The 72,089-nt window shown below is 35.6% G+C and overlaps 1 long non-coding RNA gene and 2 pseudogenes across 1 annotated transcript; 1 reads left to right on the top strand and 2 right to left on the bottom strand.

Annotated features, from left to right (window-relative positions):
- Positions 1-37,559: 37,559 nt before the first annotated feature.
- LOC117311383 (U4 spliceosomal RNA) lies at positions 37,560-37,683 on the bottom strand (annotated as a pseudogene).
- Positions 37,684-61,007: 23,324 nt separating this feature from the next.
- LOC101315691 (ATP synthase F(0) complex subunit g, mitochondrial pseudogene) lies at positions 61,008-61,318 on the bottom strand (annotated as a pseudogene).
- A 1,025-nt stretch (positions 61,319-62,343) lies between these two features.
- Positions 62,344-66,856, top strand: LOC141277836 (uncharacterized). The gene is made up of 4 exons (XR_012329694.1): positions 62,344-62,406; positions 64,641-64,735; positions 65,111-65,373; positions 66,840-66,856. It is a non-coding gene; the product is annotated as an uncharacterized lncRNA (long non-coding RNA).
- The last annotated feature ends 5,233 nt before the right edge of the window (positions 66,857-72,089 follow it).

The raw sequence follows: 72,089 nt of genomic DNA, 5'->3' as shown, positions 1-72,089 counted from the left end.
TCCTCGGTCTGGGTGTTTTGGTTTTCTTCTGCATCTAGTATTGATGAATAAAAGCATTTTCAATATTATTTTGGATCAGTTAACTTAGTGGTGGGTCATTTCAGATCACTAACATTTATATGTAAAATATCTAATTCTTTAGCTACTTAATTTAAAATCTTATTTGTGTATATGGGAATATCAATTAGTAAAAATAGAAGCTATAAGTGTGTGAATAAAGCTGTCCAAATCAGACTTTAATTGCTAGTCTGAAGATCGTATAAATGTTCAAAATTCATCTCAGCACTTGTTCACTCATAGTTTGAGTGCTTGGTCAACACAGATAAATCCAAAACAAACTCCTGAGTGGACGTGTACTTATTGCTTTTAGGGGAGAAAATGGCTGACAGGTTTGCAAATCACTTGTGGCTAAATATGCTGGCCTCAGCCACTGAGAAGGAATAATTATCGGACATTTTTGTTGCCACTCAGAATTATACCACAGTCACTTTTAGAGCCAATTTTGATAATGCCCTATGAATATATGAACTCTGATCGGTCAGAAATGATTTTTATGGATCCATGCCAGACTTTTTTTTTTTAAATCAATAGCTGAATGATTTCTAAAAATAGGAGCTAAAAAATATTTTCTAAACACAAGTTGTTCAGATGACATATGCTTATTTTTTCACTGAGGAAAAACTATAGACACTAATTAACAAATAGTACCTTAACATTCTTTGAGGATAAGAGATTTCACTTATAAAATGTTGACAGAAGTGATTATGAAGGTATTACACTCAGGTTGTATTCTCTGAAGATGTGGCGGTAGCTTTTTTCCCCTCCTAGTAATCTATTGGCAGCCCAAGGCTCTTTAAACCCTGAAGGTTTGATAAGAGCAATTGAAAAACTATGAACAAAGGTTTAAAACTACATTTCAGCAAGCAGGGGTTAATTAAACTCAATGAGTAATCTTCAACTACTGTACTGTGTCAAGATTTCAGTGGTTTAGGGCTGCTACAGGAGGAAAAGAATGTGACAGGAAAAATGCACCATGTTTTTCTTCAAATGGAAGGGAGTGGAAGTAGAAGATGAGAAAACAAAAGATGATCACATATGGTCTACAATTGGTTAACAAGGTAGTCCAGGCAGTCAGAGGACTGAGTGCACTAAAATACTGCTTACTTATTTGTGTCTGGGACAGTTTGTTTATTTCTTGGTTAAAAAGATATTATTTTCCTACTTAGGAAATTCTCATTTAGCCTTAGCTGAGAAATTCCCTCCCTCTCTTTTTTTTTTTTTTTTTTGCTGTACGCGGGCCTCTCACTGTTGTGGCCTCTCCCGTTGCAGAGCACAGGCTCTGGACACGCAGGCTCAGCGGCCATGGCTCACGGGCCCAGCCGCTCCACGGCATGTGGGATCTTCCCGAACGGGGGCACGAACCTGTGTCCCCTGCATCGGCAGGCGGACTCCCAACCACTGCGCCACCAGGGAAGCCCCCTCCCTCTCTTTTTAATGTTCTAAGGACTGCCACTCATCTCAGAATGGCTCCAAGGTTGGATAGGTAGGGGAAACAAACAAACAAACAAAAACATAGAAGTCTTTACTACCTGTAAAGAAATATCAGGTTTTGGCCAAGCATGACTCAGTTAAATATCGGAAATGACTAAGAGAATCTGTGGAATCACAATAATGGAAGAAGGTTTTATGCATTAACATTTAAGTGAAATTCTGAATGTACCAATTTTAAACAAGTCCCATTAATAGATTTTTAGTCGTAACAATTTTTCTTAAATCAAAGATTTACATCAAAAACATAATCCAAGTATGTAGTTTTCTATATAGAACCTTATCTTGAAGATGTGCCATTTGTATGTACCTGTAGCTTTCTAGTAATTCATTCATTGCACTGAAGATCCGTGGTGCACTGTGTGCTGGCATTTTGCAATGTAATTTCCTCAGGAAGGACAAACATGTTACTAACAATAAATAATAATAAAAATAATGGCAGCACCAAGAAAGGTGACATTTAAAAAAGCATTTTACATTTAATTTTTTTACTAGAAAAGGAAATTCATACAGAGATAATTATAGAAAACACAAACATCCTAACTTTGTTAGTCTGAAACCAGAATAATTGTATGATCATAATGTGTAGATATGTATAGTCATATCTATGGATTAAATTTTAGCATAAATTTGATGTTATCTATATAAGGGGAAAAAGATACAATACGTAGGATTGGGTAAGAAGTCTCATACAATACCAGTAAAAAATACCAGGAAATATCTTTTATTTGTATTATGTAAATTATTTATTTACATAGATTAAATTTTCTTTTTATTCGCTAGAAAATGAACTGGATTTCCTACTCTTGCATGCTGATTCGTTTTATGCATTTCACCCCTATTTAAATATTTTTACTGCTACCATGCAATAATATCTGATGAGAACTTCTCAAACATTTTCATGGGAAGACAGTATTGAAGGAATTTTCTTTTAGCAGGTATAATTTTCCAGTAATAAAGGCTCATTAATGTTTTTCTTAAACAAAATGTATTTTCTAATTAGGCACATTATTTTTTTCTTCACCAACTGCCCTAAATTAAATTATTTCATTCAAAAGATGTAGTTTCTCAACGAATATATTCAACAGCAACTTAGACTCAAAAATGTTACCAAACCAGGTCCCTTTGTCCAACGGACAGCAACCCGAACTCTGAGTTGCTAAGGTTTATAGCCGACAAACAGCTGATTCGCAAGGAAACCGGAGAACAAGTCTCAGAACTGCCTCCCGAAAGGCGAGGATGTTGGGATATTTATGGGATAAGCAGGGAGGTCTTAGTAGTGCAGAAAGGTAATGGGAGGCAGGGAAGGTGAGGCAATCCGTGTTCTGAGCAGGTGCATCTCCTTGGGAGCTTCTGCATATTCAAAATAGAGGCGCTGAGCGTGATTGGAGGGTGGAGTTTTCCGGCCTCTGACGTCACCAGGACCGTTTTAAGCGCAGTGGTTGCAACCAGCCCTAGCTGGTTCTCACGGATAAGCTGACTCCAAGTTCCTGTAAAACAGCGGGGCTGCCAGAAGCTGGAAAGGTATGCAATTAAAGAGAAGACGGGAGGGCTTCCCTGGTGGCGCAGTGGTTGAGAGGCCGTCTGTCAATGCAGGGGACACGGGTTTGTGCCCCCGTTTGGGAAGATGCCACATGCCGCGGAGCTGCTAGGCCTGGGAGCCATGGCCGTTGGGCCTGCGCATGCGGAGCCTGTGCTCCACGACGGGAGAGGCCACAACAGTGAGAGGCCCGCGTACCGCAAAAAAAAAAAAGAGAGGGAGGAAGAAAAGGAAAGAAAAAATGAAAGCGAACTTAATCAATGAAGGCAGTTTCTAAGCAAAGGGGTTTTAACAAGCTGTTCCCTTACCTGTTGTTCTGTAAGATGAGCTCAAGAATTTCTGTTAACAGCTTCTGTTAACTCTGGGGCACGGTTTCAGGAAGTATTGCTGATAATAGGGGAAGTATGTGGCACAGCCTTCGGAGTCAGAGAAAACAGTAACAAAATCCTGGCTCTCCTATTTAAAGTATGAGATATTGGAAAATTGCTTAGTACCCTTAACCTCAGTTTCATTGGGGACAATAAATATTCACAGTGTTGATCAGATTAGATGAGACAACACATATAACATGTTTAGTACAATTCCTGGCATTTAATTATATCTCAATAATGCTAGCTATTATTCTTATCATTATTATTAAATTCTTTAATCCACTGCCTATGACCAAGATAGCCTTAACCTTCCCCTTAGCTTGTCTAAACTATATATGGGCCTTTTCCTGACTCAGGGCCCCTGACCTCCCTTTTCCTATAGCATTTACTTTAGAGAACTAGGTATTGTAACTTTTTCTCTGCCCCTTTGAGATTTAAATATTTTTAAAAGTCTCTGGACCCTGGGGCCATCCCTTTGAAATTTAATCAAGGAAGAAGCACCTCTGCCTCCCAGTCTCTGTGGGAAAGTGGGAGCCTCAGTGGGCATCTTGCTCCTAGTTGTAAAACTTTCTCTTGCCTGGAGAAAATTTACTTTTCTTTTGGGTAAAACCTGTTAGCAAATACAGATCCTCCAACTATCCTCTATCTCAGCTTGTAAAATCTCTCCTGCCTTTTGTTTCAGCAGAACTGAGTTTCCAGACTTGGTCTGTGCTCTCTCCTCTTTTGCCAGCCATAGTATCAAAATAAAATAAACTTCTCTATGCCCATCTTGTCTGGTGCAAGCTTTTCTTTAATAACTAACTCATAGCAAGTACTTAATAAATGGCGGTAGTATTGTTTTTAGTATTATTAGAATAGTGGTACGAAGAATCACTTTTTTAAAAACACATTTGCTTGAAGAATAGCTATAACAGAGGTGTTTGCATAAAAAAGAAATGTAGAAGTTTCTGATGAGAGTATAGTGTTTCTGCATTATTTATTTACAATAAGAATTCTGGGTGAAGACAGGATCCAGGTGTAGATGTGAGTATGAAGAGGCTGAGTTGTGGATGATTTTGCTGAAGATGAAGCATTAAAGGAGGTATGAAAACTAGATGGCCTCATAAAAAGATAAAAAATACAGAAAAATTGTCAAGTCTTGGAATAAAGAAAACCTGTGATTCCTGTGTCCCAGTGATGGTTGGCTAGGAGGTGCCAGCTTGTGTGGGGTTGACAACGACAGGGAGAGGAAGACAATAATATCCTTAAAATAGGTTGGAGGGAAAGGGCCTGGAATTGGTAATGATCTAGAATTGGTACTAACCTGGAGCTTTCTGTCCTTTATTCACATCAGCTGATGATATCCCAGGATTCAGTTCTCAACATGTGGTGCCTATACCAGCAGCATCAACATCACCTGGGAACAACTTGGAAATGCAAACTCTCCACTCCCACCCCACTTGGGTGGAGGTTCAGAAATCTGCATTCAGTAAGGCTGAAATATAGGTAAGTTATTATTATTCGTTTGTTAGGTAAAGCCTTCCAGTTAAATGTGTTCTCATTGTTTATGTTTAACAGAAAAATTCCAGAGGGTTCATTTCAGCCTTGAATTTTATCTACCCCAATTCTTTTTCAACTTAGCGAGTTTAGTGTTAAGGTAAAATAAAAATAAGAAAAGAATAAAAAAGAAAAAACAAATGTAGGAAAAAAGAAATAAAAACCAAGAGGGAAAAAAGAAAAAGACCTAAGACCAAATATGCCTTGCATAGCAAAAGTTCAAGAAAGGAGAACTTTCTGTCTCACATGTAAGAGAATAAGCAAGTTTGTTTTTAACGCCTATTCTGATTTTTCTGGGAAAACTGCAATGAGAAAAGAAGGTAGCACAAAAGACTTCTGTATCAGGAAAAGCAAGTCAGAGGCTCTCAGACTTTTTAGTTTCAGGACACTTTTACATTCTTAAAAGTCACTAATGGCCTCAAAGAACTTTTGCTTGTGTGGGTTTTATCTATTGATATCTACCATATTAGAAATTAAAACTGAGAAATTAAAAAAGAAAAAATTTATTTAAAAATAACAGTAAGAAATTTATTACATGTTAACATAAACAGATGATCTTAAGGAAGATTATTATATTTTCCAAAACAAAAAAATATGAAGAAGAGTGACATTCTTTTATATTTTTGGAAATTAAAGTCTGGCTTACTAGAAACTAGAATTCTCACCCCTGCTTCTGCTTTCAACCTTCTGCAGTATTTTGTTTTGGTTGATGAACATGAAGAAAATCCAAACTTACACCGGTCTGTAGTTGAAAAGGAAGAATTTCGTGAAATACCCAAAAGGGTGTTGGGGACCTCTGAGAGGTCCTCAGACCTTACTTTGAGAACTGCTGGGCTAGATTATCCTAGATTCTCCAAATCTCAGTAGTTTACCACGAATGCCTCCCAAATCTCAGAGACTTGCTCCTTGGTCATGCTGCATTTTATGTGAATCAGCTGGGGGTTTTGCTCAGAGACACAGGCTGTCTGAACAGCCACTGCCTGGGCATTGCCAGTCGTTGAGAAAGAGGAGGATGAGCATGGTGATGCATGCACTGGTTCTTTTTTCTTTTTTTTTTATAGCTATTATTATCATTGTAAGAGTGTGACTTTCAGAGAAAAGACAATAAAGAGGTGGAGGAAAGTGGGGAGCAGAAGAGAAAGTTAAGTGAATTCATACCTATTTTTCTGTGAAGGCCTGCACTGGTTCTTAACGATTCTTCTGGGAAGTTACCGCCTCACTTGTGTTCACACTTTGTTAGCTGAAGCACCTACTTTAAGTGGCAACAAGCCGAATCCTCTTTCAGGGAGGGGCACTGAATATTGGTGAATAGAATTTAGTTTACCATACTTAAACCTACAGATGACCAGAAGATGCTTGTGAAAAATGTACCCCCGACTAGCTGTTTTTTGTGGGTTTTTTTAAAGATTTATTTATTTATTTGGCTGCATTAGGTCTTTGTTGATGGGTGTGGGCTTTCCCTCGTTGCTGCGAGCAGGGCTACTCTTCGTTGCGGTGCGTGGGCTTCTCATTGCGGTGGCTTCCCTTGTTGCAGGGTGTGGGATCTAGGCGTGTGGCCTTCAGTAGTTGCAGCACGTGGGCTCAGTAGTTGTGGCTCACAGGTTCTAGAGCACAGGCTCAGTTGCTCCGCGGCATGTGGGATCTTCCCGGACCAGGGCTCGAACCCGTGTCCCCTGCGTTGGCAGGTGGATTCTTAACCACTGCACCACCAGGGAAGTCCCCTGACTAGCTTTTGATAAAAGTGTTATTTCAAAAGGAAATCATGTTTAAATAGTTATTACAACATTATACTGTTAGATGTAATTTGGTTTCTGTTTTTCTGCTTCATTGATGCCCTCTTAAGAAATGATACAGGCTTCCCTGGTGGCGCAGTGGTTGAGTCCGCCTGCCGATGCAGGGGACACGGGTTCGTGCCCCGGTCCGGGAAGATCCCACATGCCGCAGAGCGGCTAGGCCCGTGAGCCATGGCCACTGAGCCTGCACTTCCGGAGCCTGTGCTCCGCAATGGGAGAGGCCACAACAGTGAGAGGCCTGCGTACCGAAAAAAAGAAATGATACAGCAGGCAAGCATATAATTTTTAAAATATCTAATATTTCTTTTGAACATTAAGCATGAGTTCTTGATAAAGAATATGGTCTTTGAGAAAATAAAACATGCCAAAATTTAAGCTAGCAATATTATAATAAAAATGACAACATGTTCAAACATTTACTGAGTACCAGCTGTGTACTGATGTACTATGCTATGGTTTTAGGGTTTTACCTCTTACCTGGGTTAATTTCTGAATGGATTCCTTTGTGTGGTCATGTGTGGAAATTGTGATACATATAATAGTAAACATAAATAAAGGTCTTGAAGATAGCTGAAATGACTTTGATAAAAAAAGAGTTTATCAAAATCATTTCTTCAACCCAGAAATAAACTTTATTGTAGGTGCTAATGACTTAAAAAAAAACAAAGATTTTTCTTTCTTTGGAAAATAGTAGTCATTTCATGTGATGATTTATCTTCTTACTAATACATTAGTTTCCTATTGCTGCTGTAACAGATTACCAAAAACATTGTGGCTTAAAACAATACAAATTCATTATCTTTCATTTTGGGAGATCAGAAGTCCAAAATGACCTTATAGGCTAATATAAAGGTGTAAGCAGAGCTATGTTTCTTTTGGAAGCTCTTGGAGAGAATCCATGTCTTTACTTTTTCCACCTTCTAGAGGCCTCTTGCAATCCTTGTCTCATGGCCCCTTCCTCTGGTTCACAGCCCATCTCTCCAACCTCTGTTCCTTCTTCACATTTGCTCTCTGGTGCTTCTGTCTCCCTCTTATCAGGACCCTTGTGATTACTTTGGACCATCCATGTGATCCAGGATAATCTCATTTCAGGAGCCTTAACTTAATCACATCTGTAAAGTCTTTTTTTTGCCATGCAGGGGAACATATTCACAGTTCTGGGGATTAGGACATGAACACCTTTGGCTGGAGGAGGAGTTCATTATTCTGTATCCAGTAGCTTTTATTCTTAAAGAGTGCAGGGAGATGTCTATCGGTTTCCAGTTACTTGTGGGACCATAAGAGCTGCATATTTAGAATTTAGGTGAAAAAAAATGTGTTCTTTTATATCCACAAAAACTGCAGAGGACTGCCAAATACCTTTCCTCACTCTTAACTGCGGATCACTTTATCCATGAAGATTGATAACCATTGTGTCTTACAGGTTTTGGATACTATTATTATCCACATTAAAAAATCTAATTATCTCTTCAGTTTCCCTGAGTTGTTTTCATACATAGCTGGGCAACCCAGCTATGCCCCAGAATGAATGGTGGAGATCTTTAAAAAAAAAAAAAAAAAAAAGGGAAAGCAAAAAACATGATTTAATTGCCTAGATTTTTTCCAGTTAAGTATTAAATAGGAATGTGCCAAGATTACCCACCAGTTTCAAGGATGTTTTTCTGTTTGTCACTCTCTGTAACACATTCCATGTCACTACCTCAGGTAGATCACTTAGATCACTAGGAGGAAGTATAATAGAGGATAACTCAACTGAAGAGCTGTACACTAGAGGCTGTCAGAATTACCACCTGTCTCATTTTCTTTAGACGAAAACAAGAGTCAATATATAGACTGACCTATAAGACAATGGCTTTGTTATTCAATAAACATTTTAGAGTTAATTTCAATGGGAATGATTTTCCTTATTTGATTTTTTTGTTAATACTGAGTTTCTTATTTTTGAATTAATGTGTGCAACATATATTGAATTCCTACATTTGCCAGGCTGCATATAGGCTCCTCACACATGTTCTCACCCAATGCTTTTATGAAGCACATGTAATTGATACTAATCCATGTGTAATCAAGGCCTATCTTGTCTTCTCATCCTTTGCTATTTATGTCTTTGTATTCAGGTAAAAGATTTGCTCGCAGCTAACCTGGGTATGGACCTAAGATTTCTTCAGGTTGCCTATGCATATCTACTTTAAAAAGCAAAACAAAACAAAAAAAACCTAGGGAGCAAATTGAACTTACAGAAGGTTTTATAATAGAGATAGAAGATGGGTTTACATATGACATATCTGTGCTATTCACAGTGTGATCCAAAGACTGGTGCCTGACCACAAATTATTTGTTACCTGATCAGTGATGAAGTAAGCACAACAATTTTATGTCATGGGGATGAGAGATTACCGTAGTGTTTCTAAATATTACTCTCATTATCTATGCTTGTCTTGTCATGGACCAATTATCAAGCAGTTTTTGGACTGACATTGTTTGGAGTGTTACATTTGAGAAACACTACTATACCGTAGAGTAGATAAGTTAGAATAACTTATTTGAAAGTGCCATGCAAACTGTGAGTCTACTTGAGGTTTTACCTTATGCAACTTTCCCTAATCCGGGTCCACATTTCTATAACCATTATGGCCCCTCCCCCAAACTCAAATTCCTCATTTTTTGTTACTTGATCAATTGCTTGAGGTTATAACCTATTCAAAGCAATTTATTGAGAACTATTTATGAAATATTCTCCTCAAAAGGATTTTTTTTCTCAGAATGTGATCATAAGAAAACTCATAAACTCATACACAAAAATAATACAATATAAATCAGATCTATGTGATTCCAAAGTCTGTGAGTAACAACCCTCTTTATAAAGACATTTTATAATACTATAGGTACATGTTAGACAGTTGAGTTTGTTTTTGACCTTCTTTACATTTTTATATAAAATCTGGAAATTTTGAAATATCTAGCTGAAAATACTCTGAAAATAAAATTGAAGATGTCCTTTATGTGTTTGATGAGTAATTAATACTAGTTAATACTATTCTATCTTTGGAAAAGATAACTTTGGAATAATAAAGCGAGACCTGAAACTCCCAATTGCTACCAGAAGGGGTAAATGCAGGCAGTGATCAAGTAGTAGGAACAGAAAAATAGGTTACTGGTAAACCTGAGAACCTCAAATTAAACCCTGTGGGAAAACAACCCTGTTATGTATTTTTAATCTAAATATACATCCTGGATGCATGACCATTGTATGATCTTGTTTATGAACCTACCATTCCAAACGCCCAATACTAAGACAAGGCCAATGTCTGTTCACAAAATTTTTATCAATTGGCTGCAAATTGATAAAAATAAAGATTGCATAGTAGATCTTTAATAAAATAAAAATACTCAATTTAAAGAACAGATTTTTATTTTTAGATTTCCAAAGTAAATTTAAAAAATTACTCCATTCTCCAAAACCTTTTTGAAATGTTTACTTGTCTGTGAAATTCAAAGGTTAAGGCACTGCAAATCTAGGGCAAAGAGTACAGGTGCAGGAATCTGGGAATTTCATAGTTTAGCCATTTTCTATATATAACTGAAGATACAAATACTTCCCTCTGATATATGGACACTGTATGTAGACACTGATTAATTGATTTAATGCATAGATGGACATAGAAAAAATAACGATTATTTAATGTAATTGAAATATCTTAGTAAAAGCCATGGTCAGGTACACTTTTCACAGTTTGAATCACTTAAGGAAGTTGGGGAGTTGAGTGATTGATCATGCCACAAGGTTATGGCAGACTATTTAATTTTGGAAAGAAGAAATAATTTTTCTATTGATGTTTTTATCCACCTGTACCTAATTAAATTGGTTTTAATTATCATTTAGTGTTCGCATGGGTAAAGGAAATGCCTACATTTTTTGCTAAGAGTGGATAGCCATTTTGCTCCTTGCAAAAGACAATGTGGTTTGGAAGTGATGTGCATATCTTTCTCTTTGCTTCTGTTCTTTTCAGGAAAAGATGCAGGAAATTGAACAGAAGGGTATGACAGAAAAACCTCCTGAAATGAAAGAAACAACAATGTATTCTAACCCCTTCTATGTGAGGCGATACTGGATGCTAACACAATAAGAACATTACAATAGCTCATTGCTGATGCATAAACATGTAGAAAGGATGCATTTCATTTATATAAAAATTCTCTGAGGCAGAAAGGCATTTATGTTTGGAAAATAGTTTAGTCCTTGTTGTAGAAACTGAGGGCCTAGGGCCTGTTTATTGGCTCAAGATAGTTTTATAAAGGAGGAAAGAAACCACTCTGGTCAATTGAAAGTGAATTTGAAGCTCCAGAGGAGAATGCAAAGAATAGAAAGTGAGCAGAGGAGGAGGGTAGCAAAGCAATGGCAGAGTGTTTTATGCTATGTAATATAAATCCTCACGAGAATACCTACGTATCTTTAATTAAAAAGTAAAAATCTAAGGAACCAGCAACTATGAGGAGATAGAGAAACTTGAACTAAGTTTTCTTGGATATCTGGTAGGTGTGGAGATCTCCGTTGAGATTTTGGTTGTGCTAAGGTTGAATTTTTGTTATAGTTGTTTGCTACTGCTGAGGATTAAGTATTTCATATTAGGTTGTGTAATAAGATAGCTTATTTTATATTTCATCAGTTAGGATTACATTTAGAAGTAAATAACATAAAACCCAAGGAACTATGGTTTAAATGAGTAAAAGACGTTTTAATCTGATAACAATATGAAGACCTGGTGAAGGCAAACTCTCCCCAAAAATGTCATCAGGGGACCCAGACACATTCCACTTTTCTGTTTCCCCATCTTTAGCATGTGGCCCTTACCATGATGCTTGTCAGCACTGGTGCAAGATGACTGCTAAACCTGTAGGCATCATGTCTACATGCCAGAGAAATAGAGAGAGGGAGAGAGAAAAAGGGAAAAGGAAAGAGAAAGAGAAAGAGAAAGAAAGAGTGCTGCTAGCCTGCCAAGGCTGTGTCTTTTTTAAAAAGCTTTCTTTGGAAGTTCCACTTATTAATTTCTGCTGTTTCTCATTGGCAGAGCTGGTTCCACTGGCCAGATCTACTTGGAAGGTTGCTAGAGAGAACAGAAAGCCAGCACACTAAGAACTTGTGCCACAGATTTCTTCAAATTAATTCATTCTTTTTGAATATATTGACAGTATTCAGTTTAAATCAGGTATAATTATAGTTAATGTTATATTGATGACAAAATACTAACCAAACAATTTAACAGATTTTTAAAATTGAAATATAGTTGATTTACAGTGTTGTGTTAATTTCTGCTGTACAGCAAAGTGATTCAGTTATATATATACATTCTTTTTTTATATTCTTCTCCATTGTGGTTATCATAGGATATTGAATATAGGTCTCTGTGCTATACAGTAGGACCTTGTTGTTTATCTCAATAGATTGTTGATGTCCTAACTAGGACATCAATTAAAACTACTAAAACATTGTCCTATTTAGTAATTTCTTGCTTCTACTGATAAATTATTGAGGCACAAAGATATTGATAAAAGTTATTGGAATAACTATACAGTTATGAAGACTGGAATAGTTAAAATAATTGTCCAGATTGTGATTAAAAATATGGACAATTTTCAATATTGATAGTAAATACTTATCAAGTGTTGTGTGTGTTGTGCGTTAGGAAATATTTACGTTAACTTTCAGTTATGCAGCCACAAGAAATAATTGATGGGGATGGAGAATGATCAGTTCAGGTGCCTGATATTATATTTGCTGAAGATTCACACCTTCCTCAGGGAACTGTCATACATCTGTCTGCCAAAATACAAATATTACTGGAAGGGTAATACTCTTTAACTTCTAATTCCTTTATATTAAGGAGTTAATTAGAAACCTACTTTAGTGATAGAATGGATTTGGGACTGGGCCTGACTTCTAAGATTTTAGGATATAAAGACATAAGTCAGGAGGACACTGAATAGAGAAATGAAAGAGTCTACAATGTTTCTGCTTTGCAATTTTGGCTAAACCTGATGCAGGGAGGAAGCTAAAGAGTTAAACATTTAATGAGACCTGTTATAGCTTCTAGAATTTAGGTTATCAGTATGAAATCTTTATGACATTCCTCCCTGAAAATCTATTTCTGCTTGAATAATTTAAAAACATGTATCTTCTGCTTATGAATTATTATTTTTTTTGCGGTATGCGGGCCTCTCACTGTTGTGGCCTCTCCCGTTGCGGAGCACAGGCTCCGGACGCGCAGGCGCAGCGGCCATGGCTCACGGGCCCAGCCGCTCCGCAGCATGTGGGATCTTCCTGGACCGGGGCACGAACCCGTGTCCCCTGCATCGGCAGGCGGACTCTCAACCACTGCACCACCAGGGAAGCCCTTATGAATTATTTTCGTAAGAGGTTTTCACATCCAACTTAGCAAAACACCCAAATGCAAGGAGATAAATGATGTCCTCTCTGGTTGGCAACATGTTGCGGTTTTTCATCCCTAATTCTGTTATGCTATGGTCATCATCTCCTCTGAATTATGTATATATACTGTCAATTAAATTAAAAACCTTTCAATGAATTATGCTTAGAACTGGAAACAGTGAATCAATTCTGAGCTAATGTGATATTCTCTCTTCATTATCCTTTATTGGTTTAAGAAAAAAAGTAGCCTCTGAACCTTCTGCTAGCATATAATTTTGAGGCACCACTGGTTTAAAATTAGGAATTCTCTCTACCTATCAATAATTTCACAAGTGAACAACAGGAAAACTAGTTCAGATACCTTAGGACTAGTAGTTGGTTATTCATCTATATTATTCATTTGTTCTAAAAAGTAATGTAGATAAAAAGCTCCACTAGAACCTATCTTTCCTGCCTTGACGTTCTGTTGGCAAAAATCACCACACATAGCCTCCTTACTGTGATATCCAGGATTAGGAGAGTATACTCTGAGGTCTGCAAAAAGGAAAAAAAAATACAGGGAGAAGAATGCACGTTATACTATTTTTCTTCTTTTTTAGTTTGAAATAATTTCAAATTTACAAAACAATTTGGAAGACTATTACAAAGAACTTTTTCTCCTGAACTGTTTGGGAGTAAATTGCCAGCATGATGATCCACCATCCTCAAATACTTGGGTTCATATTACCTGCAAAAAGGGGAATTTCCTGTATACTCACAATACAACCCTCAGCTTGGGTTTTTCTGAAGCTTTCTCATAATTGCATTCAGCTTATGCATCTTTGGCAGCGATATCACAGAAATGATGCTGTGTTATGCTCATAGTATCCTATCAGGTGGCACATGATTTTGATCTGCCACATTGCTGATGCTGATAATTTTGGTCATTTGATTAAAGTGGTGGTTTTCCAGTTTTTCCACTGTAAAGTTACTCTTTTCTTCTTTTTATTAATAAGTATTTCGTGGGGAGGTAGTTTGAAAGTATATAAATATTCTATTTCCCCCTCCAAATTTCACTTACTACTTTTAGCATACATTGATGCTTCTTGGCTTAATTACCTTTTGCTTTGATAATTGTCAAATGGTTATTTTCTAAACTACTGTTCCTTCTACATTTATTAATTTGCATTCCTCTGTAAGAAGAAGTTTTCTTTTTAAAAAAATTAGTATGGACTAATGGATTTTGTTTTGCTTAATGAGTTATATGTTATTTGCTGTTATTTACTTTGTTGCTAACATGTCCAGATCCAGTCAGTGTGAACACCTTCAAGATGGCTCTTGAGTTAATTTTGCTTTGTTTTGTTTCTATGTTTGTTTTGATATGCCCCCATCATTAAGCACTTCCTTGCTTTCTGGCACAAGATGTTCCAGGATCATCTTATTCTTTCCTAGCCCCAGGCCTGGACTCAGCTATTTCTACAAGGAGTTCTGGTTCCTTTTAGTAGAGAATACTATTTAGAAACCAAGATCTGTGATCTTGGTGTGGTCATTGCCATTGGGGTGTTGTTTTTCTCAGGCCATGCAAGTCGATAGAGCTACAACACACATGCGCATGCACATATACACACACACCCTTCCTTTTACACTCGTACTTAATTCTGTATCTTTATAGATTGAAAACCATATGATTTCATTAATACCTTTAATTCCAGTAGATCGCTTTCTATATTAAAAAACCACAAATTCATACTAATACCTCCTATTCAAACTGATACCTCAAATTCCTATTCTATTTCAGCTATACAAAGTGCGTTTTCGTTTTCTCCTTTTCTATATCTGTAGTCCTCTCCTCAAATAGTAAGAAGCCTAGCTCTATTCACCCACAGTATATTTACAATTGGATTGGTGCTCCCTTCATGTAACCAGTTTCCCACTGTCACAGTAGCCATCCCCTCTGCACAGGGACCTCCTCATCCTACTTGGGCTCCAGCCACCAGCCAGGATGTCTTTTCACCACTTTTCTTCTCCTTCTCAGACCATTGCTCATACTGTTCACGCTCTGAGACACCACACTGGGCTCCTGTCGTATGCCCTCTTACACCTCTTAGGCTCTGATAACACATACACAGCCTCTGATGCACTTCCTCCCAAATGCCTTTTACTCCATTTGGGTTTTAATACTCAGAGTTGTGCTGCTGCCTCATCCTCCCCCATAGACTCCTAACCTGTTCAGACCACGTAATAGTTTTAGACTGAGAGGGAGAAAGGAAGCAGGGAAGGAAGGATGGAAGGAAGGAATGGAGGAAGGGAGGAAGGGAAGGGAGAGAGGAGGGATGAAAAAAGAAATGCATGAAGGAAAGAAAATAGAAAGCAAAGCAAAAAAGGAAGCTATACAATTATTTAAAATTTCAGAGAATGCCAATCTTCATTTTACAGGTCTGAGTGTGGACACTTACCACATACAGCTAGAGGCACTCATTATTTCACCTCTTTAACAGTAAAATTTAACTGGAGGTTGCTGAAAACAGTAATCATGTCAGAAGGTGGTGATTTTATAATAAAGTACAAAGTATGCAGAGCAGAAGGATTTAAATCTGTTCAGTGATCTTTGAGGTCACTTTAGTCTGTATAATCACAGGATTCTTGGGGGAGAAATAGATGGGTACAGGAATATGAAGAAAGCTTTTAGAGAATTTTGTATTGTCAGTGATTCACTATGTGGTCTGTTTTTGTTTGTTTCTTTGTTTCCAGAAAACAAATACCAGAGAGACAGAAGATTAGACAGTGCAGGATTATTATCATTCTGGTTTTGGTTTATAGGTTGATTATTATAATTTGATTGCCCACAGCAGTGACTAAACACTGATACACAGTAGAGAATAACTCTTGAAATCAAAGCCTAAACTTAGTGCATTGGCAGTGATGACAAGTCACATCCATCAACTGTTTCTGAAGATACTGGACTGAATTAGATTTTTGCATATTTTCAGTTTCAAACTCTCATGCATTTGGATCAAAATCCTCATATTTTAGGCAAATATGGTCAATTTTCTTACACAGTCAATATTTATGATGCTAAGCCTGTGTCAAAATGACTCTAAATCATCGTATTTGGCAAAATATTATATGTAACAAGCTCAGAATTAAGTACGAATATAATTACTGAGCTGAAGAAGGGAAAACATCCAAGAGTTGTTAGTTTATGCTGTTCAGAAAATGCACATATACACAGACATGCACCACAGTAACAGGCAGTAATTAGTGGTTTATACTTTGGTAAGCATTCTTTAAAGGAAATATATATTTTCCTAGCATCACTTTTATGTCTGCACCTACAAAGATGATTATTTCCATGTGTAGCGTCACCTAGAATGAAGTCCTCTACCATTTGAATAATTCTAGAATAGAAATAGTCACAGTAAATAATCAGTCTCTATTAAAATAAAAAATGGCCCCACTGCTGTCCCACAGCATGTTAAAGAAACATCATAAGGTTGATAAGGAAAAATTATTAATGTTGAATATTGAACATTTACTCTTCTTACACTGCATATATACACGTCTCAACTTTCACTAAGAGGGGCTCATCACAGGACCTGCTCTGTGTGGTCTATAAATAATAGATTATGAAAAAAGAATAACAGAAGTGCCAGGAAAGCTTAAATTAACCTACATATTACAGAGCTTAGAAAGAGTGACTGTTATTTATATTTAATTATGTTTTACTTGAATCAGTATTCATTGCAAAGACTTTTATAGCAAGACTTCCTTCTCCATTGACAAAATCTTCACTTGGATTAATCAAAATAAGTTTAGTTGAATAGTATCTTCAGATAGATTTGGTATATTTTTGAGCATATGAAATTTGAGGATTCCTTTCTGTTGATTTCAAACATGGACAGTAACACATGACATCTAATAACGTACAAGAGAAGTTTAAGATGAGTTTGATTTTTTTAGATTAAATTATTTGTAAGTGGACTGCTTTTTTTCCTGCCTGTTTTGATATGAGATTTTTGTGTCTATCTTTAGGTAGACACAAAAATGTCACTAGGTTCTACTCTGTTGTTTATTAAAATTTTAACTAAATTCATTACACTTTCTGGTTACATGGAAGCCCCTTGGATTTGCATGTTCAATTTTTTCTTTATTTCAGATATTTAAAAAATAATAACATTATTAAAATTTTTTAAATTTTATTTTTTGATATTTTGTCTTTTTAATAAAATATAAATGCTATTTTTTATTGATTCTGTTTTATTTATTATTTTTTCCAGTCATCCAAACTATTTTGACGTTTATCTTTGTGTCAGTCTTCCAGGCCTTTCTAATACCTCCATAGCTCCACTTTCATCTGTTGTTATCCTTTACTTTGCATTATAAGTGATTTTATCAGTTGTCTTCTTCACATCTCTGATTTGGTTTTCTACATTGTTGAACTTATTCTTTATTGCTTCTGATAGCACTCATTCAATTACGTAGTCCTTCTGTCTGTCTTCCAGTTCTCAAAGGTTCATCATCTGCTGGTTTTTTCTTTATTTGCACTTCGTATGCAATGTGCATACTTTTGGTTAGTTACAGAATATTTCCATAATTCTACATTGCTGTCAGTGGAGTAATTTCTGTCCAACCTTTATATTTGAAAAATAAAAATATTGCAAATGGAATTTTCTTGGCTTCCCTCTCTGTTTACCTAGATATATCTTGAATCCTCTAGTTAGAGCTTTTATTGAAATTATGTACGTTGAAGGATGATATTCAATAAGCTACATGGTTTGGACAGGTGGGTGGGGCTATGGAAAGTTCCAGGCAACGTTTTGTCTCTGTCATGTTTTTCTTTATATGATTCTTGAAAGCATAGAAATTCAGGGCCAATTTTGCCCAACTGAGCAAATATTCCTTGCTATTGAGTGAAGGCCTTCAAATTTTGCTGTGTTGCTTCATACGGTGGTGAGCCCAGACATAAATGAATAAATGAGTGCCTGAATAAATGAGTATGTCAAGGCATGGCCAGCTTCTATACTTTGGGTCCCAAGAATGCTTTCCATATGTATAGGAAAAGGGACTCCATATAAGAAAAGCCTCCCACGTACTGCAAAAAAAAAAAAGAAAAGCCATTTTTTCCCAATTCTCTCAATTAGAATATTGATAGTTAAATTGCTCTCTAAAGAGAGGGATTATACTAACCAAACAACTTAATTTTTCTAAGTGGGTGAAGGTAGGTGAAGGAAAGTAAAGTCCCAATTTTCCTATTTGTTTTCGTTGTTATTTTCTTTTTTAAAAAAGGTCACTCTTACTAATATTCTATCATAATGCTCTGCTTTTGGGAAAAAGTAATTTTATATCATTTTACCATGTCCTGTTTCAGTTTTGACATCATTTAATTGTGTCCTTGTTGGTATTCTTATTTTTTGTATATTGTATAACAAGATATCCTAAAGTTTTGTAGCATAATATTGGAATGATTCCTAGTTTCAGCATTTTGGCATTGGTGATATTTCCTTAATGGTTATCTTTTGCTGCTTCTAATCATTTTGCATTCACAATGCCATATTTCCTGGACATCTTATTTCCTTTTCTCGATTTCATCTCCATACTCCTAGATAACCAGAGACATCTAAACTTTATAGAAGCAAGTGTAACAGTAAAATTTCTGTACTTTTCCCACACCATTCCCAGTGTTCAGTGTGACAAACCGTAGATGAATATAGGTAGTCTCTGGTTATAAAGTAGCTGTTAAAATCATTCATGCTTCCACTTATATTTTCAGTTTATTTCTCTTCTACTTCACAGCCTGGCCTTTCCATCTTTGCTTACATGATACAAATATGGGAATGTAAAGGAATGGAACATTCTAAGGTTAACAAGTCATTCTGCTTTTTTCTAAGAAGCCAGAATCAGCCACAGGCTGATGAATAGACAACCCATTATTTCTACTTGTCAGAGTTAACATCCTGATGTCGTTCTTGGTAAGGAATGTTAACTAAAACTTTTCATATGCAAAGATATTTTAAAATCATCTTTATAGCTTTCATTTCAGGAAGGTCTCATCTGGTCATTTTATATTTTGACTTCATGAAAACTCTAAGAAAAGTTTACATGTTATATAAAAACATAATGATTGATATAACTTGACATGGAAATCATTTAAAAATTAGAATATTTTTCTTATATAATTGAAATATATCTGAAGTTGTGTTTATAAGTTGCATATTTTGGTAATAATATATACAGGAGTGTTTTCTATTTAAAGTGATCCTGTTTGAATCCTACTCTAAAGGGAAGAATCATTTTCCATATAAGATGATTATTTTCATGTCCTGTATATATATTCTTTGGTATATTTTTAGGTGGTATGTGCATGTGAACAGAAGTGCCTGTGTGTGAGTGTGTGTGTTTTTGTGTTGGTGGTATTATGAATAAATATCTTTCTCTTAGTAATAGAATTCCTTCTTTGGAAGGGACCTGTTACTATTGAGTCAATATATCGATAAGTCAGTCGAAGTGGAGGGTGAGATTTCCCTAAAGGCACTGTTGCATGTAGTAGGCTGCCTTTTGAGATGGTCTGCAATGATCCCTGACTCTTGATATTGAAGTGTGTCTTCCCCCTGCCCCACACTTTCTCTCCCCCTCCCTCTTCCCACTCCTCTCTCTCTCTCTCTCTCTCTCTGTATATATATATGTACATATATATACACTCACACACATACACACACACACACACACACATATTGCTCCATTTCAGTGTGGGCTTAACCTAGTGTATCTCTTTTAACAAATAGAATAGTCCAAGAGTGATTTGGAATGCCACTTTCAAAATTAGGTTTCAAAAAGACTGTGACTTCTCTCTTGCCTCCGCTCTATCTCTTCCTTCTTGCTCTGATGAAGCAAGCTGCCACGTTTGAGCTGCACAGTGGAGAGGCCAACGTGGCAAGGAACTGGGGTGGCCTCCAGACAACAGCTGTGAGGGGCTAAATCCTACCAGCGACCATGTAACTGAATGTGGAAGTAAACCCTTCCCTGGCTGAGTCTTGAGATGACTTCTGTCTCGGCTGAAATCTTGATTGCAGCCTGTGAAAGACCTTGAAGTAAAGGACCCAGATAAGCTGCACCTGACTCCTGACCTACAGAAATTGTGTGATTGATAATAAGTATTGTTTGAGGCCACTAGTGTTGGGGGTAATTTGTAGTAACTAGTACATTGAGTTAGAATATATAAACTGTTGTCTGAGAAGTCATGGTCTGCTAATAAAAGGACTTTTATTGGTGGGTGAAGAAAAGTGAAGGCCAGAGTTAAATAGTTCCCAAGAGTAGCAAAATAGGCTTTTACTCAGAGTGGGGCTTGGGAGGAAGAATTGAAGTGCCTAATGAGAATCACAAGGGAATTTTGCAATGTGATATGCAATATGAAGTTTCTTCCTAGTTTTCAAAGGAAATTTTTAGTAAAATCTACATTACCGGGCTTCCCTGGTGGCACAGTGGTTGGGAGTCCACCTGCCGATGCAGGGGATACGGGTTCGTGCCCCGGTCCGGGAAGATCCCACGTGCCGCAGAGCGGCTGGGCCCGTGAGCCATGGCCGCTGAGCCTGCGCGTCCGGAGCCTGTGCTCCGCAACGGGAGAGGCCACAACAGTGAGAGGCCCGCGTACCGCAAAAAAAAAACAACAAAAACTACATTACCTACAAGTATATTGTTGAGTTCAATCTCTGTTGAAGGGATGTGATAACATATTGTGAGTGAAGTAAAGGTGACAACAGGGGACAGGGGAAACCTTGAGGAAGTTCTTGGGAGCCCAACCACATTGGAATTGCACCTTGTTTATTTAAAGTTAAGTTTACCTCTTTGTCAATTGCCTAAGTAATTTGGCTGCAACTGAGTTAAATTACAGGCATTTTTATTTTAGATCAAAACCTCTGAGATGAGTTATGGACATAGATTACTGTCAAAATTGGTGAATAGCACAACTTTTAATATTACTAAACATTTGGAAAGAAATATTGACTAGGAAACATTTATAATACATGTTTTGTGTTTATAATTTCTATGACATTTTCTATGACAATTTTATTATGTAAAAAATATGGTTTTGGCCTTTATACTTTCAGGGAAAGTATTAAGGCTGAGATAATGCAAAACCGAACTTCTGGAAAAATCTGTCTAATTTACATGTAATAGAAAGATAGCAGGGATAAGAAAAAGCCCAGAAAATAGCATATTGGTGCTCATGAATTAGAGAGGAGTTGATGTGGAAAAAATCTGCATTAACATTATCTTTATTTTGTTTGTTTTTTAATTCAATTACAGATAAATAACCAGATGTGAAAGACATTCAGGATTTTGGGGAGATATCAAGTGGTATAGTGCTCCCAGGTCTTTGCCAGAGTCTCAACTTAGAATCCTTACTTAGGTGAAAATATATGCAATACTCATTTCCATTGAAATAAATGGAACTCTACTGTGTGTAAACAGAAAACAATTTGACTTTCACACCTCTTGTCTCCCTGCATAGGTTTCTTTCTTCGCTATCCTTAGGGGAATCTGTTACAGATAACCACCACCCTTTCTATTAGTCTTAAATAGTAAACACTCTAGTAATTTCCAGACATGATTACCATTACATTTCACTAATATAAAATGAGTGACTCAGTAACAGTCAAAATTCTAAATTTCATCAAAGCTTGAATCTCTCCCCTACCTCAGATTTCCTTTAAACCTGAAAGTCTACAGAGTGGTAAAGGGAAAACTGTGGTTTCTTATCTAATTTTCTCACTTTTTTCTTCTGTTCCTCCATACCAGCAATCTGACTGTGTGTTCTGATCCCTTTATATTTGGAGCTGGGGGAAAGGAGTGGTGAGGCAAGATGTTGCTTGACGGGCACTGTCTTTTTCTGGTGTCAGTTCTCTCTGTGCCTGGCATATAAAGTAAGGGAGCCTCTGGGTGTGAGAAAGGTCTTGAGAAATGATCCTTTCTCTTATAGAGGGCTCTTTGGGTTTCTGGAGGACCCCTTATCACAGGATTTGTTACCTTTGGTTCCCTTAATTCAGATAATGTCTCCTTTGCTTACAGCTTTGCTAACTTTTTGGTTTTTTTTAACAGTCCTTTCCACACATACGTATTTTGTTAGGGTCTCATGGCTCTTCCAGATACCTGTCTTGGGGAAAAAAAAATCCCATTACAGTCTCTCCAGACCAGTTCTTTCTTCCTTTGTGGTCTCTAACAAACTGTGCTAGGACAGGCTTTTCTCAGCATTGCCGTTTCACTCTCCTTCATTGTCAAAAAAGCAAGTCAGACACAATTTTAAATTTGGTTCTTGCTCTGTCTTTAGTAACCCACATACTACTGGGATCATGGGCCATGTTCTCTGGTCTCCATGAAGTCCTTCATCTCCTTCCTGTGGGGGTAAGGGTGTGATTGGGAGGAGAATATGCAACAGAACCTCACAGTCTTTTTCCAAACAAATTATTTCCCTGTTTTTGGTTAATACCACTCAATTTGTTTTATATTTTGGGGGTGGTTATTGAACCAAGGATTGCTAGATATTTTAAAATCTTTGCATAGTTCCACATAGATGACCTTTGAAATATGGAAGTATCAATACTTCCTAACTTTAAACAGAAGGTGTCATATTTTAACATCCTATTATTTATAGAATTAGGGCTTGATGTCTGAAGGAATGGGATTAGCCAAGCTGTTACCATAAGTACTGCTTGCTGCAGGACAGGCCAGTCAATCAGGAGATGAGATGTTAGGGCAGGGAATAGTGACTTTATTCAGAAAGTCATCAGACCAGGAAGATGGTGGACTAATGTCCTAAAGAACCATCTTTCCCAGGTTTGGATGCTAGTTTCTTTTAAGGTTGGGGGGTGGAGTGTAAGGAGATAAAGTTTTAAAAAGGAGATAAGTTGCTGTAAATATTTCCTAGTTCTGTCCAGACTCCAGAGGGAATGTGTTAAATTCTTCTTTCCTATAGCCATTCACAGGTGGGCCTGGTCAGGATGTTTCCTGTGAGCTAAACAAAGGTATTTTAGCTTAATACTCAGGCATGGGAGGCAGGGTACCTGGAGATGGGCCATTACGTATATTTTAAGCTACAGGAAAGAACCCTTTAGTGATTAACTTGCAGCAAAGGCAGTCGTATATAAATATTAAAGTCAAAGAAGCAGATCCAATATGGAGTCAGACTTGTTCTTTCCTATTACGAAGGTACTGAAATGAGGGGGTCATTAATCACAAATCAGTGGTTTGGCATAAAAACTAACCATGTCTTTAAGGAAACTTTTTACCATTTTCTTCTACTTCACTGAAGTCTTAATAACTTTGCAATTCAGGTTTCTTTTAAGGCATTTAGTTGTGTGCTGTCTTTTCTGGATATTTGGTATTTTAAATATGTATATTAGATTTTCAGCTGATTTTTTAGTTCCTGAAAGGAATAGTTTCTTATATTTCTTTGTATTCTACACAACAAAGGGGGAATGCATATAATAAGTACTAAGTAAGTATCTGTAAATAAGTTTGTAAGTTTATCTCAATTGCAGAGATTTTATCAGGGGTCAGTGGTCCATAGAAGTCCAAAACTATTTAGTAGGAGCTCCAAGGATTCTTAACTACAGATGAAGCTGAGTAAACACAGGACTCTTGTGGTGATAGGAGACTAAAATATAAATTCTGTGTCATTAACAAACCTCTCTTTTATACATGCAGTTGTATGTTCACATACTCATAATTAAAAAGTGTGTTGGTAACAAAGATTTTGAGAGTATCATTTGGGCCAGGTGTTATAATTATATATTTTTTCCTTGTTAACATCCATAAGAATAAATGAGATTCCATGTGAAAAAATTCCAATTAATTTTATATTATACTTTGGAAAATAATTAGTCGAATTTTTGTTTTATTAGGCAGTGTTTATTCTGGTGGTTTTGAATTGAATTGAAAGTCTTAGGTACTATAAAAATAGATCTTTTCTGACAATTATGAACGTAATCACAACAGTGTGTTGTCACAATTCATGCCTGTTGGGAAAATATGATTAATGAGAAAAAGTATTTCTTAGTATGACATATTTATGTAACTTTTCCATGGTTGGCTCATGTGTTAGGAAACGAACCCCAGATTTAGATAATCCTTCACTGTTTCTTATGCGTAAGAATATGTCAGCACCAGTGAGGAGCTCCAGCAGGAAGGCACTAAGCTATTGGTCTTTTTCAATATATGTGCCAGGGCTGAGAAATAATAAATCAGTATGACTTCAGAGGAGAAGCTTTTAATTAAATGATACCCGTAAGTCACCCTTTCTGTTTCCTTAGAGTTCTTTGTGAAAATCTCTCCAATGTGGCTTTGATGCTTAAATGTATGAATATATTCACTCTGTCTCCAAATTGCTTCACAATTTTCGCCTCACTTCTTTCTACATATTGTAAAGTGTCAACTTTAGCATTTCCAGAGTCTTTTTTAGGCACCTTATTTATTATTGCCCAGCTACAGTCAGCTTTACAAGCTTTAAATATTTATAAATAGGAAAAAGCAACACTTTATAAAGTCTTTAAGTGTTGTAACAGAAAAACAAGCTTAAAAAATGAAATTTAACTAGAGCTTTACTGAGTTCACAGACCATTTTCACAGTAGTGTTGTGACAGTGTCTTTTAAACCTCAATTTCAGGAGAGGTTCAGGTGCCTTTGAATATATACTACTTACCTGTCTGGATAATCCTAAAAACAAGCCACAGGTCAGTGAGCTCTGAAACCAATAATAAAAGGAATTCAGCACTATCCTTTCCCATTTACACACACGCACGCACACACGCACACGTGACCAATATTGGAAGGGTTATATAAGAGAATAAATTGTCTAATTTCTGAGGACCTATAAAAACCTACGTAGCATTCAGTATCAGAAATTTTAGTCTTCATAACAGCCCCATTATACCTCCCTTGGAGAGGTTGAAACTGAAAATATTATGCATCTTGCCTGGAGGTATATAGTCAGGGATGGGAACTCAGACTAGGGGTTTCTGGTGTCACAGTCAGGTCTTCCCCACAACCCCTACTCCCCCAACCCAATATACCACTTGTGTTCCTAGGAGACAATTCTCACTAACAAAGTTTAAAATTTTGCATACAATCTAGAAAGAAACAGAGGCCCAAATTACTCGTGATAGTAACTCTTGCAATTCCTTTATTTATAGTATTTCATAATTTATTTTGTTTTTATTTATAGAGCGTGAAGGAGAGCTAGATAATTAACTAATGTTAGGCTGAGGATAAACATAAAATTGGTATATAATCCCTGAAGATAAGCAGTCAGAGAAGTAGCAGCATAAAGTTTCCAGACACTCAGAAAACACAGCTACCTGGGGTTAGCAGAACAGGTTGTTAGAATATCAGCTACAGAAAAAAAGAGTGGATTAGAGGACAAAAACTATTTTGATCAGATTTACTATAAGCAAAAACATGAAAGAAAACAATATTTTATCAGCTCAAATAAAGAAAAGCTCTTTCTGTCAGTCAAGACTGATAAGACTGATAGGAGATGTCTTTATAGGCAATTGTATGTCAATTTGTTTATTCAATAATTTTAAAATTTCTAGAACTAATAAGTCACTGATTATTTAGTCAATGAGAAATTGGTATATCTTATTGTACTAACCTGTTATCAAAATGTATTACAGGAAAGGGCAAAATGCAGGGAGAACAAATGGATAGTTTCCAGTTTTACTCAACATTCTACTCTGAGTTGTAGCTGGGAGCTGTCAGCTGTGATAATATGAGAACAAGGGATAAAACCTCAAATTATCTATTCAAAAGATGCATAAATAACTAAGTGAAATTTAGTCAAGTTTACAAGTTAATTTTGGGGTGTAAGAAGTAAAATGAATTTGGGCTTTATTAAGTATTTGATGCTACCAAATAATTATATTTTTAAAATTTACTTAATATTATCTGAAAATTATAAAATTCCATTGTAGAAGATATTTCTGCTCACAGGTATATGAACATTAATATTTACAAAGCAGATCTACTCGAATTTTTTTTTTGTACACAGAATCGCATTTAGTGCATATCAAGTACAAAGCCTAGCCAATCAGGTGGACAATAATGTGGGAGGTGGCCACAGTCCAGGATATGGCTCCTAGATTAAAATACAACAAAAAAATTAAATGTTACAAATTTACCAGAAATGAGCATTCTACATGGAATAGATCCTTGCTAGCCAAACTCTTAAGGAGTTGATATGCAAACTGTAATGACAATATGTACTCTATTTCCTGCAACTGCAATATATGTATTTGCTATTTAAATCATCTACTTCCTAGAATTAAAGACAGTCAGATTTACCACAGTAGACATCAACTGCTGCTTTTATAGGCTCAGAGGACAGGCTTTGAGACATTTCATTTATATGTTAACTTTCTTTCTTGGTCTCACTTTCATTCCATGTATAGAATATTAACTTGGGACTTTTCTGCCTAAATTTAGAGTTAGGAAGAAAGGCTAAGAACTAAGCCTGAGACTTCCTTTGCCATAAAACAGTAGATGGCAACCCTTTTCCCTTTCCAAAGCAAAGCAAAGTGCTAGATTCTAAGCAGTACTATAAATGAGATAACTAAGAGTTTTGTGAACCATAGTTAACCACCTATTTATAATATAGATTGAGAGGCTGTGCACTGGACATGGGCTTATTTTGGAAAGGTTGGGATATTATTCTCAACTTTTTTTTTTTTAATTTCATATGAAATCACAGGAACTTGGAGTTTGGGAGACAGTGGACTATGGTCATAAGAATCTAAATGACAAGAGGCTGGCTCCTGTAACCCATGATTATAGAGTAGAGGACTGCCATTGGGTAGTATCTGTAGTAACAGTGAGAGTGGGCCATTGGCCTTATTTTAACATGATCCTATGTGTAGGCCACGTTATCAGCTGATATCTGACTGTGACCGCATGAGAAACCCCAAGTGAAAATCTCCCAGCTGAATTCAGTCAACTGACAGACCCGTGAGAGTAGTAATTCATTCTTTAAGCCATCAAGTTTTGGAGTCTTTGTTCTGTAGCAGTAAATAACTAGAATCATCTGTAATCCTAAAGCTGTGGTAGGATAGTCACTTCACTTTTGCCTATATAATTTCTTGGAAGTGTAGAATAAAGAAATCTTATTTTATGCTATTATGTCTTAGCTTGGGTTCTTAAAAGCAGAACCTATGTGATGATGCTTTATTGAGGAGTACAAACGCAGAGTAGCAATAGTGAAAGGAAAAGGAAATGAGGCATAAGAGTAAAACAAATGTTGGTATATTACTAAGGTGGCTACAGTTTCATAAACACAGCTGTGTACTCAATCAAGCAATGTCTCTGGCTAGGCCATCTGGGGCTACTGTGCCTCAGAATAACCCTTTGGAGAGCAAGGGAGAGGAATTCATTCTATGGCTCCTTCGCATATATTGCCTCTCATTGGTCAAAATCTGCCCAAAGGGCATTTGTTCCCTCACCCTTCCAGGTTGTGTTGCCTGCACCTCCTGGACAGCTGCTGAGGAATGCAGAATCATAACCTTGAGCTTGGCACTTCATTTGAGTCTGGAATTTGTGGGAAGAGCCAAAGCCTCTGTGGGTGGGATCAGTCTAGGCTTAGGTGCCATAGTTGTCGGAGCTTCTGCTCCACTGGGGTAATTGATACTCTGTCAGAGACTGGCCCTCACTCTGGGAAACCCTACAATATTTAGGAATATTGAGAGATGAGGTCAGAGCAATGGCAGTTAGAGTACTCCATTGCCCAAATGCCTAAGGAATCAGGAGGCAGGTAAAGCCAAGTGAACCAAAGGAGACATATGAATTGGATGTGATTCAGTCTACCCAATGGGCTAATCAGATCCTCTCCCATACTTCAATGATACCCAGTTATGGTTTATAGAATAAGAATAGGTTGCCCTCACTTCTTCTGCTAATGAAGGGGATGTGCAAGTCTAATTGTTCAAGGTAATAGCTATTTGCAATACATTTTAAAAGGCTATAGAGAATTATAAGATTGAGCTACAAATGGTACTTGGGTTACAATTATTACTTTCCATCTCCCTTTTCCAGCACTCATTCTAGAGTTTATTATCTTTAGCCAGCTCATTTTGGCTGATCATGTCATTTGTATTGTTGAATGATCCAGAGTATCATATCTGGAGTATTTATCAATTCTACTGAGGGAGCTTCACTGACCCTTTCAAGGTTGAAAGTGTATAATGTAATTGATTTGTCACCAAATAGCTGGATGACCTCCCTGAAAAATGGTGCCATAAAAGGAACTCAAAATCAGTCTCAGATGTTGGCAGGCTGTTTATTCAGTAAGATCAATAGCAGGATCCGCATAGTGAGAGGAGATCTATGCTATCATCTCATCAGCAGCTACCACTTTTGCAAACATAATCCCTCCTTTTATGGGCCCACAGTGAAATCACTGGAGTGGCTGATGAGAGTATCTGTCTGATATTGTCAGGACAGGTCATTCTATCTTCTCTGAAGTGTATCTTCTATGGTTGGTATTATGTGAGTTATAAAGATGCATGCACTTGTACACTCTTCCATATATGGATCCATATGCTTCTTCCCCAGACTTTCTTGTCCCCAGATCTTGCAGTTTTGGTCCTTTGACCAGTTTTTTGACCCAGTAACCAAGCTGATCCCACTACCCAAGAGTTATTATATATCTACATAAGACCAACTTCTCTTTCACATAGGTGTATAATCAAGTCCTTCTGGACTGCCCTTTAAGGGCAGCAACCATCCATTTCTGGCTTCAACCAACTTACGGCACTAACACATTTGTGAATCAGGCCTAAGTCCTTTCATTTTATGTTAGTTGGTTATAAGAAACACAGAGAAGAACAAAGGTGTGAATTGAGGGAGAAGCATCAGTGCTGCGGAGGTAGGGAAACTGGACGTGCCTTTGAGCTTATTTACAAGTAAATAAATCATTTTTACCATATTCTGTTTTTCTACTATATCTTGTTATTTGGTAGATCTGTTAATATTAGCTCATAATAAGTTTCATTGGTCTCAAGTCATTTAGTGCCCTATATTCAGTCTCTCTTAGGGCCTAATAAAGCACATTAAGAGTTGGGTTTTCAAATGGAAAATGTTTCTCTACCTTAAAGGACATGCTCTTGCTCTATGACTCTAGGGGTTTATGTAATAACATGTAAATATGACAATCTGAAATGTAAATATTTTGTAATATTTAATTCATTTTAATTTTTTATGCTATTGTGATAAAAATGTTAAAAATTATTTCCCTGATTTTTAACACAAGAGATTCTATTATAAATGTTTCATCAAATTATAAAATACTTTTGTGACTTAAAACAAAAACACACATGCATGGACTCATATAAATAATTTATGAAGCATTTCTATATCTGTTAGAATTTTGTCTATAGTATTTTTAACTTTAGTCAACAGTAAGTATAGTATAGAGAAGGGAGCATTAGACAGAAGTTGAAAATACGGGTACATTTTTGTTTTCTCTACTTCCTTGTTAAATGTCCTTGGACTGTATTTCACATATCTAAACCCCATTAATTTGCTAAGTGCCAGTCACAACTCTAAATTTAATTATAATATCTGAATACAAAGGATGAAAGAGACATTTTCTTTTATCCCATTTCTATTCCATAATTTTAGGAAACTTTCTTTTTAAATTCTGTGCCCACGCTCAGATGTTTTGGTTAGTAAGTATGAGCATTGACATGATTGAAATATTTGGTTTCAACAAGTAAGATTACCATAAGTATGTATAAATGCATTAAAAAACTAATTATTCCTGTGTATTAACTCCAAACCATTCCAGAGAACATATGGGTTTTGAGATTAATTAGTAAAGTGCATATCTTTTAATTTAATGATATATGATGAGGTGGTGTTCTATCACAGTGTAGTGGATGAACTGTAACTTGAGAATGTTCCACATACAAACGTTTTTTCAAAGGTTAAAAATTTAACAGACTATTTTGCACTTACAGAAAAGAAGTCTGTCTTTTGGCTGCACTTATTTATCTTTATCTTATCTACCCACATATGGATTGGTGCTCAACCCTTTGGAAAATAAAAAGAGCAAAATTATTTTCATATAATGTTTACTTTCTCATGAGGCTTATATTTGTATTTTTACTCATGTTTTCTTAAGATAAGCCTACTATTTCCTTACATTAAATAAAAATAAGTTTTGGTTTTGATTGTTTTCTTCATAATTGGCTTTCCTTAACTAAAGTTTGCCTCCCAGTTTCTTGAAATACGTTGAGTTTTGTGTTACCTTATATATGGTTATTGTGGGGTCTTTTTTAACTTTTATTTTGAAATAATTTTGAACTTAGAAAAATATAAGAAGAATAATATTACAAAAAACTCCAGTATATCCTTTACTCATATTCATCAATTTTTAACATTTTGGCATATTTGCTTTATAGCTGTGTCTTTACTTCTTTTTGTTTCTAATAATATTTTGTGTATATTTCTTTTAAAATCATAATACAATTATGAAATTCAGAAAATTTAACATTGATATGATACTTTGATAATCTGTATCTCAATCCTGTCAGCTACCCAGTGAAAATTTAACATTGATATGATACTTTGATAATCTGTATCTCAATCCTATCAGCTACCCAGTGGCTAGGACCCATTTTCCTTTTATAATATTTCCACCTGCAATACAGGATCCTCTCCATGATTACATACTGCGTTTAGATGTCATGTCCCTGTAATCTCCTTTAATCTGGTGGTATTCTTTAGTCTTTCTAAGACACTGATATTTGTTTTTAAAATAAAATATTTCTTATTTTGCGTTTGTCTATTGTTTTCTCATCAGAATCCTCCCTTAGATGTGGAATCTATTAATGAGTCTTGCCCAAACAATTTTTATTATTCCAACTTTACCACTTATATTAAAGGAGCCATGAAATGGTCCAGAGGGCCAAATAAGGGACAATTTATGCATAAAAATAAATAAGTACTGGAATATAATCCACTGAATGAAATAAATCATTAGTCGATATTCCTTTATTGATCCTTTAAGGGTATACAGTTATTCTAATATCATTTATTGAAAGAAAAAACCCACAATTATCCTTTCCCTAATTGTTGGTAGAGATCATAGGGAAGACATGACCCAAGAGCTGGTTCCTCCCCCCTGCTCTTTCCTTGGAATGTATGTCACACCCACTACTCTCACAGTGGGAGCCATTTTCAAGGACACAGCCTTGAGATAGTAAGGTGGTGTTGAGACCATCTGGACAGTATACATGACTGAACCCAGTTAAGGCTTCTATATAAACTTTTAAGATTCTGGAAGATGAGCGCAGAGATCTACTCATCTTGCTGCCACCAAAGACAAACCTCATATGTAAGTTCCCTTGTTTATTAAACCTGCCACCTACCAATTTGTTGTGGTCTTCCTCTTTCTTTGGTCACTTCTTGCCCTCTGTGTTTGAGGACGAGTTTCAAAATCACCTGGGGAACTCCTGAGGTTGTGAACCAATACCAATGAATTATCTGGCATCTTTGGAGAATATCAGTTGACCTTGTATGGATTTCTTTTCTGACTCTGTATGTTCCACTAATCAGCATACATACATGTACATGTATAATATGTAAATGATGTATAAGTATATATAATAAGTGTGTATATATATGACATATATCTATGTCAAGATGATATGGTATTGGTGTAATCCATATACCAATACCATATCTTTTGTTAAAATAAATTTATGTATTTTATTTATTTATTTTTGGCTGCGTTGGGTCTTTGTTGCCGCACGCGGTCTTTCTCTAGTTGCGGAGAGCGGGGGCTCCTCTATTGCAGTGGGCATGCTTCTCATTGCGGTGGCTTCTGTTGTTGCAGAGCATGGGCTCTAGGCATGCCGACTTCAGTAGTTGTGGCATGAGGGCGCAGTAGTTGTGGCTCGCAAGGCTCTAGAGTGTAGGCTCAGTAGTTGTGGTGCACGGGCTTAGTTGTTCTGCGGCATGTGGGATCTTCCCAGACCAGGGATCGAATCCATGTCCCCTGCATTGGCAGGCGGATTTTTAACCAGTCCGCCACTAGGGAGGTCCCCATATCGTCTTGATTACTGTAGATTTATAGTAAATCTTAGAATCAGGTTGTAGATCCTCTAACTTTATTATTCTTTTTCAAAATTGTTTTGGATATATTGTATCCTTTGCATCTCTACAAAAATTTTATAGTCAATTTGTCAATTTATGCAAAAGGTTGCTGGAATTTGGATTTGTTTGGTTTATTTATAGAATCTATAAATAAATTTCAGGAAATTTGACATCTTAGCACTTATTAAGTCTTCCAATTCATGGACATGATATCTCTCTCCATTTATCTTGGTCTTCTTTAATTTCTTGTGGCAGTGTTGTGTTGTTTTCAGTTTCTAGGTCTTATACATTTTTTGTTAAATATGAACTTTTATGCTATTGTGAATGGAATCTGTATTAATTTCATTTTAGGAAGTTTTTGGTTAGTATATAGAAATAAAATTGATAAAATAGAGTTGTGTATATTTACCTTTAACCTGCAGTCTTCTTAACTTGATAACACAGCTATTAAAATTTTAAATTTCTTTGTGAGTCACTTTTGGTAATGTTTGATTTCAGACCTTTTAAATCTATTGAGACTTATTTTATGATCCAGCATACGTTCTATCCTGGTGAATTTTCCATGGCTGTTTGAAAGGAATATATATTTTTGTGTTGTTGGATGAAGTTTTCTACAATTGTCAATTAGATCATGGAGGTTGATATTGTTTTCAGGTCTTCTATATTCTTACTGATTTTCTATCTATGTTTTCTATCAGCTACTAAGAAAATGTTAATATCTCCACCTATAAATGTTTCTCTAATTTTTCTTTTAATTTTCTAAATTTTTGCTTCATGTATTTTGAAGCTCAGTTGTTAGGTACTTTTACATTTGTAATTGTTGTATCTTCCTGTTGTATTGACTTTTGTATAATCATAAAAATCTCAATCTTTATCTCTACTAATATTTCTTGTTTTAAACATATATTTTCTGATATAAGAATAATTGCTCATCTTTCCTGTGATTTGTGTTTGCATTCTGTTATTTTCAACCCCATTGTGTCTGATTTTAATTTGAATCTCTTATAGAAAGCATATGCTTGGAGCTTTCTTTTTTACCCTATTATAACAATATTTGCCTTTTCTATTATGTTATTTAAGCCATAAACAGTATTTATTGATATGATTGACTTTTTTGCCACCTTAATATTTATTTTGTATCATAAGTTTGTTCCTCTGTTCCTCCCTTACTGCTTTCTTTTGTGTAAAAATGTTTTATTATACAATTCTAATTCCTCTATTGAATTTTTAGTTGTGCTTATTTATATCATTTTTAATAGTTTCTCTAAGGATTACAATACGCATTTTTAGTTTATAATGGTATACTTCAAATAAATACATATTTGCTTCCATTAGATATAAAAACTTAGCATTAGTATAGTTTCATTTCCTGTTTTTTGTGTGTTATTGTGATATGTATTACATATATATACAGTATCAATCTCAAAATATAATTTTACAATTTTTGTTTTAAACAACCATGTCTTTTAAAGAAAGTCAAAGAAGGAAATGCTGTATGTATACTTTTATATTAACCTCCATATTTACTATTTCCAATGTCTTTATTCCTTCTTGTCAATCCAGATTACCTTTTTGTGCATTTTTCTTCAGTCTCAAGGACTTCCACTAGCATTTCTAGTAGCACAAATCTGGTAGCAACAAATTCAGGTTTTCTTTACTTAGGAACGTCTTTTTTTACACCTTAGTTTTTGAAAGGTAGTTTCACCAGATATAAAATTCTTACTTGACAGCTAATTTTTTTTCCTTTCAATACCTTTGATATACCATTCTTCTGGCTTCCATTGTTTCTGATGAAATGCCAATCATTAATACTATTCATTGCCCCCAAATGTTTTGTATTTTCTCTTGGTCTTGTTATTGTATTGACTTTTAACACTTTGATTGTGATGGATCTATGTATGATTTCCTTCATGAGATTTGTTAAGTTTCTTGGATCTGAAAGTTATTGTTCTATAGCAAATTGGAGATGTTCTTGGCCATTGTTTCAAATATTTTTCTGCTCCTTTCTCTTTTTCTTCTCCTTCTGGAACTCCACTTTCACTTACTGTGGAATGCTTGACATGTGCCACGCATCTCTGAGATTCTTTCATTTTTCTTCTATTTTTCTTCTGTTTTTGATGTTAGACAATTACTGTTAGTCTACTTTGAAATTCATTGAGTCTTTCTCTGACATCTCAAATTTGCTGTCAAACCCATCTGGAGAATTTTGATTGTGTATTTCAACTCTAAAATTTCCATTTGATTATTTCATAGTTTCCATTTCTCTAATGAGATGCCCTATTTGTTCACTAATTCTTAGCACATAATCTTATAATTCTTCCTTTTTCTTTAAGTTTTGAACATATATATAAAAGCTGCTTTGAAGCCTTTGTCTGCTAAATCCAGCATCTGGGCACACTCAGACATTCAGAGTGATTCCTATTGGCTCTATTTTTCTTTCCCCTGATTGTTCATGAATATTCCATATTTCTTTGCACAGCTAATAATTATTGGAAAACTGGACATTGTGGACAATACAATGCAGCAACCTCTGATTCTATTTTGATTTACTGAGAATTTCTGTATTTTTATTTGTTTATTCATTTCATTTAATTAGTTGTTTAATAGGCAATTAAAATTTCTGTGTTCATACTGTGAAATCTATCTCCCTCTAGTATGCCATCTCTGCGTTTTGCTTTCTTTTTCCAATAGCATAGCTTCTTCCTGCATACTTTTTTTTTTTTTTTTTGTGGTACACAGGCCTCTCACTGTTGTGGCCTCTTCCATTGCAGAGCACAGGCTCTGGACGCACAGGCTCAGCGGCCATGGATCACGGGCCCAGCCGCTCCGTGGCATGTGGGACCTTCCCGGACTGGGGCATGAACCCGTGTCCCCTGCATCTGCAGGCGGACTCTCAACCACTGCGCCACCAGGGAAGCCCCTTCCTGCATACTTTAAAGTCAGTCAAAGGTTAAGGTCAGATACTTAAAGCAATTAAGGCTTCCACCCTTTGCTCTCTGAGTTGTGTGTGTGACTTGAGGAACACATTCAAAGAGACAGAAAATTCTCAAGTCTCCCCAGGCTTTCAATTTTCACTGGGCTTCTAGGGTCTCCTTAGGTGTAGGTACTTTAGTCAGCCTTCAGCCAGGGAGGCTTGTGTGGTAAGTTTATTTTCACAGTCAGTTTTCAGGTCTCTCATTTCCAAAATCTGCCTTTTAAAATACTGGAAGCTCCTGATGCTTGCCTCAAAGGGTACTCAGTACCTCTGGCTGGTAAAGCGGCAGGCTTTGCAGCTCTAAGTGAGGGTGGGATTATGGGGCAAGAATACCAAAATTCTGTGTACTTACACAACACAGTAACAAATTATCATGCATAAATACTTCTCAAGTTGTTATCTGAATTTTTAGTTCTTTTTCTTAGTGCCTGAGGTGTTGATTTTAAATAACATTTTCCAATTTTATATTTATTTTCTGCAGAGGGGATTGCAGTACTGCCTCATGACATTGTTCCTGGAAGTATGGTCCTTCAGTTTCAATCTGTTAAAGTAAGCAAATTATGCATGTTTCATTATTTCTTCTTTCTTACAGTTTGGGTGGGTGGGTGTGGGTGTTCATTTGCACATTGCTTTTTACCCTTATGCTCGTGTACCACAGTTTATTCAAGCAAAGTTCTGTGTTGGGACATTTAATGGTCTCCAGTGTTGTTCAGTAGCAATCCTATAATATATAATCCCATGCATATGTATTTTTGTATTGTTGTGGTTGTATCTTCAAGGTAAATTCCTAGAAATGGAATTTCAATGAGGAAGAATAAACAGCATATAGTTTTGTTAGTTATTGCCAAATTTGTTCATGATTGCCTTCCCATCAGTGATGTATGAGAGCCTCAGTTTTCCTATAGCGTTTTTTTTTAAATTTTTATTGGAGTATAGTTGATTTACAATGTTGTGTTAGTTTCAACAAAATGAATCAGTTATACATATATATATATCCACTCTTTTTTTTTTCTTTTTTTAAGTTTCTTTTCCTGTATAAGCCATTACAGAGTATAGAGTCGATTTCCCTGTGCTATACACTAGGTTCTTATTAGTTATCTATTTTATATATACTAGTGTGTATTTGTCAATCCCAATCTCCCAATTTAGCCTAATTTTTAAATTTTGGCTGATCTGATGGGTGAGGAATTGCATTGCACTATAGTTTTAATTTTTGTATCCCTTACCATAAGTTTACATCATTCATGTTTAATTTTATTTTTTATTTTTAATTATTCATGTCTTTCGCACTTTAAAAGAAATAGGATTTGTTTGGGACAAATTTATTAAGTTATAAATGTGATAAAATTCACCCTTTTAAAGTGTACAAATGTGATGAGTTCTGACATAGCCATGCAACCAACACTATAATCCAGAAATAGAATATTTCCATTACTCTAAAAAATCACTTGTGGCCCTTTGTAGTCAGTTCCCCCCTGCCATTTAAGGCTTCTTTAGTTCCTCTCAGCAAAGTTTTGTGGTTTTCAGTGTATAGCTATTGACCATATTTTTGTCAGCTTTATTCCTAAATATTTTGTAGTATTAATGCAAGTGTACATGGTATTGTTTTTATAATTTTAATTTCTGATTGTTGATCGCCAGTTTATAGATATGCAGTTAAATTTTATATATTTTATCCAATAATTTTGCTAAACTCATGTGTTCACTTATGGTAGCTTCTTAGTAGATTCAGTGAAATTTTCTATAAATTATTATGTTTTCTGTGAATACAAATTTAATTTCTTCCTAAGCAAATAATATACTGCTACTACCTCCATCATCATACCCATCATTATTTTCATTATCATATATGCTTATTGCATTGGCTAGAACAAGGGTTTGTAAACTTTTCTGTAAAGAGCCAGATAGTAAATATTTTTGACTTTGTGGGCCTATAGTCCTTATCACAAACTGCTCAACTCTTACACTGGTAAAATAGTCATAAACAATATGGAAACAAGTGGGCATGTTTGGATTTAGCCCAGAGGCCATAGTTTTCAGACATCTTCTTTTTTCTGTGTTTCATTTTGGAGTGTTTCTATTGCTACATCTTTAAGTTCTCTAATCTTATCTGTAAATGTCTAACCAATCATTAATCTCATCCAGTGTATTTTTTTATCTGTGACATTTTGTTTTCATATCAAGATGTTTGATTTGAGAGTTTTTTATATTATCCATGTCTCTCCTTAACATGTTCAGTCTTTCCTCTAGCTTTTTGAATGTATAATAACTTTCAACGAGTACTAATTCTATCATTTTCTGGGTCAGTTTTCAATTAGCAATAATCGCGCCTCGGATAAACCTCATTGGCTACGATACTGCCACTGCGCAAAGCTTGGGTCAGTTTTAATGGATTTTTCTTCCTCATTTAGGGATATATTTTCATTTTGTAATTTGTGTCATACTTTTTTGCATTCCTGGTGATTTTTTAATTAGATTCTGGACATTGTGAATTTTATCTTTTTATGTGTAAGGGCAATTTTGTTTTCTATAAATATCCTTTACCGTTTTATCTGGAACATGATCAGATTACTTGGAAAGAGTTTGATCATTTGGGTCTTACTTTTTGTTAGGTGAAACTAGAACTGTGTTTGGACTAATAATCTTTCCCTACTACTGAGTCAAGACTCTGACTATTCTAGCTGTGGCCCCATTAATTACAAGTTGTTTTTTTTCACTCAAGCTGGTGAGAACAGGAATTTTTCTAAGCCCTGTATGAACTCTGTTCCCTTTTTCTTATAATCTTTTTAGGTGATTCTTTCTAAGACCTTAGTTTCCTCATACAAATGAGCAATCCGTATTCAACTGAATATTGATAGGGACCCTCTTCAGATCTGTGACATCCTCTCCTTGCTGGTACGTGCAGCTCTCCCTCTCCAGCACTCTGTCTTATAAAATTACTCTGTGAAGCTGTCTAGGTTTCCTTAGATCCCAGCTCCATTCTTCAACCAGAGAGACAATTGTATTTGCCTAGGCTCTCTTTCCTTCACTCTTCCCCAGAAACTTTCTCCAGGATGTCACCTGGGACAATTGTCAGGCTCACTTAAGTTGTTTCCAGTCTTTTAGGGAGGGCTGTCCTTCACTGTCTGTTGTCCAGTAACTTGAGTGTCATTGTATCGTATGTTTTGTCATAGTTGTTTCAAATGAGAGGATATTCTGATCCTTCTTACTCCATTTTGACTAGAAACTGGATTCCTTATTTTCTCAATTAAAAAAAAAATCCTTGATTTTTATATATAATGGATTTTGTCTTTTGTCTGATATATTTTGCAAACATTTTCTCCCAGGTTTTTTGTTTATATTTGACTTTGAGGTATTTTTAGCAGTGTAAAAGTATATACTTTTAAATTTGTAGTCACATTTATTACTTTATTCATTTATTGCTTCTGCATTTTGATTTATAGTCTGAAAGCTTTCCCATACATTCAGGTAATCAAGGAATTCAGTCATTTATTTCTCTTAGAATTTGTGTAGCTGTGTGTTACCTTATAGGATCTGATTTCAAGTTTTTCTAAATGGCTTCCCTATTGTCCCAACATCATTTATTAAAATGTCTGTCTTGGCCTAGTCATTTGAGATAATTATAATGTTTCCCATCCATCTATTGTTTCAAAATTATACTAATTTTCTATAGCAATTTCAAACCTAACAATCTGGTGATGGTTTTTCTTTCATAAAAGGTCAAGTAGAATCAAAGGAGGAGGGAATGATTTCATTTGGACAAGACCCCAAAGCCATTGGGTTTAGTAGGATTTTGATGTTTATTATCTCTTCAGAATTTACATGTTGATTAAATAAGATAAAATGGGATAAATTTGGCTATTATATGAACTAATTTTATTTCTGTCTACTTAGAATATGTGAACAGTCCACATATTACAAAATAGAAAGCTTGCTTTTTTATTCCTGGACTATAGAATCATAGAATGTAAAGTTTGAAAATATATTTTTGTAACATTTCATTTGACCCTTGTATTCTCTTTAGGAGTCTAAGAAAGAAGTAATAAATTTATCCATGTTTTAGTACCTTCATTAACAGAGAAATCCATTCTTTCCCAAGAAGTCTTTTATACTTTTGAACAGTTAGCTTACACATTGTAAAGTAAAAAGTCTGTTTTCTCCTTTCCTCACATTAATCTCAGTACCTCTGGTCATCAAATATGTGGCCCATTTACCATCTCAGTTCCTCTGTTTTCAACAAATAACTGTTTGCTTCTCTCTTAAAATGTGTGCCAAGGATTGTAAACAATCCTCTAGGAGTGATCTAAACCCTAGATCTAACAGACTTATACTAACATGTCTCTACCACAAAACATTTCCTAAGTTGTGCTAAATAAGTTATAGTCAGATGGGCACTCTAAAATCTCAAATTTTATGGAAATAAGTTATTTTATTAATCACATTTTATATGTGTTGTAAAAGTGCTGTATTGTCCTTTTAATGGGTATGTACTCAGTTAAATAAGTATTTATTAAGGCGAGTGACCACTTAAAAATCTATATACTTTGCCGTTATTTTTTACACAGTACTTTATGTCAAACCCCCCCCCCCCAATAACAAATTATGTACCACAGCACAATAGTTTTGAGACATACTGTACAAACAATAAGTTCCATGATCAGAAAACCTTGGGAAATCCTGGAAAATCTTCCTCTTGAGAAGTCATAATGTACATTAACATATTGCCAGTTCTGAGAGATCCAGCGTTAAAACAATTGCCAATATTACTTAGCTCAGCCTTTTAGACTAGGAACTATTTATTAAATTGAAAAAATGTATTACTATTATATAATTTATTGATGCTAACAATGTATAAGGTTATGTGCAATGAATACTGCAGATGAAATGAAATAGGCATTCAGTAATATCAGCTGAATGTCAGAATGCCCTAAAATAACTATATGCAAATTATAACTAATGAATAAAGGGTGAAATTTTACTCTATTATTTTTAAACAGTTGAGTTCAAAATAAGGATAGATTTCATTTACCTGATTGAAAGTATAGAGAATTCAGAGAGGCTTGGAAATTGCAAATATTTTTTGAAAAGAAAGTTTATTAAAATACCACTATTCTTGAAGGATAAAAGTGGTTTGTGTATATTTACCTAAGAGTAATTTTTTTGATGCAATCATTATGGAAATGCTCGCAGGCTATATATGCAATGCTATAAAGTATGCAATGAAAAGAACACACTGATGAAATAATAACTACACTGTATTCAGTGTAATCCAAACAAACATCTCCAAATGCTGGTTCATGCTTAACATAAGTCAAAAAAAAAAAAAGTGAAACTTCTCATTTATCCATTTTATTTTACATAGTTTTATGGTCTTTACAGCTTAATATATTTGTAAATGATCTGCTTCTTGAATTAACTCCTAGAGTAGTGATGTTATATTTTAATGCTACAAATTAGATATGCAAATATATTTTCAAATTGCATGAGATTAAATTGAATAATTCTATAATATTACATATTAATAATTACATATTAATAATTATGTAATAAGTTTCATTGTTTCCTTTGTTGATGGAAAACTATCTAAGAAAGTAATGGAAAATTTATGTTTGAGCCAAATTATAACCTGGGAATAGCATCTCAGAAAGCTTTGAGAACTGCTTCACCCATTAGAAGTCAAAACATGATTATATAAGTTCTTTGAGTCAGGTCTTCAAGTACAAAGTGGTGTGTCATGTGACCCCTTACAAGATCAAAAAGGAACGTTATCTTTTAAGGAATTGTCTTACTATTGCTAGGAGAGTGTTGCTCTTTATGAGCAGATATTTCTGGCAATGGGGGAGGTTTTGTCCATGCATAATGCAGATACACAGTGCACAGTAGAGGGGAGAGAAGAGGCCAAAGGGCAGAGAAAAATGTTTAAATTTTATGTTTAAATTTTTCTTGTCTTGCCATAAAACATGAATTTTACCTCACACCTTTATATTTGCTTTAGCTTTAATATAAAAGTAATAGATAGTTAATGGGGAATGCATTTAAATATATTCCTTACATATTTAAAGACTAAATTAGAGGTTCAAGATCACAGTATTGTTAAACAAGCTAAGATAAGAGAGAGAGAATTTTAAAGTTATGCTTCTACAAAACTCACATAGTGTGTTCACTGGCCCTGCTTATACATACTAAATACGCTATTAATAAACAAGAGACCTTGACAAAAAAACCCTGTGAAGTGAATAGGAGAACTTATTTCTAGTTAAGCATTTTTTTCTTCTTTGAATATATACCTGTTTCTTCAAATAAAATTAATTTTATTTAAAAATATTCTATATTTGTGTGTATGTGTTTGTATATATATACACATATATAAAGTAAAAATTAAATTATAAGGTGATGAGAAAAATCAATTTTAAAGATAAAATATAAATAGTTTTAGAAATAAACAGGTTTAGGAAAAAGAAGAAAAAAATTCATTTAAAGTGAAAAATAAAATTCTGTTCCAATAATAATTTAGAAAATTACAAGGTAGCATTATGAGCAGAAGAAACAAATCAAATAGAACTAGGCAACTCTTTTGTTTTTCTTTCATTGCCTGAGTGAGCATTATGATAAAGAAATGGCAATTCTAATCTCAGTTATGATAGGTTGCTATTTTACATTCTGAAGTAGAAAGAATACAAATAAAATCAATGAATAAATTATCCCTGAAAAAATAACCTCATTTCTCAACTTGGTGGTGGCCAGAAATTGAGGAGAGATTTCATTTATAATACCTCATTCACATAAAGTTTAATAATTTTTGGACAAGTAGATAACACTCTTTAAAATATTAGGTGTTACTTGCTAAGGTAAAATTATGGAGAGTTTGTTAACATGATCTTCCAATGTAATATTGTTTCTAAATGAATTTTCAAATATATTACTTATCTGAACCTCAGTATGGGTTTATTTGTATATGATGTTTATTTTTAGTTTTTAAAGGAATTTTGCTAAAATTTATTGATATTAGTACTTCCTAAAGTAAATTTTCTAGACTAAGATTTTTTTTAAATGTGATGACACAAAGTAAGAAACTTGAGATTAAAACTATGTGTTTAAAGCTACAAATGATTTTTGCACTTATTGCAGCCTGGTCTTGCCCCAAGACCTGCAGTAGCAGCATCTTCTTTGGTCACGTGTGGGACTACATAAAGTTACTCTGAATTTACTCAGTACTGAGAAGCACTCAGTATTCTAGGCTCTTAAAATTCCAAGTGTGTTCCACAGACCAGCAGTATCTGCATCAGCTTGGAACCGTTTAGAAATGCAAAATTTTGGACCCGACCTCAGAATTACTGCAACAGAATCTGCACGTTAATAAGATCTGAATGAATTCACATGCACACTAAACCTTAAGAAGCACCCGCCTAGGTCCTAACTCATAACCAACCCCATGAAACATTAACTGGTAGGATTTACAAAGCTATATACTAAACACGGGGCTTACTCAGTTTTGCACATGATCTTTAAGGTTAATTCAAATCTAGGTGTCATTTATGCCCGATTTCTCTTCCTTGGTAGTAGTGATTTAAAATGTTCTGCCTGGTATATAGTAGGTAACAGTTAATATTGTCAAATGAATGGAAATGATTTGAGTGAGATGACTAGTATGTAGGCATATGTTTTATGTTTTGAGATAGGCATAAATAAGGAAAGACTACAAAACAATTTCAGAGTAAAGTTTTCAGATCAGCTGCACATCTGGCAACCGTTTCTCTAGCAGGTGACTTCTAAATCATTTGATCTTGGAATTGGTAGTAAACATCTTGGTTTGGGGCCAATTTCATTACCAGAATTTTTGTCGGAAGAGTCAGAGCTGACAAGAGAACTGCTGCCTCTCATCCTTCTCCTTGCTGTCCTCTCAGAATCTGATCAGCTGTTTCTTCTTGGGGACTCCACGGCTGTGTGTACTGGAAACCTCTAGGAGCTGTTTTATTATCTAACAGATCCTCAGAATGATGGTTGTTGAACAGTGGCATTCTTCCCATCATCCTAGAACCTACTAGCTTTATTTATGAAAACAGTGCACCACTACCAATTTTGATACTGTCTTTCCACATCATGAACACCCCTGTCTCAAGAATTTCTCAAAATCTTTCTAATGTAACAAAGTCTTACTTTGTGAGCAAAAATGTACACATACCTTCTTTGATAAAGTTTCAGTTTAGGGTTTTTTTTTTTGACCATTTTTAATTGATTTCTTATATTTTCTGGATACAAGTCATGTGTTAGAACTGTATATGTTTTACAGATATTGTTGTCTAGTCTGCACTTGTTTTTTTCATTCTCTTAACAATGTCTTTCACAGGCAGATAGTAAAATTTATATTTTCTTTTATAAGTTGTGCTTTCAATATTTATTTATTGAATAATAATGGTTTTACAGTGTTGTGTTAATTTCTTCTGTACAGCCAAGTGATTCAGTTATATACACATTTAAAAAAATACTCTTTTCCAGCATATTGAATATAGTTCCCTGTGTTATACAGTAGGACCTTATTTACCCATTCTATATATAATAGCTTACATCTGCTAACCCAAACCTCCCACTCTATCCCTCCCCCCAAACCCTTCCCCCTTGGCAACCACAAATCTGTTCTCCATGTCCTTGAGTCTGTTTCTGTTTCATAGATAAGTTCATTTGTGTCATATTTTAGATTCCACATATAAGTGATATCAAAAGGTATTTGTCTTTCTCTTTCTGACTTACTTAGTATGATAGTCTCTAGTTGCATCCATGTTGATGCAGTGGCATTATTTTATTCTTTTTTATGGCTGAGTAGAATTGCATTGTATACATGTACCACATCTTCTTTATCCCTTCATCTGTCGATAGACATTTATGTTGTTTCCATGTCTTGGCAATTGTAAACAGTTCTGCTATGAACATAGGGGAGCATGCATCTTTTTAAATTATAGTTTTGTCTGGATATGTGCCCAGGAGTGGGATTGCTGGATCATATGGTAGCTCTATTTTTAGTTTTCTGAGGAACCTCCATACTGTTCTCCACAGTGGCTGCAACAACTTACATTCCCACTAACAGTGTAGGAGGGTTCCCTTTTCTCCACACCCTCTCCAGCATTTGTTATTTGTAGAATTTTTCATGATGGCCATTCTAACCAGTATGAGGTGGTACCTCATTGTAGTTTTGGTTTGCATTTCTCTAATAATTAGTGATGGTGAGCATCTTTTCATGTGTCTATTGGCCATCTATATGTCTTCTTTGGAGAAATGTCTATTTAGGTCTTCTGCCCATTTTTGGATTGGGTAGTTTGTTTTTTTGTTTTTGAGTTGTATAAGCTGTTTGTAAATATATTTTGGAAATTAAGCCCTTGTTGGTCACATCATTTGCAAATATTTTCTCCCATTCTGTAGGCTGCCTTTTTGTTTTGTTTATGGTTTCCTTTGCTGTTCAAAAGCTTGTAAGTTTGATTAGGTCCCATTTGCTTATTTTTGTTTTTATTTCTATTGCCTTGGGAGACTGACCTAAGAAAACATTGGTATGATTTATGTCAGAATGTTTTGCCTGTGATGTCTTCTAGGAGTTTTATGGTGTCATGTCTTATGTTTAAATGTTTAAGCCATTTTGAGTTTATTTTTGTGTATGGTGTGAGAATGTGTTCTAACTTCATTGATTCACATGCAGCTGTCCAACTTTCCCAACACCACTGTTGAAGAGATTGTCTATTTCCCATTGTATGTCCTTGCCTCCTCTGCCAAAGATTAATTGTTTGGGTTTATATTTGGGCTGCCTATTCTGTTCCATTAATCCATATATCTGTTTTTGTGCCAGTACCACACTGTTATGATTACTGTAGCTTTGTAGTATTGTCTGACATCTGGGAGTTATGCCTCTGCTTTGTTCTTTTTCTTCAGGATTGCTTTGGAAATTCTGGGTATTTTTTGGTTCCATATAAATTTTAGGATTGTTTGTTCTAGTTCTGTGAAAAATGTCATGGGTAATTTGATGGGGATCACATTAAATCTGCAGATTGCTTTGGGTAGTATGGCCATGTTAACAATATTAATTCTTCTAATCCAAGAACGTGAGATATCTTTCCATTTCTTTGAATCACCTTCAGTTTTGTTTATTAGTGTTTTATAGTTCTCAGCATATAAGTCTTTCACCTTGTTGTTCAGGTTTATTTCTAAGTATTTTAATTTTGGGGGTGCAATTTTGAAAGTTATTTTTTTTTTTTTTTACATTCCCTTTCTGATATTTCATTGTTAGTGTAAAGAAATGCAACTGATTTCTATATGTTAATCTTTTTTCCTGCTACCTTGCTGAATTCATTTATCAGTTCTAATAGTTTATGTGTAGAGTCTTTAAGGTTTTCTGTATATAGTATCATGTCACCTGCATGTAAAGACAATTTTACCTCTTCCCTTCCAATTTGGATACGTTTTATTTCTTTTTCTTGTCTGATTGCTGTGGCTAGGACTTCCAATACTATGTTGAATAGAAGAGGTGAGAGTGGACATCCTTGTCTTGTTCCAGATTTTAGCAGGAAAAGCTTAGAGCTTTTCACTGTTGAGTATTATATTGGCTGTGGGTTTGTTATAAATAGCTTTTATTATGTTGAGATGTGTGCCTTCCATACCCACTTTGGTAAGAGTTTTTATCATGAATGGATAATGAATTTTGTCAAATGCTTTTATTGCATCTATTTAGATGATCTTGTGGTTTTTGTCTTTTCTTTCATTTATGTGGTGTATCACATTGATTGATTTGCATATGTTGAACCATCCATGTGAAATTGAGATGAATCCCACTTGGTCATGGTGTATGATCTTTGTTATGTGTTGTTGGATTCGGTTTGCTAATTTTTTTAAAATTTTTATTTATTTATTTTTTGCGGTACGCGGGCCTCTCACTGTTGTGGCCTCTCCCATTGCGGAGCACAGGCTCCAGATGCGCAGGCTCAGCAGCCATGGCTCACGGGCCCAGCCACTCCGTGGCATGTGCGATCCTCCTGGACTGGGGCATGAACCCGCGTCCCCTACATCAGCAGGTGGATTCTCAACCACTGTACCACCAGGGAAGACCAGTTTGCTAATATTTTGTTGAGAATTTTTAAATCTTTATTCATCAAAGATATTGGCCAGGGGCTTCCCTGGCAAAAAAAAAAAAAAAAAAAAGATATTGGCCTGTAATTCTCCTTTTAGGTGGTGTCTTTACCTGGTTTTGGTAACAGGGTGATGGTGGATGTATAGAATGTCTGGGAGTGTTCCTGCCTCTTCAGTCTTTTGGAAGAGTTTGAGAAGGATCAGTATAAATTCTTTGTATGTTTGGTAGAATTCTCCTGTGAGGCCATCTGGTCCTGGTCCTGGGCTTTTGTTTGTAGGGAGTTTTTGGTTTTTTTTTTTTGGTTTTGTTTGTTTGCTTTATTATGGATTATATTTAATTCTAATGATTGGTTAATTCAGCTTATCTATTTCTTCTTGATTCAGTTTTGGTGGGCTGCATGTTTCTAGAAACTTGTTTATATCTTCTACGTTGTCAAATTCATTGGCATATAATTGTTTGTAGTGTTCCCTTGTGGTTTTTTGTATTTCTGCAGTATTGGCTGTCATGTCCCCTTTTTTATTTCTTATTTTGCTTATTTGGGTTCTCTCACTTTTATTCTTGGTGAGCCTGGCCAAAGGATGGTCAATTTTGTTTACCCTTTCAAAGAACGAGCTCCTGGTTTCATTGATTTTTTTCTATTGTTTTTTAATCTCTATTTTATTTATTTCCTCTCTGATCTTTATTATTTCCTTCCTTCTGCTGACTTTAGGTTTGATTTGTTCTTTTTCTAATTCTTTTAAGTGGTAGGTTATGTTGTTTATTTGAAATTTTTCTTATTTTTTTGAGGAAGGCCTATATCACTATGAACTTCCAAGAACTGCTTTTGCAGCATGCCATAGATTTTTGTATGGTTGTGTTTTCATTGTCATTTGTCTCAAGATACTTTTAATTTCTTCTTTGATTTCATCATTGACCCATTGATTTTTTAGTAGCATGTTGTTTAGTCTCAATGTAATCATTTTTTTTCTCATTTCTTTTTCTGTGGTTGATTTTTAGTTTTATGTTGTGATCAGAAAAGATGCTTGAGATTATTTCTATACTCTTAAATTTGTTCAGGCTTGGTTTGTGCCCTACTATGTGGTCAATCCTAGAAAATGTTCTATGTGCACTTGAGAAGAATGTGTATTCTGGTTTTTTTGGATGTTATGTCTGAAAATTTCAGTTAAGTCTAGCTGTTCTGTTGTATCATTTAGTATCTCTGTTGCCTTATTGATTTTCTGTCTAGAAGATCTGTCCGTTGATGTGAGTGCGTTGTTAAAGGAATACTATTACTGTATTTCTGTCAATTTCTCCCTTTATATCTGGTAGTATTTGTTTTATGTAATTGGGTGCTCCTATATTAGGTGCATATATGTTGATGAGTGTAAAATCCTCTCCTTGATTGATCCTTTTATCATTATACAATGTCCTTCTTTATTTTTCTTTATGGTCTTTGCTTTAAAGTCTATTTTCTCTGTTATGAGTATTGTGACCCCCACTTTCTTAGCATTTCCATTTACATGGAATATCTTTTTCCATCCCCTCACTTTTCATCTATGTGTGTCCTTTGCTCTAAAGTGGGTCTCTTATAGGCAGCATATTGTAGGCTCTTGTTTTTTTATCCAATCTGCCACTCTATATCTTTTGATTGGAGCATTTAGTCCATTGTCATTTAAGGTAATTATTGGTAGGTATGTATTTATTGCCATTTTAAACCTTGTTTTCCAGTTGATTCTGTTTCTTCTTTGTTTCTTTTTATTTTTATTTTTGTGGTTTGATGATTACTTTTTATCTTATGCTTGTGTTTTCTTTTTTGGTTTTTATGAATCTGTTGTATGTTTTTGAATTGTGGTTATCCTGTTTTTCAAGTATGTTAACCCCTTCCTATACCTAATTGCTTTATACTGATAGTCATATAGGCTCAAACACATTCTAAAAAAACCAGAATCTACGTTTTCCTACTCTCCTCCCCCACATTTTATGATTTTGATGTCCTCTTTTACATCTTCATGTTTATCTTTTTGCTGTTCATTGTAGTTATCATTGTTTTCACAAAAATGTTTCATATGTTTTTTTAAAATTTGTATACTTATTTAAGTGATTTACTTCCCAATTGTGTTTTTCTCTTTCCTGTAGATTCTTGCTTCTTTTCTGTTTAAAGAAAACTTTTCAATATTTCTTTTAGGACAGGTTTAGTATTGATGTATTCTTTTAGTTTTTGCTTGTCTGAGAAATTATTTTTCTCCTTCTATTCTACATGATAATCTTGCTAGGTAGAGTATTATAGGTTGTGTATTTTTCCCTTTTAGGATTTTGAATATATCTTGCCACTCCCTTCTGGCCTGCAATATTTCTGTAGAAAAAAAAGCTGATAGCCTTATGGGGGTTCCCTTATAATTAACTTTGTTTTTCTCTTGCTGCCTTTAGAATACTCTCTTTAACTTTTGCAATTTTTATTATAATATGTCTTAGTGTAGGTCTGTTTGGGTTTATCTTGTCTGGGAGCCTCTGTGCTTCCTGTACCTCGATTTCTGTTTCCTTCTTTAGTTTTGGGAAGTTTTCAGCCATAATTTCTTCAAATACATTTTCAATCCCCTTTTCTCCTTCTTCCCCTTCTGGGAGCCCTAATATGTGAAGACTGGCACATTTATATTATCCCATAGGTTTCTTTATATTATCCCATAGGTCTCTTATATTGCTTTCATTTTTTTCCATTTGACTTTCTATCTGATGTTCTAATTGGGTGATTTCCTTTATTCTGTCTTCCATATCACTTATTTGTTCTTCTGCAATATTCATTCCGTTATTCTTTGCCTTTAGCTCAGCCTTTGTCTCAGCAAATGAGTTTTCTAATTTTTCTTGGCTCAGCTTGGTAGTTTCTAGTTTCTTTTTACAGTACTCTGCATTTCTGTTGATAGCCTTTCTTAATTCTTTCAGTATTTTCATTATCTCCTTTTTGAAATTGGTGTCTTTCATTATTTGTTCTTTCAGGGGAATTCTCTTGGCCATTTAACTGGGAGCAGTTCCTCTGCTTCTTCATTTTACTTGTATTTTTCTTACTCTGTGAGTTTAGGAGAAACAGTTGTCTACTGTGGTCTTAGAGGGCTGTATGCATTTTGGAGCTTCCCTGTGTAGCTTGTGTGGGTTTAATATTTTTGGTGTAAGGGCTGTTTTTTAGGAAGGATGCCTGCCATCTCTTTCCTCAGTGTGTGCTAGCTGTTATCCCTTTGATAGGGTGTGTGCAGACTTGGCAGGTGTTCCCTGTTCCTGGGGCTCTAGGTTGTGGTGGCAGCTCTTGTGCCCCCGGAAACTGTGATGGCAGTGGAGGTGGCTTGCAACTGCTCCTGGAACCTGGGAGGGTGGTGGTGGCTGCTTGCATGCGCTCCCACAGCCCACAACAATGACAGCTCGCGACAGCTCCTGGAGCTCCTGTAGGTCATGTCCTGTTGCCTGAGAGCATGTGCAGGGAAAAAAGTTGCAATGGCGGGTCCCTCCTCTTGTCCACCCCCCAAAACAATGATGTCTGACCTCTAAGCTGGGCCAGGGCTTCCTCCACATACACCCTCAGTTGTGGTCACACCAGACTCCAGCCAACTTCGGGCTGTCTCCATGCAGCCAACCCCAGTTCTCTCCCCAGGTCTGATCTCTGAAGCCCATGCTCAGCACCCAGCCCCTGCCCACACCAGTGAACGTGCCTCTCATGCTGGGGAGTGCAGGGCAGTGGCACTGACTGTCTGTGCAGGTTTCTCTCTGTTCTGGCTGCCACAAACCGGTTGCTGTGCTCTCCTCCGAGGCTCCAAATCTCCTCCTCTGTCATGGCTGATCTCCCTGCTGGTGAGGGCACTTCCCCAAGTGCGGGAACCTTTCCTCTTTCACAGCTCCCTTTCAGTGATGCAGGTTCCATCTCAATTCTTTTCTCTTTCTTTTTTTCATTATTCTTTTGTCCTACCCAATTATGTGGAATTTTTCTTACCCTTTTAGAAATCTGAGGTCTTCTGCCAGCGTTCGGTAGGTATTCTGTGAGAATCATTCCACATGTAGATGTATTTTTGATGTATTTGTGGGAAGATGTAAACTGCACGTCCTACTACTTCACCATCTTCATCTCTTCCCCTCAGTGTTGTATTTAAAAATTATCTCCTAACCCAAGGTCATAAAGCTTTTTTATCATAATTTTTTCTAGATGGTTGATAATTTTATGGTTTACATTTAAGGACACAACACATTGTAAGTTAATTTTTGCATAAAGTGTAAGATATGAATTGAGGTACATGATTATATATATGGATGTCAAAATTTTCAAGCAGCATTTCTTGAAAAAGACCATTCTTTATCCATTGACTTCCCTTTATTCTTAAAAAAAAAAAATCATTTGACAGTATGGGTCTGTTCTGGGCTCTCCACTGATTGATGTGTTTATCGTTTGCATAATGCCGTACTGCCTTGGGTTCTGATCTTATCTTTACTATTGCTGATCTTATTGCTTGATTTTAGTTTAGTTTGCTCTTGTTTATCTAATTTCTTACTGTGGAAGCATAAATTACTATTTGACTCTTTATTGTTTTTTCTAATATAGGCATGCAGTGCCAAACATTTTCCTATAAGCGTTACTTTAGCTGCACCCCAGAAAATTTGATATGTTGTATTTTCATTTTCACTCAGTTCAAAATTGAGTGTATATTAATATTTCATCTTTGATGCATGGGTTATTTAGAAGGGTGCTGTTTAACTTCCAAGTATTCATGGGATTTTTCCAAATAGCTTTTTGTAATTGATAATTAGTCTAATTATATTATTGAAAACACATTTTATATTCTTTCTATTCTCTTAAACTTGTGTAAATTTGTCTTATGGTCCCGAATATAATCTACTTTGGTAACTGTTTCATGTGTATTTGAAAGAATATGTATTTGCTGTTGTTGGGTAAAATGTTCTTTCAGTGTCAATTAGGTCAACTTAGTAGATAAAAAAAGTTTAGTGGTTGCCCCATGGTCTACAATATACATCTTTAATTAATCATTCTACCCTCAAATAATATACCACTTCACATATAGTGTAAGGAATTTATAACAGTAAATTCCGAATTCCTTCCTCCCATCCTTTGTATTATGATTGGTATACATTTTATTCTTTTTTGAAATATTTATTTATTTATTTATTTATTTATGGCTGTGTGGGGTCTTCGTTGCGTGCGGGCTTTCTCTAGTTGTGGCGAGCAGGGGCTACTCTTCATTGCGGTGTGTGGGCTTCTCATTGCGGTGGCTTCTCTTGTTGTAGAGCATGGGCTCTAGGCACGCAGACTTCAATAGTTGTGGTGTGCGGGCTCAGTAGTTGTGGCTCACGGGATCTAGAGTGCAGGCTCAGTACTTGTAGCGTGCAGGCTTAGTTGCTCTGCGGCATGTGGGATCTTCCCAGACTAGGGCTCAAACCAGTGTCCCCTGCATTGGCAGGTGGATTCTTAACCACTGCACCACCAGAGAAGTCTGACATTTTATTCTTACACATACGATAGACATACAACTCTTTCATACTATTTTTAATCACACAGTTATGTTTTAGAGCAATTAAGAATAAGAAAAAATAAAGTAAAATTTATTTTATTTTCATTTATTCCAGTGTTTTTTCTTCTACTGTGCAGATGCATATCTTGCTGTCTGGTGTCATAGTCCTTCGGCCTAAAGAGCCTCATTTAACATTTCTTTTAGTGTAGATGTGATGGAAATGCATCCTTTCCAGTTTTGTTTATCTGCAAAAGTCTTTATTTGTCCTTTGCTTTTTTGAAAGACATTTTTACTAATTACAGTGAGGTGGGTATAACTTTCCTTTTGCTCGGCTTTTAGTGTAGGTGTTTGAATTAATGTAGCCAGGGCTTGGGCAGGGTTTGAGATTTGTTGTTGCTGTAGTTACCCACAGTGCACCACAGGCTTCAGATTCCTCCAGCAGTACCTTTAGGGTGGGGGGCCCAGTGTGCTTGAGGGTTGTTTAGGGTGGAGACCCATTTATCATTTCTCAGTGTCAGCTGCACCTTCAGCTTTCAGTGTGAATTTTGCCTGTTTGAAATTTGCCTCTTGCTTTTGTCCCAGGAGGCCCAACCATTACTTGTAATTTGCACTTGTTATCCTAGTCGCACATGGCATGGTGGCGAGTGTTTTCTGATAGTCTGATTATGTCTTAATCCTGGCCATCCCAGTACCTGAATAATGGAATTATGGCCTTTACAGTTGCTCTTGACCCGCTTTAACTGTAGTTTTAGGCACAGGATAATTTCCTACACCTTAAGTGTCACTGGTTTTCTGTTTCTTTCTCCCTTTTGCAGTTGTTTTTTCCCAGTACTTTAAAATTGACAATTTTTGTTGTCTTTCCTCCTACAAATGAAAGATTTTGTTCCTCTTTGGAACAAAATCTGTTTATAATGTTCTAAAGCTAATGATATCCTGTTATGGTTTCCCAGTCTGCAGCTTTTGTTCACTCCCCAGGGTCTTCAAGGAGCTGCCTTTTGCATTATGTGCAGGATTTATAGCTGTTTCTTTGGGGGCTGGGGGAGCCCCCATTACAATCTTATTCCTACATTGCCCCCTCGCATATATTTTTCTACATGTTTTTGCTGCTCTTGTCAATCTGATCACATGTCTCTCAGGAATTATTTATAATTTCTAGAGCCACAATCTCAGCATTTTTTATTTACCTTAAATATGGATATAAATACAAACACAGAAACAAATACAAACACAAATGTGTAATTATAACTGAATATATTACAACAAATTTAAAAGTAATAGCTCATTAAATATAAGTACCTATTTCCTGTAGGAGCTGAAGTATCACTCTATTTAATATACCTTGATCCAGTCTTTCTCAATCCTTTTCCTAAACAAGTTCCTCATTTAAAATTGAAAATGACCTTACATCTTGTTCTATAATCTAGGAAGATGTTTACAATTTATTGCCCATTTCCCCAAAGCCTTGTAATCTCTCCAAACAGCTTTTAATTTCCAGGAAAGATTCCTAGATGTAAAATGCCATTTTATGAATAATTCCTCTATTCCCCTTTTGGGCAAGCTGCTACTTATCTGGCAAGATTTAAAAGCTATTTTCAGAAAGACTTCCAAGGGACTGGTAATTAGCTTCTTTTAACTTTCAAAAACATTCTATTTGGATTTTGTTCCATATTAAGAATATTTTATATTTCAGAGGACATTTATTCCTCTTTTTAAATGGACTAAAGGGAATATGATACAATATCTATGAATGAGTGTAATTAAACTCTTTGCACTCAGATTGTATATTCAGAAACCTTTAAGATAACCATGACACATGACTATATTTAATAATCATGCTAATTATTATAAATTAAATTCTCTAGGATGTTAATATTGAAGGTACGATGTTAGATGTTTCTAAACAACCAGCTATTCACTTTTAAACAAAGTTTATTTTTATTCTGTCTTAATACTAAAATATCCTTGTTTACATATCTTAAATATTTTAATAATTCATTTTACTAGTACTATAAAAATTAGTGATATTAATCCTCAGGGTCCACTTGAAGCTATACCATCCTTGTATGCCATTCATATAGCCCTGCTCCTGTTATAATGCCTTATCTGTACATGAAATAGTGAATGATCAGTTGCTGGTAGGGTGTAGCAATACATCATAAAGTTGCACTGGCTCCATACTCAGAAAAAAGGCAAAAAAAAATGAAGAATCATTCAGACTTACCTCACCTTATGTAGAGCAGATTATCTATTATGTGTCTCCTCAAACACAGATAAATGCTCTGCTTATTGGTGATCCAAACCCAATGGATGAATTTTTACTAATTAATTCCAATGATACCTTGAAGATATCTCTCTGGATGAATTATGATGGGAAGTATTATAAATGGTAATACATTTTAACATATTTAAGCTTAACATTATCTGGCTTCTGTTAGAGATAATGTTTAAAGGACTTATGGTTCTTGCATAAATTTTCTGCTGATGCTTCACATGGTTTTCAAATATTTGGAAGAAACCAGTTAGACTTAAGGTTATTAGGTAGTCTTTAATATCTACTGTATTATTGACAGGTATTGAACTGGATTGCATAGATAATAAAACCACACTTCTATTATAATGACATAAAAATGAAAAGAACCAAACAATTGACTCAAGTAGCCATGGGGTAGACAGCACTGTATGACAGTCCTTTGTGTGCTCATTGATATGATCTACCTTATCTTAAAATTGAAAAATAATGTAGTTAAATTGTATGTATTTAAACATACCTTTGAATAAAATAACATTTTCTATGTAAAAGTACTTAAAATAAGTAAAGATAATGGCACTGCATTTTGAAACTAATACAATGCAGCCCAAATATTATTCATAGGAAGTTTCTTGCTTTTAAAATTGTTTTAATAAAAGATGAGATTATTAAAATAACTATTCAAAGCTTTAAAAAAGATTAAACCTTATAAAAACTTAAGGAATTGGATAAAATTTAAAGTTACACATTGATTAGAAAAGAAAAAGCAGAATAGAGGAATGACTAATAACTGGTCTACTGAATGAATAATTAAAAGAATAAAAAGAATAAAGCCAGCACATCTCTGGAAAATTTGACCATAGGAGATAAAACACACAAAAAGGAAAAGAAAAAGAACCACCAAGATTGGAAATGAGGAAAAATCCTGCCAAAATTTTTAAAGGAAATTGTAAGTTTTTATAAAAATAGGATATAAAGTTATATGTACACATATATTGAAACATTCAGCTATTCTCACCTCTAATAAACTTATATAGCTTGGAGCTTGATAGTCTATGGTTTATGCACTAGAGATATACCAGTGAAGTTTACCTCCTGCTGACCTCTCCAGGTGCCAATGGAAATACACTACTTGCATAGTGCTCTGATGGCTTTGGCAGGTGAGAGAGAGAATAATTGCATCCATCTTCTGCCTTTTGTTAGAGATACTGTTTAGGGGTCTAAGGTATTACAGAATTTAAGTAATTCAGCTTCTTAAATTTATACATATGCCTCTTTTTTGCCCCAGTGTACATCACACCACCAAATGGTTAGAAAAGGATACTTCAGTACAGCCTCAATATTGCACCTCAGACCACCATTCCCTCCCTCACCTCTGGCATGTGGTGTTTTTTTGCCAGTCGGCTTCCTCATAATGATTTTTTTTCTTAATCTGCTCATTAATCCCCCATGAGATCTAACTCCTCCACATCAACATACACATTCCTTAATGTGCCATAAGCCCAATTAATGATAAAAATAGTTTGTTTCCTTGTTTGTTGATTGGTTGGTTGGTTATTATTATTTCTAAAATTAAAGCATCTCTTGGAAGGATAAAATGAAATTGTCGTTGTTGTCCTGTTGATATCCATATGTTGAAGTCTTGATATTCCACAAAAGAAATAGAAGTGATAGATACACAGTAATATAGCAGTTGCCGTGGCACCGCAGTTTCTTACACAATATAGTTCATGAAACAATATATATAGGGGAACTTGGGCATGTTGTTCTGTATAAAATATATATGGAAGTCTAGCTTCCCCATTAACAGACCCCAATTCTTTTGGCTGGCAATAATTTTAGGATCTCAGTTGATCATGGGTCTCTCTAAAACCAGAAGTTATTTTCTTTTCTTTTTTTTTTTTTTTTTTTTTTTTTGGGGGACGCGGGCCTCTCACTGTTGTGGCCTCTCCCGTTGCAGAGCACAGGCTCCGGACACGCAAGCTCAGAGGCCATGGCTTGCGCGCCTAGCCGCTCCGCAGCATGTGGGATCCTCCCTGACCAGGGCACAAACCCGCGTCCCCTGCATCAGCAGGCGGACTCTCAACCACTGTGCCACCAGGGAAGCCCAGAAGTTATTTTCATTGCATGTTCTGCTAGTGTAGATTTGGCCTATTTTTCACTTCTGAGTGATTGATTCTGGTGACAATGAGTTGCCTTTTCATTGCAGCAAAAGAGAACGATTTCAAATCATTGTGTGTAATCAGTCCAAGGGAGAGAAGCCAACCAAGCCTCTAACTTGAAGATATTTCCTGTTTCAGTTTTCATTTTATCTCTCTGATTCATCTTTTAATCACAGCAATGCTATTGTCTGATGGAAATGCAATGTTGGAAATTTAAACATGGCATAATTTAGTATATGTCGCTGAACCTCAGAAGAGAAAAATCTCTTTCCTTTCTCAGGCACCCAGCTACTTTTTAAAAAAATGACTACTTATGAGTTGAAATATCATTACTACAAAAAAAGAATGTGTAAGGTCACTCCAAAATGCACAGATATTCTTACCAGCTTTTCAAAGTAATTTCAAATGTGGTACATTTTCAGTTCTGTACTGATATTTGTTTTCCAAAGATGATTATTTGGATACAAATATAAACATGTTTGTATGTATCTTCATAATATTTAACGATATGTCTGCATGAAATAGACACATATAGAGACATACAGCAATATTAAAGCAAATTAAAGATGTACAGTAATATAAGCTTCCTTAGAATGGTTTATCTAGTATTTTTTTTTACTTAAATAATTGCTTAATGAACAGAAAAAAAAACAGGAAGAGATCCATTTGAAAGCAAAAAACTGACAAATCTAAACTTTAATCTTCATAAATATCAATAAAAAATTCCCTGAGCTCATTGTTTCTGAAGCTTGTCTACACATTAGAATCAACTGGGGATCTTTTAAAACTTCAAAGCCCAGGACACATCCCAGCCAAATTAGATCATAAAGACATTCTTATAGAGTATCTTCTAAAAGGATTAGAGCTTTGCCTTTCACATTTAGGTTTTTAATTTCCCTAAGAAAAGTTGGAGTTCTAATTAACTTTTGGGACAACATCAGCATTCATTGAACCCATTTCTTGTTTTTGAGTTTCATTTCTTGAGTGCTTCTAACTATATATAAGGACTGATACTTTAGGAACTTTATTCTTTATTAAAAGTCTGTCAGAGGAAAAAAGGAGTATTTTTGATAAACAAAACTCATTCTATCTGCAGTTACCATATGATACGTGGAACCCTTTTATAAAGTAAAGTTACATAACAGGATCTCAGTGATCTTATTTTTCTGTATTTTGAAACACCTGGCTATTTTATCATAGTGGGGATTGTCATTACTCATCAATTATTATCAATGATGCTTTAAAAAAGACTGAAATAATAAGAAAGTAGAAGATTAATGGATTTTTTTCTACAAGGCTCATGCTGAAATGAAAACAAACAAACCTTTGTCATTGAATCACTCTTATTTTTCTTATTGCCTTATCCAAAATATTGTAGCCATTTCTCAAAAAGTAAAGAAGATGATTCGAAACATCATCTCTGTAGTATTGTCTTACCTTTCTTGAACACAGTTGAGAATTTTCTGCTTATAATGGTGAAGAGAAGAAAATTTATGAAAGAAGAGTTTTCACAAATATGATATGAATCAGGAGATAAATCAGGTGGTGAGACAGCACCACAGTGAACCCTAGACTCTTAATAATGATGATGAAATAGATTTTATAAGCACAGTCTCAGCTATGAGTCTTCAGATTATAATGTCTGAGATGAACTTTCTCAAATTCAAGAATCAACAAGTGAACAATATATTTCTAAGGATAAATGGAAAATATGATATTCTCATTCAGTTAGTCATTCAGCTGGAATGACATCGTCGCACAAAATTTTGCAACAAGAATCCAGACATTTTTAGGATGGACCTAGAGGATATTATGCTAAGTGAAATAAGTCAGACAAGGAAAGGCAAATACTGTATGATTTCACTTATATGTAGAATTTATAAAACAAAACAAATGAACAAACAAAACAGAAACAGACTCATAGATACAGAAAACAAACTGTTGGTTGCCAGAGGAAAGGGAGATGGGAGGGTTAGGCAAACAGGTGAAGGGGATTAAGAGGTACAAACTTCCAGTTATAAAGTAAGTCATAAGGATGTAATTATTACAGCATAGGGAATATAGACAGTAATATTACAACAACTTTGTATAGTGACAGGTGGTTACTAGACTTATTGTGGTGATCAATTCATAATGTATATATATGTCAAATCACTCTGTTGTACACCTAAAATCAATATAATGTATTCAACTATATTTCAATTAAAAAAGAATCTGAAATTTTTTTTGAAAGGATGTGTGACAGTATTCTTTCATCTTTTATTATGTTTATTTACCAAAATGTTCTTGATATGCTCATAAGTGGACAAATGCTAAAAGTAAGATTGAAAAAAGACATTGGAAGGAAATAGATGGTGTAGACATGAAACAAAATCCACTGGTTTCATCAATCTAGTTTGTATTTATAAACCTAAAACTGAGACTACTTTCCAATTTTGGAGCAGAAGAAAAGCACCGTGAGCTGTCAAAGTTTCAAAAAACTTTTTCATTGTGTATTGATTATGTAAGTGCTAAAAGAAGAACAAGAAGTAATGATGAATTTGAAATTATTAGAGATGTATTTGCAATCTGGAACCAATATTTATAAGCTGGATATGTTCATCATTCATACATTGCAATAATGAAAAGTTGGTTTTATTCAGAAGATATTGTCCATTTTAGGTATATATCTTCAAAAATAGGAAAATATAGAATAAAATTTGGACTAGCCATGTTTAAATTCTCATTTAAACTTCTAATAAAATAGCCTCTAAATATCCCTTTATTCTTAGTTCTAAAATTATCCATGACATAAAAATCTAAAAAATTAAGATCTCTTTGGAACAAGATATTATATGGTGATGACTGTTTTTTTGTTTTGTTGGGTTTTTTTTGGCATACTGAATTTTTTTCCACAGTTGACACACTATTTTCCTAACACAACTGATTAAAAAAACCATGCTTCCCACTGTCCTTCAGTGTCACCACTGCCATATATCTGCATTGTGGACATTATGTCTGATTCTGGGACCTCTATTCTATTTATTTATTATAAATTTATTTATTTATTTTTGGCTGTGTTGGGTCTTTGTTGCTGCGCATGGGCTTTCTCTAGTTGCGGCGAGGGGGGCTACTCTTTGTTGCAGTGCGCAGGCTTCTCATTCTGGTGGCTTCTCTTGTTGCGGAGCACAGGCTCTAGGCGCACGGGCTTCAGTAGTTGTGGCCCACGGGCTCAGTAGTTGTGACTCACAGGCTCTAGAGCGCAGGCTCAGTAGTTGTGGCACATGGGGTTAGTTGTTCCACAGCATGTGGGATCTTCCCGGACCAGGGCTTGAACCCGTGTCCCCTGAGTTGGCAGGTAGATTCTTAACCACTGCGCCACCAGGGAAGTCCCTCTATTCTATTTAATTGGTCTGACTTCTATGCTGCCGTAAAATCTCACTGTCTTAATTACTTTACTTTATAGGAAATCTTGATATTTGGAAAACCAGTCCTCCCTCCACCTTCTTCCTCAGCAGTAACTTATTTATTTTTAGTCCTTTGAGAAATTAAATACATTTTAGAATCTGCTTATATTTCATCAAACATAGAATTTTAATGATAACTGCATTGAATTAATAAATCACTTTGGGTAGCTTGACATCTTTATACTATTGAGTCTTTAAATCTACATACCTATTATTCTATCTGACCAGTCGTATTACTTTTCTGGAACTACCTTCCATCCATCCTTGTAATCACTCTGAAAAAACTATAGCCTATTTAGCAAAAGTTAGTAGTCCAGAGATAGGTTTTTGATAAAAGGTAAGAAAAGAGATCTATCCTCTAAGAATTTTGGAATTGGGATAGAGACAGATATCTTAAACTCAGTTGTTTTCTGAAGAGTAGAGGGATTTGCCTAAAAAGCAGAGGAACTGGTCTGCAGCATGAGAAAAAAACTGAAGGAAGTTACAGAAGGAAAGAATGTGAAAACAAAGAGAGACTGAGGACAGTCAACCCGCACATTTCAATTTGTTCATGAGATACAGCTGCATTTTTGCCCTTCTATTCTGTGAAATACATATGCTTATTAATAAAATTTTCTCTTTTCTGAAGCCAAATTAAGTTCAGCTTTTGTTTGCTGTTGAAACATTCATAATTATCACAGTTCTTTCTTATAGGCTATTTATCAATAATTATTTTTTAGGCATTACTTTTCCTTCAGATTCATAATTCATAGTCAATTTAGAAATTATAGATTTAAGGACAATTTCATCATACTTTATAGAAAAGTTCTTAAGTGTGCTTATGAATGATTGGTAATAAAGTCATACAACATGACTTAGGAATTCTGGTAAAAATGATGGGAAGGGTTTGAAATTGTTAATTTGAAATAGCCTTGATTTTTGGAAAATATTTGTCTTTGAAAAGGACATCAAAAAATCTATGTCAAAAACTGATAATAGATTTTCCATTTATTGATGTTTCTTACTTTTTAAGAATAAAGGCCTAATCTAATAACTTCTGACTGGTAATCATATACTGCTACTTTGGGTTAATAATACTTTTACAAAATGAAATCTAGGTTTTAGTGTCTAATTATTATACCAACATTCATGGACAAAGTTGAAATAAATTTTGGTTAGAACACTGAAAACTTTTTTTTTTTGACACTGTTTTATTCAATAGCAGTCTGCTCACACATGGTCCAAGAACTCCCAAATAATAAGGCAAAGATTGGTCTTCAAACATCATAGCCGGTGATGCCATGCTTGCCTATGATCTCGTCAACATAAAGCCACATCCACACCTCAGTGGCCACCAAACCATTCAGTAGAGCTTCCTTAACTGTGAGCTGTTTGAAGCTACCAGTTTGAGCACTATTGATAATGTTTTTCAAGCTCTGAATAGCTGTAGGGATCTCAGCAGGGGTTGGAGGAACCACTTAACCTTAGCACAGTGCCAAAATGTGGCCAGTCGAGGCTTCGAGTAAGTCACGGCAGCGTTGACCAGCACCGGGGCCTTCTCCATGAGGTTACAGACAAACTGGGCCATGATTCTAGGACGGAAAGCCTGTCACCCCAAGTGGCCGACTTGAAAACTTTTAATTCTGAGCCAACATATGGATTTTTTAAGGAATATAAATGAGCTCTGTACAAATACATAAATTATGCTTATCTTCTGTTTACAGGAATAATAAATACAAATGCACTTAAAGCTGCCTTATAGTGAAATTCACAGCTTATAATATGGAATTAAGTATTGGTGAAACTTTAAACAGTGTTTGGAAAGCTGAGCGTTATTGAAGTAGACTTCTGGAAATGTTAGCTTTTTTTTTTAAACAAAATTCACATTTTATTTAGGTGGAAATAAACTATACAAAATTGATTTTCTTCACCAAAAATAACAGCATTATTTTCTGTATTATTCCTTATAAGTGTTTCATAAAGGCAAATGTATAAATAATCCTATATGCAAATATCCCAGCTCAAAATACCCCCCTAACTGAAATGATCACTTGAGTATGAAAGACTTTGAACAATGTTAGAAAAGCTACTTAGCAGGATATTGCAATAGACCAATGAGAGTTAATGGATCCTTGTGTTACTTATATATCTATTGGAGCAACAGAAATAATGAGTGGATGGATAAAGAATATATATTTGAGGTAGAACTACATAGGACTTGCTGATGAATTTGATGTCAAGGTTTAGAGAGGAAATAATGATTACTCCTAGGTTTTTGGCTGAGCATTTGGTGTGTACAGTGGTAGCATTTCCTGACACAGAGAACATTGGAATAGAAATAGGCTTTCATGGGAGTGAAACCGTGCAACTCAGATTGGACTTGAACCCACGTGCCAGTACTCGAACCCAGCCTAAACCCAGATTGGGACTTGAACCACTTTTAATTAAGATCACACACCTTGTCTCAGGACTTAATGAAACTCAGGTTCTTTATGTCTCATCACAGAAAGAATTCACTGAGAGACAAAATGATAGCTAAGTGGATTTATTTAGAGAAATACACATTCCATAGACAAGAATGCAGTCCATCTCAAAAGTCAAGAACAGCCTTGGGAGAAACACAGTCCACAGAGTGTGGGCCATCTCAGAAGGCAAGAGGCCCTGAAATATGGCATGGTTAGTTTTTATGGGCTGGGTAATTTCATAGGCTAATGAGTGGGAGGATTATTCCAACTATTTCAGGGAAGAGGTGGGAATTTCCAGGAATTGGGCCTCCACCCACTTTTTGGTCTTTTATGGTTGGCCTTGGAACTGTCATGGCACTGGTGGGTGTGTCATTTAGCATGCTAATGTATTACAATGAGAATATAATGAGGTTCAAGGTCTACAGGAAGTTAGATCTTCTGCCATCTTGGACCTAATACCAGTTTTTGTCATGTCCTGTGGCTATGTCATTCTTTAAAGGTTTTGCCCTACACCCTTCCCTCCTGCTTCAGGAGTAGTACTGTTGGGGAAGCGACTTACTACTGGACTGTTAAATATTAATATGTGTGTGTGTGTGTGTGTGAGAGAGAGACAGAGACAGAGAGAGAGAAGGAGTTTGGTTGACTGATTCAGGGGAGAATCAAAGTTAGAAAGGAGGATAAATGGGAGGCAGTTGACCAAGATGGCCTTAAAATTTCTCTCAGGTTGACTAAACTTTAGTCAGGCTTCTGACTCTTAAGCTCCTGATCTCCCTTTTCCTAGAGCATTTACTTTAGAACACTTGTAAATTCCCCTTAAGATATAAATCTTTTTAAAAGCCTTTTGCCAGTTTTATAACCCATGAATGACTTTCTCAAGGACCTGAGGGCCATCCCTTTGAAATGTAATCATCAAGGAAGGTAAAGTCCTTATCTCTCAGTTTCTAGAGGAAAGCAGGAACCTAACTTCAAATGGGCTCTAAATAGCAAACACAAATAGCCTAATAAGAGTTACACATTTGCAAACTCAGACATAACTCACTATACTCAACATCTCCCATTGATTAACCTTCCCTGTAACTTCTCTTAAATTAATGGAACATGACATTTGGGCCCTTGCTACTGTGATCCGAGGACCAGCAACAGCAGCCTTCCTGGGTGCTGGTTGGAAATGAAGAGTTCAAATCCCATCCCAGGTCTACTAAATCATAATCTGCGTTTTTAGTTAGATCCTCAGGGGATTCATATACACACTAAAGTTTGAGAAACACTGCATTAGGTTACCTAGGGAGGGCAACTAGACTTCAAAGGCAGTGGGGGTGGGTAATGAAGAATGAAACAGTGGACTGGTTGTGTAGTTAAAGTTGAAATATTATTAGAGTGTGGGCTGCAGAATAAATTAGATGGAAGGATGGGCTAGCCTGGCCAAAGAGAGGGATGTGAATATAAGGTGAGTTAGTGAGGTTGTTGATAATAGCATGGTCAAATGTACAATCACAGTAGGGTTGGCTGGCAGTAATCTGGGGGCTAGATTTGTCTGTGAGAGGTCTTTAAAGGTTATGGCTGTCTAAGTAAGTATGTTGGGCAATGGCATGAGTATCAAATATTTTGTGTTTTTAAAAGTCAAGAGAAGGAAGCATGGTTTAGAAGTATCAATAACACCCTTGTGTTATCTTCCAGTTGTGAGGTACATATGAAAGGGAAATAAAAAAGTAGCCTTGTCTTGAGTCGGCTAGGTGGAGGCTGTGATCTCAGGAAAGAGCCAGGATTTAGATGAGACAGGAGTTGGCAAACTTTCTGTACAGGTCCACCTAGCAAATATTTTAGGCTTTGTAGGCCACCTGGTCTCTGCCACAACTACTCAGCTCTGCTCTTATAGTGGGAAAGCAGCCATAGACCTTATGTAAGTGAATGAGTGATTCATTAAAACTTTATTTACAAAAAATAGGCATCAGGCAGAATTTGACCTGGCTGTAATTTGCAGAGTCCCGAGTTAAGGTATCAAGGTAAAGAAAGTGATGATGATGATAGTATGGGGATATTTAATCCTGGATTTCAGAGGAATCTAGAAAACACTGGGATGCTGAAGAGCTGTGGCAGATTTGTGTCAGGTTAGGAGATATATAAAGCAGTGTGGTACAAAGTGTGAGTGAGCTGGGATTTCTGCTGGTAATGTAAATAAAAAGCAACATGAGGCATGGAAAACTAGTCCTGATATTCTTTAAAAATTTTAAATTAACCACATATTTCACAATATTTTATACATACACAATAATATATTATAAACTATATAGAAGCTATATAAAACAAGATGAAACTCATGTGTCCAGGTTAAGGGACAGGATGTTAGGAATATTTTGAAGCCCCTGTGCGTCCCCTCATATTCTTATTCATCTCCTCTTTCCAAAGGCGAGCTCTGCTCTAAATTTTGTGTTTATCCTTTCCCAGTTTTTCTGTACCTGGAACTCAGTTAAAGGACAAATCTAGAATTTAGAAGACTGAATAGAGACCTCTGGAGAGATTGAGAAATTTCTCTCCCATAGGTGTGTATTTATATTACAAAGGCAGATAAAATCTGATGTCAGTCATTCATTTACATTCCAAAGGGTTAAAAATTGGGAAACTTCCTCTTCACTTCCCAGAGAAGATTTGTTTATCCCAGGAAGATAAAGTTTATTTCTCTCTCTCTGGAGGAGAGGGAGGCAGCTGGGCAGTGTGTAATCCCTATTTGCTCCCAGAATTATAATTTTGGGGTTTTTCTCCTTTGGGGCAAGAAACCTCCTTTGTGCACTTGCAGGCCCAACCATATGGCTCGCATTGCATCACCTGGAAGGGGGAAAATGAGGTATGGGGAACAGATGTGCTTACTGTCGTATTAATAATCTTCCCTGATCCAGAAACCTCGTGTTTGTTTTCAGGACAAAGTAAACGAATATAGATATCAAACACCTGCCATCATCAACAGCAAATACATATTCTTGTCAAGTGTGCCCTGGGTTCTGAGGGTTTAGAAGTCCTATTTCTCCAAGGTATACAACAGGTTCACCATGGACATAGCAAGAGCAAGAGCTTTATTGAATTATAAGCTGTGTCATCTGCCTGGAACTTTGGACTTCCCCTGTTCAGGGGCTAGCAGATGAGAAGATTCATCACAGGGGCAATCGACTTGCTTTATCAGAAGGTAGGGCTGCTGTTACACAATAGGGACAGGGAAGAATATGTTTATGTACTTGGGCACTGCTTGATAATTCCTTATACAATTTTAATGGTCAGTGGACAGGTGTAACAGCCACAACCTGAGAACATAATGTCCAAGGCTCAGACCCCTCAAGGACGAGGGACTATGTCACACTACCCAGTAAGAAGTGCTAGTCTAGGAGAGAAGAATCTACAATGGGTGGTAGAAGACAGAGATGATGTCAGTTATAATCCTGACAGCAGCTGCAGTGGTGATGACTGTCATTTGTCCCAGTGACCGTCCTTTTATAAGTTTCCACTAGGAAAAGAAGCCTGTAATCCTCTATGAGCCACTCCCAGAATTTACAAAGATATTCAAGAAGCACAAGGAGTAGACTTTAGTGGACTCTATGCTGCACTGCCAAGATCCTTCTTTAAGATTGAAGGACTTATTCGCTCAGCCTCTGGGGGCACTCCTGTCAGACAGCCCTCAGTTGTCATCTCGCCCAAAGTCATATTCCTATCTTGGGGCAGCCCACATCCAGTGACTGTTCAGTGCAGGAGTATAAAGGCCTGCTCCTACTGGCCACCTTCTCCCTCTGCCCCTCCTCCTTTCTTCCGTTTCCACAGCTGTTGATTCCAAGAGTAGCCTCTTATCACTCCCCACATGCTAATTTCAGTCACTTGGTGTGCTTTGTTGGGAACCCCAGCAATAACACATAGCAGTTAATGAATTATTTTTAAAATATGTGTCTGAATGATGTGTTACTTTGAGGGATAAATATTGAAAGGGTCAGTTTATAGAAGTTAAAAAGAAATATTCTTAAAGTTAGAGTTAAGGGGAAAATACAAAACCTGCTGGCAACATTGACTGGAGCTTAAGCACCTGATACAGCACCTTCCCTCCAGGAGGAATGAAAATTCACAGAGTATGGGACTTTTGCTTCTCAACTGTGTGGCAATAACGGTAGCAGTGACTTTACCCAGGAGCTTGTTAGGCTATCAGGTTCCACCCCAGAGCTACTGAATCAGAGTTTGCATTTTACAAGATCCCAAGGTAATTCCTATCCAGTGATTTAGACCAATGATTCTCAACCCTGACTGCAAAATAGAATCACCTATGAGCTTTGAAACAAATGCTTATGCCTATGCCTCATTCTAAATAAATTCCATTAGAATCTCTGGGATATGGTGTCCAAGCATTAGTATATTATAAAAGTTCCCAAGGCCTTTTATAATGCATAGCCAGATTTAGTACTCATTGATACAAAGGGTCTTTAAGATTTCTTTTCCCCTTTAATGTCTTAGGTTAGTTAAAAATGCCTATGAAATCCCTTTGGATTCCCATTACTAAGTCTCCATTTTTCTCTTAGAATTTTTAAGCTGTTTATCTCATTTCCATTCTTCCAACCTCAGAAAATCAAAATCTGAAACTGTATACTGATCAGTTTGTTTATTGTCTGATTCTAGCCTCTAGAAATTGCAGCTTTCTATCCTTTCTTCTCAATGGACTATGGATAAGGTGAAACTAATAAATGGCCATAAAGCTTAGCTTCCAGGTACAAAATCAGTGCTCATACTCACTCCTTTCACAATGCTGTTTCAGTTTGGTTAGAAGGATTTTTAATTTCAATGTATTTTTTGGGTCAGTCAATGAAGTTTGGCCCCAAGACAAATCATTCAATCTTTTGTTCCTTCCCAGTGCTTTGAGACATAGGACCAAAGAAAGGGATGAAAGTAGATAAATAGCGACAATGGTATGCAATTCCCAGACCACTGATTCTTGCTAAAGCAAACAAGTACAGAAGACAAGTGGAAAAAAAAAGCCCATCACTTCATTCTACATAAAATAGGAGATAATTCAAATAGATTGAATTATGTAGACCTGAATAAATAACATTATTTTAATAATAAAACACACGTATTACATAGCAATTTTAAATATGCTTGGTGTGTAGGTCTTTTTCCACATGTTCTAGAAACCTTTCATTGACTAAAATAAACCAGTGAAATATAGGAAAAGGACATAATAGTTTAATATTTCGAAGTTATTTAATGATAAATGAAGAAAGTCTATCAGTATGTCTAAGTAGAAGTTTATTTGCATGACTATTCCTTGTACACTAAAGCCCATGTGAAAACAAATATATATTTAAAACATACGTTAGATCTAGGAATATTTTATCGCTGTCAAGGTGAGAGAACAGAAGAAGAAAATTTTGCTTATGTAAGTGGAAAATTTATCAAACTGCTATTAAAATTTGGAATTTGGCAGTTTTGTCATTAGTATTATTTTTTAAATTATTTTAAAAGTAAATTTATTTATTTATTTTTGGCTGTGTTGGGTGTTGGTTGCTGCACACGGGGCTTTCTCCAGTTGCGGTGAGCGGGGGCTACTCTTCGTTGCGGTGCATGGGCTTCTCACTGTGGTGGCTTCTCTCGTTGTGGAGCACAGGCTCTAGGCACGCGGGCTCAGTAGTTGTGGTGCATGGTCTTAGTTGCTCCACGGCATGTGGGATCTTCCCGGACCAGGGCTCGAACCCGTGTCCCCTGCACTGGCAGGCGGATTCTCAACCACTGCACCACCAGGGAAGCCCCTGTCATTATTATCTTTTACTTAGGAAATAATTTTTTTTTTTTTCTGAAGAGAGAATACATTAAGATTCTCATATGGGAGAGAATCAACCAAAGGTCAAGAAAAGAAACTTCTTCACAAATTATAACATGTGTGGTAACTTACTTAAACATTTAGTGACTTCAGGTAACTATGCATATGCAACCAGATGTTAACACTGGACCTGATGTTACTGTCGGTTGCCTGTATACATGAGTGATCAAATCCTCTGCTTGAGATGGTGAAAGGGAAACCTGCAGGAATGGCCACTGCACATTCACATGGAATTCTGCATTCTTTGGCTTTTTATACAAACTCTTTTAAAGATCATGATATCTCAACATGTATTCAGGACTATTTCCACTTTTAAGGAGTGGTAGATTATCACTCATCTTTTTAGACCTTCAATTGGCTAAAAAATATTGACTGGCTTTATTATATATTTTCTTTCTTTCATTTCCCTCTCCTCCCCAATTTAGATAATTCCTTCCATTGGCCTTAGCCATCTAAAATTTCTCATAATTTTACATTCATATACAGGTATCCTGCAGGCAGTTATTTCCTTAGTGTGTTTGTGTTTTCCCCTATCTTACAGTTGCCTTGACCAAAAGAAATGAGAGACCTAGAGATAATTTTTTTGAAATAGTTTGAAAATAATTTTGAACTGGAATACTTTATATCTTGTTTTCAAATTCTAGCAAAATGATACTGTCATTTTTCTGACTATATACATGCCTAAGGAGGAAAATTCAGAGCTTATTGTAAGAGTCACACTGGTCTTGTAGCAGCATAGACATATTATATTAACTTTGAAGACTTGAAATTATATCACTATAAGTTAACTACCAAGATGAAAACTTGTTAATTTGATTTTACAGGTAATGGAAGATTGAATACATTTTATGAATACTTGTGAAAATTCAACATGTAGAAAAAAATTCATTTATAGTCCTCTAAAAACTCACGAATGGAGTTGTTTCACCTTGCGAATAACGTCAGGCCCAACTCTTTTCAGAGTAAGAAGTAATATTTACCATTTAGCTCAAAGGAAGGAGAAGGAATCTCATTTGTGTTTATGATTGAGAAATTAAGTATTTGTTAGCTTGTTGAATAAACTTTTGTCATTAGGTAACCTTTTAAAATGTGTTTCCTTCAGAAAATTGAAATCACTAAATATCTGAAATATAAAAGGGATTTATAAGAAGGGAGGCTTTATATCAACAGGGTATGAAACTTCAAGTATTTTGATAATATGCACAATTTAATTATTACAGCCTTTTAAAGACCATGTCAAAACTTCAGTTATTTCTAGCTGTGGCTTCTGCCCTCAAGTAGCATGTTAATTAATTAAACATTTTGCCTACGTGGGTTTTTGCCCGTAGATATTAAAGAGTATTGTTTGGGCAGTTTTCAAGGCTACTGTTAAAAATTATAGAATCACAGAATCATTGGCAGAGTCCAGTCGTGTCATGATGTGATGACAGGTTCTCTGACAGCAGAGCTTAGGGAAAATACTTATGTAAACAGCTTTCCCAGATTAAGAGAAAAAATCCTGTTACTCCTTTCCCCCTCTGCTCTTGCTCTTCTTATCTGTTAATTTTTCTTTCCACTATACCAACAGCAGCCTGGTAGCTTTAGAAACTAAGTGCTTTGGCCTCATGAGACAAGAAGCTTATCAGACTTTTCAAACTTGAAAACCCATTCAGTTATCAGCAAGCCAGTGACTGTCACAAACAGTATGTGCTGTGAATCACCACAAAGAAATGAAAAAGGTCCAAGTAACAAGTGCTCCAAAAATGTTTTCTGCTTCATGCTTAATTAACTCAGATGATAAGTCTTTGATGCATAAACATGTGAACGTTTTCACCAGAACATATTGTCAACAACTCAGGAAAACATTATGGTGCAATAAGCTTTAGAGATAATTCTTTGCCTTTTGTTAATGTGTTTTGAATCGCAAACATTAGAATTCAGCCCTTTCAAATATGATGAAAAGGCCATGATTCCTAGAGCAAAATTAAAATCAGTATTATTTTTATGATTGCTTTCATAATTAGGAGTTAGTTTTTGGGAGAAATCCAAAAATATTGATATGCTTCAAAATCTCTAAATCCTGTTCTGCTTCCATAAACCATATATTTTCTTTTATCATATACTACTTCTCATAGAAAGTACTGGCAGAGATTCTGTCACTTTAGACATTATAGTTAAAAGTAGATAGATTCTCTCTGTAAAACAGCCATCTATCAGCACAATCCTACCTATGTGGGAACATTTTAGAGTTACTCGATGAAAATATAGTGTCACTAATGTTTCCTTGTTTGTGTATCCCAGTTTTATATTCCTTAGCATATAGTAAAAATTCCAAAAAACAAGGCTAAAACAAAAGGCAGTAATGAAAACAAGCATAACTGAGAATTCAAAAAGCTCTATGCAAATGGAAAAGCATATTGAAAGCAGTAAAAATGAGTAGGGGTTTACTCTCGGCCATATTTTCTTTTAATATTATGTTTTATAGGTTTCTAAAAAATATAAATACATATAGGGCTTCACATTTTTCCAATGTGTTTTAAGTTGCAAATGGCATAAGGAAATAGTGGTTTTTGTAAATCCAGAACATGTCAGCACCTATTAAAATGTGTAGATGTGCAGCACAGATACAAATATTAATTGCTGATATTCATTTTTAAATAACCAATTTAAAACTAACCTATAAGTTATGGAGACTTGACCAAAACTCAGATTCTTTCTTATATGTTTCTTCATAAGAAAGATGATTATTTCTCTGATTCTATACAAATCAGACCTTAAGAATAAAACTAGGTCTTCCAAAATTTGTAAAACTATATGTGAAAAATTATTTATCTAAGCTTATATAAGTGTTATCTACCATTGCCAACAATTCTGATCATGAAGTGGACTGATGTATACTGAGCATCTATAGTATAAATCTATTAAATACCTGCTTCTGTAGATACTGAGAAGGTTCTGTCTGCAAACTTTTTCTCTCTCTTTTTTAAATATTTTATTGAAGTATAGTTGATTTACAATGTTGTGGTAATTTCTGCTGTACAGCAAAGTGATTCAGTTATACATATATTCTTTTTCATATTCTTTTCCATTATGGTTTATCACAGGACATTGAATATAGTTCCCTGTACTATACGATAGGACCTTGTTGTTTATCCATCCTATAAATACTAGTTTTCATCTGCTAGTCCCAAACTCCCAGTTCTTCCCTCCCCCCTTGGCAACCACAGGTCTGTTCTCTATGTCTGTGGGTCTGTTTCTGTTTCGTAGATATGTTCATTTCTATCGTATTTTAGATTCCACATACAAGTGATATCACGTGGTATTTGTCTTTCTCTTTCTGACTTACTCTGCTTAGTATGATAATCTCTAGGTCCATCCATGTTGCTGCAAATGGCATTATTTCATTCCTTTTTATGGCTGAGTAATATTCCATTGTGTGTGTATATATGTAAACACACCACATCTTCTTTATCCATTCATCTGCTGTTGGACATTTAGGTCATTTCCATGTCTTGGCTATTGTAAGTAGCACTGCCACAAACATAGAGGTTCATGTATCTTTTTGAATTATAGTTTTGTCTGGGTATATGCCCAGGAGTGGGATTACTGGACCATATATCAATAATAATTCTATTTTTAGTTTTCTGAGGAACCTCCATACTGCTTTCCATAGTGGCTGCACCAGGTTACATTCCCACCAACAGTGTAGGAGGGTTCCCTTTTCTCCACACCCTTTCCAGCATTTGTTATTTGTAGACTTTTTGATGGTGGCCATTCTGACCAGTGTGAAGTGGTACCTCATTGTAGTTTTGATTTTCATTTCTCTAATAATTAGCGATGATGAGCGTCTTTTCATGTGCCTATTGCCCATTTGTGTGTCTTCTTTGGAAAAATGTCTATTTAGGTCTTCTGTTTGGATTGGGTGTTTTTTGCTTGTTATTGAGTTGTATGAACTGTTTGTATATTTTGGAAATTAAGCCCTTGTCAGTCACATCATTTGCAAATATTTTCTCCTAGTCTGTAGGTTCTCTTTTCATTTTGTTTATGGTTTCCTTTGCTGTGCAAAAGCTTGT

This window comes from Tursiops truncatus, chromosome 2, assembly GCF_011762595.2.
Source record: "Tursiops truncatus isolate mTurTru1 chromosome 2, mTurTru1.mat.Y, whole genome shotgun sequence".
Classification (NCBI taxonomy): Eukaryota; Metazoa; Chordata; class Mammalia; order Artiodactyla; family Delphinidae; genus Tursiops; species Tursiops truncatus.
This window is presented reverse-complemented; position numbering and strand designations above follow the sequence as displayed.